The sequence below is a fragment of the Zootoca vivipara genome, chromosome 17, assembly GCF_963506605.1.
Source record: "Zootoca vivipara chromosome 17, rZooViv1.1, whole genome shotgun sequence".
Taxonomy (NCBI): domain Eukaryota; kingdom Metazoa; phylum Chordata; class Lepidosauria; order Squamata; family Lacertidae; genus Zootoca; species Zootoca vivipara.
The window spans coordinates 20,471,909-20,523,337 of NC_083292.1; the positions used below are offsets into that span (position 1 = coordinate 20,471,909).

The following is a 51,429-nucleotide window of genomic DNA, read 5'->3' on the forward strand; positions in this document are numbered from 1 at the left end:
ATGGGCCAGTGGTCCAACTCAGTATAAAGCAGCTTTTCCTGGGTATTAAATCTGTTGTATGCCAATGACTGAGAGCCAATTAAAAGCACCCATTAGCCCCCGCTGAGCTCTTTATATTTTAAAGTGTTCCTTTTCAAGCTGCGTTTCTCGGTCTCTTTGTATTACAGCTTCAAAAGTCATCTGAACCCCCACGGTGGGGAGAGGGGGGAGGAAACACCTGAAGACAACCAACTTCTTTCAGCGACATGAAATGCGTTACCTGCACGCAAGGTGCTTTGATCTTCTGAAACTGTTACATTTCCCTCAGGTACCCTTGCTCTCTGGATGGAAATAATTTCTGCTCTGTTCACATTTTTTTAAAAAAAAATCGGGGACCTACTTAGAGCCACCACTAGATCTTGTACTTTTTCTAAAGAGTTTAATAGCAGGTGGGAGACAGAGAGCAAATTGGATCAGAGTCACAGGAATCAGCTGGGGGGGGGGGCAGAGAGTTCTTACCCTTATTTTAAAAACTTGCATGTTTCTCCTCTGGAGGAAAGCACAACCTGGAGGGGAACCTTACAGGCAATGCACAACCCAAGAAAGTGTGGATCTGTCTTCTCTGTTCCGCAGTGATGGGCCATTTGCTTATCTTTCACAAAGGAGCCTTTTGATTTCTACCTGCAGCCTAATTGGAACCAATGGCCCATCTAGGTTAGGCTGCTTATGTACTGAGGGGGGGGGGAATGACACACCAGTCCCTCCAAGTGTCCCTATTTCCCAGGGACAGTTCCAGATTTGCAGAAGCCAGCCTGGGTTCTGATTTGGACCTGGAATGTCCTGCTTTTCCTTAGGATGTCCCAGTTTTCACTGGAGAAATGTTGGAGGGTATGGGACACAGATATGTCCTGGCTTGTGTCCAGATCTGGATTGTAAGGAAGGTATTTTTATTGAGGCAGCGAAGAGTTCACAGGCTCAGCAACAGGTCACAGAGGCAATGTGCTATTTCCAGTGTCAGAGGAAGGGTGCCTCCGAGTAGCAGTTGTTGGGGTATCATGGGCGGAAGGGAGATACTGTGGCGGGAGGTAAACCGCGTTTCCATGCGCTCTGGTTTCCATCACGGTGTCCCGTTGCGCCAGAAGCGGTTCAGTCCTGCTGGCCACATGACCCGGAAAGCTGTCTGTGGACAAACGCCAGCTCCCTCGGCCTGAAAGCGAGATGAGCACCGCAACCCCATAGTTGCCTTTGACTGGACTTAACCGGCCAGGGGTCCTTTACCTTTTACCTTTACCTTTATATATGTATATTTATTGGGATGTGGGTGGTGCTGCGGGTAAACCACAGAGCCTTGGGCTTGCCAACCAGAAGGTTGGCGGTTCAAATCCCCGCGACGGGGTGAGCTCCCACTGTTTGGTCCCAGCTCCTGCCAACCTAGCAGTTCGAAAGCATTTCAAAGTGCAAGTAGATAAATAGGTACTGCTCCGGCGGGAAGGTTAACGGCGTTTCCATGTGCTGCTCTGGTTTGCCAGAAGTGGCTTAGTCATGCTGGCCACATGACCCGGAAGTTGTATGCCGGCTCCCTCGGACAGTAAAGCAAGATGAGCGCAGCAACCCCAGAGTCGTCCACAACCGGACCTAATGGTCAGGGGTTCCTTTACCTTTACCTATGTATGTTAATATTTTACTTACTACACTTTATCGCCCACCCTTCCCCCTAAGGTGGGTTACAATTAAAATGCCAACATTACTATTAAAACACAATATTTTAAAACAACAACTTGAAATGACAAAAACCAGGTGGGTCCTAAAAATAAGCTAGCCCTAGCCCAAGGGATCCACACACCCCAAAAAACCCACTAAGATGATGATGTCTCCACAAAGCCACATTTCTCTGCCAAATCCTGCTGCTCCCTGTACAAGCAATGGTTGCTATCAGTAAAGAGTAAATATCCAATCAGCACTGTAATTGCCTTGACCCTAATTGCACATTTGCTCTGTCGCTGAGTGGCTAATTGAGGCATCCCATGGAATGATAGAGAGGGAAGGAATTGCAGAATGGGGGAAAGCATTGGATTCCTTTGAAGGCAGAGCAACCCAGTTAATCCTTGCCATACCAGCTTACAAACTGCCATGGAGATGTCCTTCAGAATTCACACACACACCAAATTGGGTTGCCAGGTTGCAGCTGTAATAAACAAAATCTGCCCTTATTCCCTTGAGGGGTATACAAGAGCCCTTGTAGAGTCATTTGGAGGTTCTCCATCGGTAGGAGAAAATAACAGAGGCCAACCAGAGAATATTGAGAAGCAAAGCAGCTAATAAGCTTGATCTTTATTGACTGTTGCAACAGGGTGTTCTCCCTCTCAGACAGGAGAAAAGAGAAGGACCAAGAACAAAGGTGTGCCTGCCCTTATATAGACATTTTGAAATTGCCTGTCCTGGAGCTCAAGACCACCCCCAGAAGCATCATACATACATCACAGAAGGGGTGTAGCCCAAGACCAACCCCCTCCCCGGTACATCATACATCACAGAAAAGAGTGGTCTATGACAGAAATCTGAGTCCCTTGTTTTCCCCATGTCTGTCAAGCTACCTGTTAACGTTCACTTCATTGGATCACCTGGGGGAGCCTGGCCAGTCCTTTTGTAATGATAAATACTTAGTTCCTGAGCCAGGTCGCAGGCTCACCCTATTCACACCTTAAATGTGCCCTTAAGGCAGGATCTGTGAGCAGAGAGACAATGGGGAGGTTTTTCCATTTCTCCCCTCCTTGCAGAGAAATATTTGAGGTCAATTTGGGAGAGTCAAAATGGTTTCAAGACTTTTTCTGTGCTGTTTTCAGTCATTGGTTTATACATTTATGTGCGTGTTTGCCTTGTACATTTATGAACACTTATTATATATCTAAGACCTTAAAATTATTGTAACACAAGTTTGGGATTTTCTTCCACAGGACTACCTGGAAACCTGAGAACGAGATAATGCGATAATCAGAACAGCTGCGGCTATTGGTCGAGGGCAACTTGGCCCCTTTGATTTCATGATGATTCAGAGGGGCCCACAAAGGGTGGTGGGCTTTGAGCTTTAACATTTCGGCAGTGCCCTGTGAAACGCCAAAATTTGGTGACTCCCCCAACCTCTCACCTTCCATTGTTCATCATTGTTGTGGTGCCCTCTTGGCTCGGCACCCAGTGCAGGTGAACTAGTCACATTCCCAAATTTGCCTCTGATATAGAGCTTCCTGATTCTTTAGGTTGCTGTGTTCATTGTTGAAAGAAAGAAAGAAAGAAAGAAAGAAAGAAAGAAAGAAAGAAAGAAAGAAAGAAAGAAAGAAAGAAAGAAAGAAAGAAAGAAAGAAAGATTGTGTGATTGAAGAAAAAGAGGTGATGGAGAGGGAAGAATTAACAATGAAACTATTAATTTCCTGTCCCAAGGAATAGAGAAGAAAAGGGATGAGTTTCATAAATTTCATTACAATCTGTCAGTCGGGGGTCACAGCTGCATAGAAAAGTTCCAGCAACAGCCAAACAACAAGAATTGAGAAAGGTTTCTTTGTTTTCTTTGTGATGGGCAATGGGTAAGTGACCGCTCTCAAGAAGAGGGAGCGTGCAACAGTCTTCCCTATCTGTTTCGAAAGTCATGAGCGTTCATCAGCGTTTCTGAGCGAATTTCTCCCAAGTTACACCTTTTTGTGTGCAATTTTACCAAATAAACACAAGTTTGCAGGGCCTTTCCCCACTAACACCACACAGCATGTCATTTTCTCTAATACAGGCATTTTATTGCATATTTTATCAAAGCATATGCATGTCTGTACACACAGTGCTTGGCTGCAGAAGGACATTGCAAAATTCAGAGAAGAGAGAATTTCAAAAGATGCCTGCGGTTTCAGTTGGTGTACTCTTCAGGAAAGCGAAAATAATAATTAGGTAAGTTTGCCTTTAAATCCAAACTGAATCAAATGTTTTCCCTGTCACTATCCGCAGGCGATCAACTTTATCTTCCTACTGATTTCTGTATATTGCAGTACTGTTAATTAAAATGCACAAGAGCGGGTGAGTCTGTATTCTTCCCGCAAGTTGGCAACCCCACTACAATTATTCAGAGGGGGAATTCCGATGAATTCAGTAGGACTTTACTCCTGAGTAAACATACCTAGGGGCAAGGTTTTCAGGCACCTATTGCTAGCTAAAATATTGCTGGCAGGTGAGATTATTTGATAGCACCACAGTGTTTCATTGGACATGTGACCAGGTAGGTAAACAACACCAGCCCTGAAACAAATTGCTGCCTTTCTCCATCAGCGAATAAATTAACATTTCCCATTGAGATAGGATTTGGCTGAAGATTTCGCTGATTAAATCATCAAGACTTTAATCCTCCCTAACATCACCATGAGAGTGATGCGAAAATATAGATATCAGCTACTAAGCCCCAGCTGGGGGAGAGCAGAGTCACCTCCCAAAGGCGAGGCCTGTTGAGGATATGTTAGAGCTGGCAAGAAATAGCTATTCAACCCAAAATTTGTGGCACAGTCCCAGCCATTCAGGGGAAAACACTTTTTTGGGGGGTCATTAATCTGATTCATCAGCTTGTTTATTTGGGAGTCAATCTGAGTGCCTAAGGGCTATTCTGATCAGATATGCTCATTCTATTCTATTCTTTTCCTTTATATTCTCCTCCCCCCCCCCCGCCACCCCAAGAAAAACCAAGCTGACATATTATGTATTTTAAAACTCTGGAACTACTTTCAGATAAAGCATATTTAGATTTTAACAAAGCATCTCCAGGGCAGTTTGCAAGAAGCCGGCGCAGTGTCGTGGCTACAGTTGTTGGACTTGAAGCTGGGAGTTCAGGGTTCAAATCCCCTTTCAACAATGAAGTTTACTGGGTGGCCAGTCCCTGCTTCTTAGCCTAACCTACTTCACAAGGTTGTTGCAGGGACTCATTGAGGAGGGTGAAAACCATGTATGGCACCTTGAGCTCCTTGGAGCATACCTGCCAAGTTGCTGTCAGAGAAATAAGGGACCAGGCCGGAAATAGCAGACCGGAAGTAGTGCTGCCGCCATTTTGGAACTGGGCAGAGCAGCATCAAAAGTCTCTTCTGAGCATGCTCCGCCCAGTTCCAAAATGGCCGCCGCGCCAGGATAAACTGGGGGGGGGAACCCCGTTTTTTCAGCTAGGGACAGCTGGAAAAACGGGGATTTCCCGGGGGAAACGGGAGACTTGGCAGCTATGCCTTGGAGACAAAAGTCGGATATAAGTCCAATAATTAATTATTGCAAAGAAAATAAAGTCAAACTAAAAAAAGCAACCCTCATATTTCAGGTTCTAAATAGGTTTGTGACTTTTCAACAATGCTATTTCAATCACTATCCTTTTCTGGTTACAGGTAGGTAGCCGTGCTGGTCTGCCATAGAAACAAAACAAAAATAAAATAGAAAAATTCCTTCCAGTAGCATGCATGCACACGAAAGCTCATACCAATGACAAACTTAGTTGGTCTCTAAGGTGCTACTGAAATGAATTTTTCTATTTTTTTCCTTTTCTGGGGTGTGTGAATGCATTCTTTGTTAACACAGGAGCTATCAGAGCAATAATAGCATCCACTTTACGAAAGCCGTTTTTTAAAAGTATTTTGGTGGCCCACATAAAGCAGCAAAGGAAGTGGCCATTTTAGTACAGCGGTGGCCATTTTGAATTTCCCACAGCACTTTCCAGGTAGAAAATGGCTCTGATTGGCTTCTCTAGAAAGCTCAACAACTTTGGTGGTTTCCTTAAAAAAATCTCAGCAACTTAGCAACCCTAGGCTGCTCCCCAAAACACCCCCACCCACCCCTGGTGAAATACTGACAAATACCGTGATGTAGGGCGGAAAATATTGTGACAAAAACCACGATGTGGAAAAAACCATAGAGCCAGCCAATGCCTCTGCATAGTTCCATTCTTATTTCACACTTTGTGATATATTTATTGGTATTGCAATATCATGATGTTGAAAAACAGATATCATCCAGCCCTAAATATGACTATTGCTTTGATTGTGATGTTTATTTTATTTTATAATTGTCGCTTTGTTAACAGTTAACAGTTAACACAGGCATCCCCAAACTGCGGCCCTCCAGATGTTTTTGGCCTACAACTCCCATGATCCCTAGCTAACAGGACCAGTAGTCGGGGAAGATGGGAATTGTAGTCCAAAACATCTGGAGGGCCAAAGTTTGGGGGTGCCTGGTTTAACAGACTGTGATTGTTTTACTGATGATTTGTTCATTGTTCTATACCATTCCCGCTGTATTTGTGATGTTCTATTATGTTCTATCACGTTGTTGTTGTTATTTATTGTTTGTAAGCCCCTTTGGGATTCATTTGAATCAAAAGCGGCACAGAAATATAATAAATCGAAACCGATCTCCACTTTTTTTTCTGCTACACAATTAATTACTTGTGCGGTCAGATCTGTCCATTATTGGGAAGGCCCAGGAGGAGCTGCCACCCCTCAGAATCAGAATCTGCTGCCTGAGGCAGCTGCTGCACTTTGCCTCACAGTCGGGTCCGGCCTAGAACGCACATGCAATTTCCACCTAGGGAAGCATGAGAGATGAAGCCGCAGTGAGGCTAGTGCTGTCTCTACCAAGTTCCTTTCATTTAAAATCCAGCAAGGATGCGGGCTGTCTTCCGCACATGAAACCACCTGGCAATTATGGATGTCAGATTGAAAAGAGCAGCCCCAGCAGCTTCTGAACCAGCAGTGCAAGGCGGGCATCGCGCCGCTCTCAAAAATATTATGTCTGCCTTACGTAGCTGATGGCGAGGACTGCACATTCGAACGAGCCCATCACTGAAACAACTGTCAGTCCTTCTCCTCCTACATTTAATCTTCCCTTCTAAAAACCGCAACAGCGCACATCAATGTTTGTTTCTGCATATTACTAACAAAAGGAATCATAAACATTTCAACAGGGGTTGGCAACTGGGTGGCGTTCCAGGCATGCTGCTGGCCTTTCTTAGCTGTGGTTCCTGCACTGCCAGAGGTTGGACTAGATGAGCCTTAAGGTCCCTCTTGGCTTTACAGTTCTGTGATTGAACTCCCATCACCTGCCACCTCCACCTGCCAGGCAGGCTGGCTGCGGCTGGTGGAACTTCCAGTCCAACAGCATCTGGAGGCTCTGGTCTAAACCACTGAGCTTCTTGGGCTTGCCCCCGATATGCTCTGGGGATATGCGTGTTCGCAACGCCACAAGCGCTAGCCTGTAGGCATCCCCTACAGCAGGGGGTGGAGGACCTGCAGCCCCTCCCAATGTCCCTAGATTACAACTCTCATCTTCCCTGACCATTGTCCGTGCTGGCAAGAGCCGCTGAGATTTGGAGTGGCCACAGGTTACCCACACCTGCTCCACAGGTAAGTAGCTTCCTCTCGGTTCTAACTGACTGAGCTGCAAACGTGTTGTTTCGGAGACCACCCTATGAGATAAATGTCAGTATTGAACGCAACGAGTGCTTTCCAAGCTGCCCACCTGCTGCTCTTAAAAAATGTGCATCTGTCTTGTATAGCATTACTTTCGCCCCTTCTGGGTGTCTCTTTTTTCCGACCAGTTCCACACACTGAGATTTCCCCCTTTCCGCTCAGCTCTACACACCTGCCTTCCAGTTACCCACAGGACTCAAGAAATCATTACAATGACTAATTTGATTTCATGCCAATTCTCTCTGCCCTCCGGATGACATTGCAGGGAAGGAGTAGCCCATTTGCATTCCCAGAGTGGAAGAGGGCGAGGCGGGAACGGTGATGGGCGATCAGAGTTCACAGCGTTTCGGGTGGCAAATGTCTGCTCTACAAGCCTCTCCTCCCACCATCTCATTTTGATTAGTTATGCTCAGCCCAGGTGGCAAAATCTTAGTACTGTGAAATGTACACACAGAGAAAACCACACACACACACCTTCTTGCTTTCAGCGATCCTACGATAAGCTTGATGTTCTAAAGACAGCCATCCACCTGGCATTCTCTCCAAAGCCAACCAGCTCACAGGCAGCCAAGGATACTTCTGAACAAGGTACAGCATCGACCTCCTGCTTGCCTCTACGTTAAAAAAAAACAACAACAACAACAACAAAACAAAAAAAATGCAGCCACATGGCATTGCATCAAAGCTTCCAGATTTAAAACAAAACAACCTATTCTTTTATCTTTCTAAAAAAAATAATCAAACGATCTCACCTTTCCAATGATTTTTTAAAATAAAAAATAAAAGAATACATGTTTGCATAATCTATATATATATAAATGGTGAAGGTGCATGTGTGTTATTCCCCACTTTTCTCCCACAACCACTTACCCGATCGTCCTGAAATTTGGCCACAACCTCAGAGTCACATGTGAGTAGGTAATCATGCACCTACACTGACCAGCTGACACACCTAAGACAGGTAAAAACCTGGATTTGTGGTCAAAAAATTTGCGCCCTCCAGTGGACATTCAACGAACAATGGACAAACATACTCCCACAATCCCTCAAGCCCCGCAGACCATGCCTCCAACAGAGAGCAAACCGCCCCGAGACCAAGCCGCTCCTCAGGGAACCAAGCCCGCCTCGGAGATCGCACATCCGAGACCAGGTTGCTCCCCAGGGACCCGCGCCCGCCCAGGAGATCACGTACCAGCGGGATGGGGGGGGTCTGTCAATAGGTGACAGAGATAACTAAGACCTTCCCTGGGATGGCTCGCTACAGAGTGTGGGGAGACACAGGTATCCCCCTATCTAAACATAACACAGGGGGGACTCTGACGGTCTGGAGAATCTGAAGGGGGACTCTGAGCCGCCATTTAACAAATGCCACAGCAATGCGTGGCATGGCCAGATAGTAATAATATATAATAATAATAATAATAATCATAATCATAATCATAATCATAATTTATTATTCACACCTCGCCCATCTGTCTGGGTTTCCAGCATGTATTTTGCTGGAGGAGCTTGTCCTCCCATCAATATATTTATTATTTATTTACACAGCTTCATTACTGAAGTTTCTAAGCCAGGTACAGAAAAAATGAATGGGTTTCTCAAAAACAAGTCATGCCAGACAAATCTCATTTCTTTTTCTTTCTTTTTGATAATGCTACAAGCTTGGTGGATCAGGGGAATGCTGCGGAGGTAGTGTATCTTGATATCAGTAAGGCTTTTGGCTAAGTCCCCCATAGTATTCTTGCAGAGAAGCTGGTAAAATGTGGATTTGAACGAGGTAGCTGTTAGGTGGATTTGTAGCTGTTTGATTGACCATACACAAAATCTGCTCACTAGTGCTTTTTTCTGGGGGGGATGCATACCCCTAAAACATTTTGTGAATCTAAGTTTGGCCTCATTGAGGGGCAGTATTTCAATATGAGTAGGAAAATGAGAGTACACCTAAATATTTTTTAAAAGGGAAAAAAGCACTGGTGCTCACTAATGTTTTCTCGCCATCCTGGGTAAAAGGGGGGGTGCCTCAGGGTTCTTTCTATCCTGGGCCTGTTGTTGTTCACTGCCTTTACCCTGTTTCTCATATTTTAAGACATACCCATAAAATAAGCCATAGCAGGGTTTTTAAGCATTCAAGGAATATAAGCCATACCCCAAAAATAAGACATAGTGATAGGCACAGCAGCAATGCCGGCCGCAGCAGGAGGAGGAGGAAAAAAATAAGACATCCCTTGAAAATAAGCCATAGTGTGTTTTTTTGAGGAAAAAATAAATATAAGACATGTCTTATAATATGAGAAACACGGTATAAACAACTTGGAAGAAGGAATTGAGGGGACGCTCATCAAATTTGCAGGTGACACCTAACTGGGAGGGTTAGCTAATGTCACAGAAGACAGAATCAGATGTGAATTTTACCTTTTTACAGCAGGGGACTTTCTACACACACACACACACACACACAACCATCTCTATGCTCCACCCAGACAAGCAAGACGCATGAATGACACATTCCAGCTAGGCAAAAACACTCAAGGGTGCAAAGCAGGGCCAGTTTGTCCTGGAGAAGAGTCCCGTGAGGCAGACTGAGAGACCCCAGAGGGCCGCATTTGGCCCCTAGACTTGGTTTCCCACCCTTGATATAGAGAAACAAAAGGGAAGCTGCGAGAAAATGTTGCAGTGCATTCACACCTCCTAACTGCAGCGCTCCTGGTCAGCGTCCCAGTCAGGCAGAGCATTCCACTCCTCCATCTCCATTTTTTCTTTTGCAACCGGCCCCCAATATTCCTTGCACACTGAGCATGCTCAACCCCCATTAGGCTTATTTGGGGTGGGAGGAGCTGCTGAATTTTGCACTCTTATGCTGACCCTAAGAGTAGCAGCTGTACAATCCAACATACAACCCTGATGGACAGTTTTGAGGATTTACAAGGGGATTTTAAAAATATTCCGTTTATAATCATTTCTCCCCTAGCTGTGCGAGACAGGTGGGCGACGACCGGAGCTGCCATCGAAAGCTGCCTCATTTGTTTCAGCTCCGAACAGAAGATAATTGTGCTGCTTAGGAATGCGGATGCTGTCTTGCTACTCATTCCGGTTGCCTCCTTAATTGCTTCGTGTTTTATCCTCGCCTTGTTTTAATCCACTGTAAGCTGCCGTGGAGATGGCGCGATCAAAAGGTGGGCTTCGAATCTTCAACACAAACAAAAAGAAAATGAAGTTGGTGCTGATCTCCTCCAGCTTTTTGCTCTTGGGCTGGCTGTTTAACCTGCGATCATAAGCCGCTCTAATTCCAGAAAAGCAGGAGGTGACCTACCGGGGGCCAAGTTCAAAGTATTGCTATGAGTACCGGTATATAAAGTCCTTAACAACTTGGGACCAGTTTACCTACAAGAGCATCTTGCCCCATATATGCCCACTTGACGACTTGAATCAGCAGAAGTGGCACTGTTACAGTTGCCACCTAATACCTTTGTAAGCAATGGATCTTTTAGTGTGGCTGCAACTACACTTTGGAACTCCCCGCCTATTGATATCAGGCAGACATCCTCACTATATGCTTCTTAGTGCCTGCTCAGAACATTATGTTTTAGACCAGGCATTCCCAAACTTTGGCCCTCCAGACGTTTTGGACTACAGTTCCCATCTTCCCTGACCACTGGTCCTGTTAGCTAGGGGTCATGGGAGTTGTAGGCCAAAACATCTGGAGGGCCGCAGTTTGGGGATGCCTGTTTTAGACAAACCTATGCAGATGTTTTAATCTGTTTTTAGCCCACTGTTATTTTAACATTTTAAAAAGTCTTAATTATTATTCTTCACTGATAAATTTCTTGTTTTATCTTGTTTTTCATTTTCACAAACAAGCAAGGCATAAATTTTATGAAATAAATAATTCCCAGCATGATGCGGGGTATGTATGTTTATAATAATAATAATAATAATAATAATAATAATAATAATAATAAATGCTGCCCATCTGACTGGTTGCCCAAGCCACTCTGGGCAGCTTCCAGCAAATCAAAACATCAAACATTAAAAACTTGCCTATAATTGCAGTCAGAGGCATTTTTGCCATAGGGCAGACGCCAGCCTCTGGGGGAGTGCTTGCGGGGCGCAACCAGCCACTAAGCCCTATGCTGGTCCCGCCACCGTGCTGCGCCTCCTTCTCCTTTTCCCCGCGCTGTGTGCGCGCTGGTGGCAAAGCCTCTCCGGAGGCCGCGCTCTCCCCTTCCCAGCCCTGTGGCTCTGCACGTGGCGATGGCTCAGCTGAGGCAGAGCATCAAGGCCTCCCGGCGAGGGGGAGGCGGCGAGCACGGCGGGCCTGTTGCGGGATGTGGCGGCGGTGGAGGACGAGGCACCATGGTCGGGGCCTGGCGGGAAGGTGCACTGCACTCCGCAGGAGGCTTCGGTGCTGCTCTTCCCCGGCCAAGGCAGCCGCTGAGGAATGTGCGGGCGAGGCGGCAGGCGTGCGTGTGGGAGGGTGGGGGGAAAACCGGGGGCGTGGGGGCACCCTAGGGATACCTGCAGCAGGGCGCGAGACAAGCTTAAGACGCTACTGATTGCAGTTGTAGCTGCAAAAGGGTCATAGCAAAGTGTCCCTATTTTCCAGTAAGTCCTGAATTTACAGAAGCTGTCCCAGTTTCTGATTTGATCCTGGAATGTCCCGCTTTAGGACATCCCTATTTTCATTGGAGAAATGTTGGAGGCTATGGAGTTATGTGACCCCTGAGCCAAGGAGATAAGGAACTACCGGTAGATAACCTTTAGGCGACATCTGGAGGCAGCCCTGTACTGTATAGGGAAGTGGGTTGTTTTTTTAAAATGTTTAATGTTTAATGATGTTTTTATATTTATTGGAAGCCACTTGGAGTGGCTGGGGCAACCCAGTCAGATGGATAGGGTATAAATGATAAAATTATTGTTATGATGGACTAGGACATTCCTACTTTCATCAGAGAAGTGTTCGAGGGTATGTAAATCTTTATTAAGCGCCACATATCTAACTGTACAGGGACCCAGGTGGCGCTGTGGTTAAACCACTGAGCCTAGGGCTTGCTGATCAGAAGGTCGGCGGTTCGAATCCCTGTGACGGGGTGAGCTCCCGTTGCTTGGTCCCAGCTTCTGCCAACCTAGCAGTTCGAAAGCATGTCAAAATGCAAGTAGATAAATAGGAACCGCTACAGCGGGAAGGTAAACGGCGTTTCCATGTGCTGCTCTGGTTTGCCAGAAGTGGCTTTGTCATGCTGGCCACATGACCTGGAAGCTATACGCCGGCTCCCTCGGCCAATAATGCGAGATGAGCACGCAACCCCAGAGTCGGTCACGACTGGACCTAATGGTCAGGGGTCCCTTTACCTTTACCTTTTATCTAACTGTACAGGTTGGGGAAAGTGCCCAATTCTAGATCAAAAGGATCTGAGCTCTGTACTTCAACACAAAGCTGGGGGAAAGAGATATTTTCCGGGGGACGTTAACAAGCTTTAGAGGAGGTAGAAATAAAGTTGGGGTGCCGGAGGCAACCCCCTCCCCAGGACAGAAACAGGTGAAGGACAAGCACCCATTAAAGAGGCAAATGAGAGACAAGTTCCAGTTTTGCCCGCATGCATTTCTGTGCTTTCAAGGGAATCAACATGACATTTTGTTTACAGTATCACAGAAACCATGTCAGTGTGAAACTGGGAGCACCGGGTGCAAGTTAAAAACACACCGTTGGGTGTGAGACAGACAGGTAAGCAGGCAGGGGGCTGCTGCCCCAGGTAAGACATAGGAGAGATTATTAGAATTCCCAGGCTGCCGCTTGTTTTTCATCTAGTCGGCCGTCTTCGTTGCACATAATGAATTGACTGGGATTTTTGGTCTTGAGGGATGCATGTTTGTGTTACTGATTGAATGGTATACAGTATTTCAATAGGTTTGTATGTGTTTGTTAATATATTGCACTCTGTACTTGATTGCCATTTCGTGATTCACTACAAAGCAATCAAGAAATGTTGTGTATGTGTTTTGAGTGTGTGTGTTTGTGTGAAAGATACATGCGCACACACAAACATCTTTTGCTCTTATGTTCTTAAAGGGACCCCTGACCATTAGGTCCAGTCATGCCCGACTCTGGGGTTGCAGCGCTCATCTCGTGTTATTGGCCGAGGGAGCCGGCGTACAGCTTCCAGGTCATGTGGCCAGCATGACAAAGCCGCTTCTGGCGAACCAGAGCAGCACACGGAAATGCCGTTTACCTTCCCGCTGTAGCGGTACCCATTTATCTACCTGCACTTTGATGTGCTTTTGAACTGCTAGGTTGGCAGGAGCTGGAACCGAGCAACGGGAGCTCACCCCGTCGCGGGGATTCGTAGCGCCGACCTTCCGATCGGCAAGCCCTAGGCTCTGTGGTTTAACCCACAGCGCTGAGTTTGCATCTAAAGGCAGTTACCTAACTTGCACTTTCTGAAACAACAGAGCCGTCCTTTGAAATGTTCACTTCTCCAGCCAAGTAAAGTGTGCAAAAAAGTGTATCATTGGATAACATGTCCCTATATTAGTCTACGCGGGGGGGGGGGGCACAACTAAATGTATCGTATTAGGGAAAACTGCTTTGCCAGACATGTGTATACCAGGCAAGGTGTACAAAAATGTGTACATTGGGGGGCGGGAATCATACAAGAATGCTGAATAATTTCTTGGATCTAACCAAATAAACAAAAAGCAAAGTGATGAGGAAATGTGGAGAAGTAAACTGAAGAACGGAAAAAATCTGTCCAGTTGTGACTAACCCATGACAGGTCCTTTCCAGTGGTGGCTCCCCAGTTGTGGAATGCCATCCCTAGGGAGGTGTGCCTGTCTCCACTGTTAACCTTCAGGAGGAATTTGAAAACGTTTACCCAGAGGAATTTGGTAGCTGATGAATAACTCTCCTGGCAAGCCCAAGATATCAGATGGAAACAAATGTTTTTAACCACTCTTAGGTTTTAAACTGCAACTGCTTCTAGATGTTTGTAATTGTAACTTTTAAATTGTTTTAACCTGTTTTGGATTTCTTTTCTTTTCTTTTTAAGTTGTGTGTGTTTGCCACCCTGGGCTCCTTGGGGAGGAAGGACGGGGTAGGAATGGAATTCAGTAACATTTTTTTAGAAGTTGAAAAATGAGGAACTGAGAGATACCAAAATCAACAGGTTTGGAGATCCTTACACTCTCTTCTAACACCTTCCACTCACTCCCTAGTTAGGCTGTCCTAAGGAGCCTTCAAAAGGGCATTTTGCCCCTTGCACTTTATTCCCGACATGCAAAAAACCCTTTCGCCTGTGGCAAGTCCTTTTTCAACGGCTGGTCGATTAAATGAGCTTTTACCGTCCTTGCAGCGAGGAGAGGATTGGAGAGATGGCGCCAAGGAAATTCCATGCCAATTTCTGCAAGGTTGTTTGGCGCTCTGCGGCGATAAAACCACGGAGGATTATCCTTTTGCGAGAGAGGTGGCGGTGAAGCAAACCTCTGTGCTTGGAGGGTGTACGGCCTGGAGCCCTGACTGCGAACCGCAGGGAATTGTGGATTAAAGGGTGTGGAGATGTGCGTAACTCTGAATTTCATGCGCACGACACAGCACTAAACAGATCCATCAAGATGGGGGGGGGGGGCTTGCAAAACTTCACTTCTGCAGCAGTTTTCAACTTCCCCGGAACCAGCCCCGGCTAAAACAGGCCTTGTCGGCAGTGTTTTGTGCTGATCTCGGAGCAATTGCACTCTGTACGGTTTTTGCTGTGCTGATCAGTTAAGCTCGCTCAGCCTCTAATAGCTGTTGCAAGAATCATGGCTGCAGGGGGAACATGTTATCCTCAAACCATCAGGGCTGGTGCGCAACCCTCGAAAACAGCAGAGCATTCATAATCAGCTGTTTGGGATACGCGGGTCTGGAAGCAAAAAGCCTATCGACTCTTTACGCCGCTTCTAGCATAAAACCTCTCCCCCCCCAGCCTTCTGAAACGTAGTGCCCATGAGATGCTTTAGGCTGCAACTCTTAGCAACCTGAGCTGGCATATTTATCAGCACTTTAGAACAGCATTTGAAATTCGACAAGCACGTTTTGCACCTGGCTAGTGGGTGCCAGCATGGCGCCTGACGTCTCCACCATCTGGAGATGTGTGCCTGGAGATCCTTGGACCTTGCCAGTTTTCACACACTTAGTAGTAGTAGTAACAACAACAACAACAACAACATTTATAGCCCGTCTATCTGGCTGGGTTTCCCCAGCCACTCTGGGCAGCTTCCAACCAAATATTAAAAACAATACAGCATCAAACATTAAAAACTTCCCTAAACAGGGCCGCCTTCAGTTGTCTTCTAAAATACAGTAGTTGTTTATTGCCTTGACATCTGCCGGGAAGGTGTTCCACAGGGCAGACGTCACTACCGAGAAGGCCCTCTGCCTGGTTCCCTGTAACCTCACTTCTCACAGTGAGGGAACCGTCAGAAGGCCCTCGGCACTGGACCTCAGTGTCCGGGCTGGATGATGGGGGTGGAGACGCTCCTTCAGGTATACAGGACCGAGGCTGTTTAGGGCTTTAAAAGTCAGCACCAACACTTTGAATTGTGCTCGGAAACATACTGGGAGCCAATGAAGATCTTTCAGGACCGGTGTTATATGGTCTCGGTGGCCACTCCCAGTCACCAGTCTAGCTGCCGCATTCTGGATTAATTGCAGTTTCTGAGTCACCTTCAAAGGTAGCCCCACGTAGAGCGCATTGCAATAGTCCAGCGGGAGATAACTAGTGATACATCCTGTAGATTTCTATCCATAATATTTTATCTGCACAACCAGAATTAATTTCAGGAACCCAAAAGTTTTGAGCCATCTGGCCCCAAAATGTCAACTGGGCATTCCATTTCGGTGGCTGCAATCCTGGTTTAAGGTGCCCTATGTGGCCTGGCTTACAGATACGAGTTACTAACACAGCCTTGGAAGCTGTGAACCTCTAGTGTTATATAGGAAGCTGCCTATTGTGTGCCCAGAGTGGTATATTGAAAGGATGAAGCGAATTCTACAAGGATAGGTCAAATGGCCATTATAGCCAATGGTGCCAAACACAGAGATGGGGAATGTGTGACCTTCCAGATATTGCTGGACCACAGCTCTCATTATCCTTCAGCATTAGCCATGCTGGCTGGAGCTGATGGGAGCTGGATCCCAACATCTGGAAGGCTATATTGTACTGTTTTATTTATTGCAATTATATCCCAACTTTTCTCCATGGCTCTCATTTAATCCCCACAACAACCCTGCGAGGTAGGTTAGGCCGGGAAGCAGCAAATGGCCCAAGGTCACCCAGTGAGCTTCGTGACAGAGTGGGGATTTGAACCCTGATCATAGTTCGACATGCTATCCACTACCCATCCCCAGCTATAAGGAACCTCTGTGTTCAGAACTTAGGGACCTGCCTGATACTGAGTCACACCAGGTGAAGGTTGAAGGATGGACACTGAGACTTTCTCTGACGCTCTTGTATGTTATCCTTGACCCACAGATGGAACAGAGCCCAAATCCCTTTATGCATAAGGGGCCAAGCAATAGAACAGTGGATAGTATACCTCCGCAGGAAGGGACGGACAGCAGGGGACAGCAATTGCTTTCAAGGCCTGCTTTGTTGCCTTGGCAGAGATTTGACGGGCTGAACACACAGCCTTGCTGCCAATTCCTCTCCCCGAACACACTTGTCAGAAGGCTGCCAACTCGGCAATGATGTCCACAAACAAGATTGGAAGAAAGCAAGTGACTGGATGCTTATACTGCAAATCGGCAAAATGCTTTATTGATTTGCATCCTCACTGCACATAAGAATTTGACTCGTCCTCGTGAAAAAAACACCCCTGAATAAATAAAAGTTGGCACCGGTGTATCAAGACCTCAAATAGGGATGGTGTGAGCAATCAAGGATGAATTTAGCCTTATTTCAAGCCCCAGGCTGAAAAGGAAACCCTCCCACCCAGTCCTGCACTGCTAAACACAATGCTATCCACTCTCAAGAAACACAAAGAATCCTTCTGGCAAGAGGAAAGGCTAATGTGAACCCATAACAGAGTATTTAGCCGTCCTAAACAAAAACTCATTTTTTACTCATTTTTTTTTTTACGGCTCCCTTTTGGAAATTTGCCCTTGGAGATCCTAAAATGAGCAACAGAGCACAGCCCAGATCCGCGGCAAGCACATTTGCTTTTGTTTCTTAGGGTCGAGTTCCCAAGGCAGCCTGTGAACCAGCCCTGGCAGGATCAGGGGTCTCCTGCAGACAAATCAGGTATGGTCTTCTAGTTGTTACTTGGCTGCAACATGACTGCTGGTGATCCTGGCAGGGGATGATGGGAATTCAACCACATCTAAAGGGTCACAAGCACCCCCAACCCCAGAATAAGATGGAACGCATACAGGCACCAAAAGGGAGCTTCCTTTTCTGCTATCGATGCCGCTGCTCATTTTTTCCACCCTGCCTGCCTTCTCCCAAAAACTGATTCTGCCCCAAGCAACCCAGTGAAAAGCGATGTAGGACAACTGCCTAAAAGCAGCACACCATGGACTAGTTACTTAAAAGGCGGCAAAAAAAAAAAGGGAAGGAAGTCTAGACTTGCATGCTTCTGGCTGCCCTCCACGCAAGAAAGGGCTGTAGCTCGGAGGCAGGTCACATACTTTGCATGCAAAAGGTCCCAGGTTCAATCCTCAGCATCAGCTGGGAAAGGCCTCTAGAGAGCTGCTGCCAGTCAGTGCAGACAATACTGAGTCTGACGCAGCAGAAGGCAGCTTCCAATGCTCCGTAGCAGGTATTTCCAACCACTTTCACGTCCTTGCTTCATTTCAATTGCATACAATTTATTTGGGGGAACTGGGCTCTGAAGCAAAGGCGAAAGAGGCAACAATTTTTTTAAAGGACAGATATAAAATGGAGGTCTCAAAGAGAGTGTTTGTAGCAAGAGAGATTGATGTACAGCTGGATGCAGAATCCGATGCACACTTATTTGCTGGCAATGATGGGAGCCAGGCAGGCAGGCAGGCAAATGAAGTGTCAGAAAGGCCAGCTGCCTGAACCACAACCCCCCAACTCCAGGGTTCAGATCAGGAGATTCTAACACGGACCCCATTGCTGTGGCATGACTGCCATCTGGCTGTAGCAAACTGGAAATGACACATGGCAGGCTCAGGCTGAATAAGGAAGGAGTGCAAAAAACCGGACCCCCGCAGGTGTCAAAAGGAGGGCTTTGAGGATCCATGCAATTGCTGCGTCGGAAGAACGGGCAAGGGTTAAAAGAGGCGGTTGATCAGGCCTGCTTCAATCGGAATTCACAACATAGGCTGGACTGGGACAGCCAACAGCGCTGGGGGAGAAAAGCAGACACCACACAGCAGGTATTGAGATAAAAAGTGTTTTGCAAGCAACTTCACCACCACCATCAGGTCATAAAAACAGTACAGCACTCTCTAAAGATTGGCACTGCACATTCCATCTGGTTCCAAGAATTACTATCCCTTGAGATTACATCGGGGGGCTTGCTGATGCGTGTTCTCTCTCTCTCTCTCTCTCTCTCACACACACACACACACACACGTGTCCATACAGGGCTCATGCCATCTCCATCAGCCGCCACGCAAGAATCATCGCAGCTGCGACAGCAAAGAAAGCAGCTTGTAGGACAGCCACCAGCAATTTCCACAGCGCTGCTCACAGATCCTCCCTCCCTCCCAGAGTCCAATTGTTCCTTTGATTCACCCTCCACAGGAAACATAAAGAAAACATTGGGTTTGTTCATTGCTGGGATATACAAATGGCTACCGCCCCCCCCCCCCCGCCTCCCATCAAGCTTTGGAGCAATCGAGTGCGATTCCCCTTAACCACACTTTCAATAAAAGCAACTGGAAGTTCAGGACACCCAAGGACCTCAGAAAACTCCTATTTCCCTGCATGCCTAACTGCGATCAGCTTCGTTCACGGGGTCGGCTGTTTTAGAGGCACTGCGGTCGGATCTGTCCTCCATTCAGCACCTCTCAGATGTGCAGGCAGCCGCTGCGTCTCCCCGAGGCTACCCTGCTTGTGCCACTCAATGCAATATATATATATATAATTTTTAAAAAGATACATCGTGTGTGCTCTTCTGCAGGATATACAAGAATGGAATGGACTTGAGACCACAGGCATACATTCTTCTTTTAAGTAGTCTTTGGAAATGAGAAAGCTAAACTAACGCCGTGGGCGGGCTCACGAGAGAGAGAGAGAGAGGCTTGAGGGCAGCAGGAGCAACATGGGCAGCAAAACGGGCAGCATCCAAAGGATCAAGGAGGGAGGTGGACCTTCTGCCGGTTCAGACCCAGGAAGAGCAACCACAAGTCTCTTGCAAGAGCTGATTGTCTTTAACACAGCGCAGGGCCAGAGTCACGCAGCCGACCGCCGCCGGATGACGAAGGCTCCGCGCTGGAGCTGTCCAAGGTAGATCCGCATTTTTGTGCTGTCGCTGGTTTTCCTCACCCAGATCTGCAAGGTTTTGTTTGGGGGGGGGGGGACAAAAGAAAAATCAACTTTTTGTGTTCTCATCAGGGTTGGATTATACAGTACGCGCTTCCGTGAAAATTTATCAAGGTGGTAAAAAACACAAGCGGTTGGGATAAAAATCAGCAAAGCATCCGTTAGAAAACATCAATGAAACGCCAGTAAATAATAGAGGCCTGTCTATGTAATACAGTTTGCAGAAGGTTAGGGCTGGCAGAGACCCTTGTCTGAAACCCTAGGGAGCTGCTGCCAGTCAGTGTAGACAACACTAAGCTGCACAAACCAATTTTCTAGCTAGGTGCAAGGCAGCTTCCTATGCTCCCAAAATTCCCTTTTTCCTGTTGGAGGTGTCGGGGATGGAACCTGGGGCCATCCTGCACCCAAAACAGGTGCACTACAGCCTCTCCCAAACGGTCTTTCAGCAATTCTTTCATTTCCTGCTGAAATACAAAAGACAAAATGCACCTTTCCCCTAAGCTGACTTGAGAAATACGTCACGCCTACTTAAAGTGGCCGGCGCCAGAAGAACCTTTCTCCCCAAGTTTGGGCACGTCTCCAGCGACAGGGCGAGTTGGGACTTAATTTCAATTATGCGGGCACCTAACCGCATTAAGATGCTTATTGTTAATGTTAATAAGAGCGAAATTGCTAAATTTGATTTAAGGTTATGTTCTAATGCATCTCTCGGTACGACGTTGCACGCTCATTTGAATAATCACCCACTGAACATAATGACATCTTTGTGACTAGTTTCATTATTAATTGAAAGAGACACTTTGAATAGCAGCCATAACTCAAGAGCCTGAGCGAGCCGTACAAAATGTTTTCCTTTTAATTGCCCACTTGTTTGAGTTCCCATGTTTTTGCTCGAGGCAGGGTTTTATGCAGCTTCGTGGAGTTGGAAGGGACCACCAGGGTCATCTAGCACAACCCCATGCAATGCAAGAATCTTCTTGCCCAATGTGAGGCTTGAACCCACGGTGCCGGGATCAAGAATCTCACGCTCTAAGTGAGCTACCCCACATGTATGGAGAAAGGCAGATAAAAATGTAAGAGGAGATTTGACAGAATTGCTGTCTCTTTTCCCTTTACCTGTGCAAATAGCAACCTTGCCAATAAGGTGCTGAGGTAATAATAATAATAATAATAATAATAATAATAATAATAATAATAATAATAATAATAATTTATTATTTATACCCTGCCCATCTGGCTGGGTTTCCCCAGCCACTCTGGGCAGCTTCCAACCGAATATTAAAAACAGTACAGCATCAAACATTAAAAACTTCCCTAAACAGGGCTGCCTTCAGCTGTCTTCTGAAAGTAGAATAGTTACTTATTGCCTTGACATCTGCTGGGAGGGCGTTCCACAGGGTGGGTGCCACTACCGAGAAGGCCCTCTGTCTGGTTCCCTGTAACCTCACTTCTCGCAATGAGGGAACCGCCAGAAGGCCCTCAGTGCTGGATCTCAAGTGTCCGGGCTGAATGGTGGGGGTGGAGACGCTCCTTCAGGTATACAGGACCGAGGCCGTTTAGGGCTTTAAAGGTCAGCACCAACACTTTGAATTGTGCTCGGAAACGTACTGGGAGCCAGTATAGATCTCTCAGGACCAGTGTTATGTGGTCCAGGCGGCCACTCCCAGTCACTAGTCTAGCTGCCGCATTGTGGATTAATTGCAGTTTCCAGGTCACCTTCAAAGGTAGAGCGCATTGCAGTAGTCCAAGCGGGAGATAACCAGAGCATGCACCACTCTGGCGAGACAGTCTGCGGGCAGGTAGGGTCTCAGCCTGTGTACCAGATGGAGCTGGTAGACAGCCGCCCTGGACACATAATTAACCTGTGCCTCCATGGACAGCTGTGAGTCCAAAATGACTCCCAGGCTGCGCACCTGGTCCTTCAGGGGCACAGTTACCCCATTCAAGACCAGGGAATCCTCCACACCTGCCCGCCTCCTGTCCCCCAAAAACAGTACTTCTGTCTTGTCAGGATTCAACTTCAATCCACATAGTACACAGACCCAGAGTTGGAAAAGACCACCTGCCATGCAGAAATCTCTCGCCCAATGTGGGGCTCAAATACACATCTCTGAGATTAAGAGTCTCATGCTCTAACAATTGAGATAAACAGATGAAGATTATTTTGCTCCCTCGGCCCCTTTTGTGAAATATGGGATGAGCCAGGAAGTGTGGCCACTGGTCTTTGGTTAAGAACACAGGGGGAAGTTTATACAGTCGGACCACTGGTCCATTTAGCTCCGGACCATCTGGACTGGCTGGCAGTGGTTCTCTCCAAGGTTTCAGGCAGAGATCCTCCTTTCGCTAGCCGTACCTGGGGATGCTGGAGATTGAAAATGGGCTCTTCTGCATGCAAATCAGAGGCTCTACCACTGAGCCAAGGCCTTTCCTCTAAAAAAAGAGAGTAAGCGTCTAGTCCTCACAGTTCTCATTAAAGGGCTGGATTATATAGGAACATGGGAGGCTGTAAAATGTCAATCCGAATATCTAGCTCAGCACTGTCCCATTTAGAGAGCACCACAGCCATAAAATGGTGATTCCCAATAACTGGCTATGTCAACTCCTACCTGGAGTCAACGGCAAACCAAGCCAAGGAGAATAAAATCCAACCTCCGGAACAAAAACACAAGCAACCAACTGGGTAGAGGGGAAAGCAGAAACAGTCCGAGCAACTACAACTCAAATCTTATGCTGCCCTGCCCTCCATTGAAGGAAGGTACAGAGTAGAAATCTAGTAAGTAATAAAATAACTCAGCAGAGGGGCAGTGGAGGTATAAATGACTGCTAGACTTTTGAAAAGCTGGGATCAAGTTCATCAACTTTGTTGAATAATTAAACTCAATAGTTTAATTATTCAACTAATTGTGCAATTAATTGTTGCATGGGGTTGTGCTAGATGACTAATTGTGCAATTAATTGTTACTTGTTTGAATTTTATTGCGTTATTCTCTTCCGTAGTGGGTTATGCCAACCACTATTCTGACTATTGCTTTTTTTATAGGATAGAAGGCACTGGGGTGAGTTTGTGAAACCAAGGGAGGGGGCGGCCTGAAAAAAATCCCCGGGTCTAGACCAAGGTTTCCCAAACTTGGGTTTTCAGCCGTTTCTGGACTACAACTCCCATCATTCCTAGTTGCAGGACCAGTGGTCAGGGATGATGGGAACTGTAGTCCAACAATAGCTGGAGGCCCAAGTTTGGGAAACCCTGGTCTAGACTCTAGACCATGGGCAGGCAAACTAAGGCCCGGGGGCCGGATCCAGCCCAATAGCCTTCTAAATCCGGCCCATGGACGGTCCAGGAATCAGCGTGTTTTTACATGAGTAGAATGTGTCCTTTTATTTAAAATGCATCTCTGGGTTATTTGTGGGGCCTGCCTAGTGTTTTTGCATGAGTAGAATGTGTGCTTTTATTTAAAATGCATCTCTGGGTTATTTGTGGGGCATAGGAATTCGTTCATTTTTTTAAAAAAATCCAAAATATAGTCCCGCCCCCCACAAGGTCTGCAGGACAGTGGACTGGCCCTCTGCTGAATTCATGTAGGTCTTCCTCAGCAGTTCTAGAAAATCATCAAACAATGTCAGCGTCGAGGAGGATGGGAACTGGAGTCCAACTCAAGGTCTCCCTGACTCACTTTAACCGAAGATGAGGCAATTAGTTTCCTGAAGATAGGATCAGATGGTGTGCGCAAGCCAAGAATGAGCTACATTGATCTACGAAAGCAAAAGAGTTGTGGTGTGAGGAAGGGATTTAAATGGTGGGATTCGGGAAGGTTTGGAACAGCCTCCAAGAGGCCTTGCAGGTGATGCCTGGTCGCCATTGGCCTCTACACCAGGGCCTTTTCAACGGTGGCTCCATGTTTGTAAAATCCCCTTGCTGGTGAAGTGCATCTGCCTCTGCCATTGACTTTCAGCAGAAATGGTGAAAACATTGCTATTTACACCCAAACATTTGATGGCTGAAGGATATTGCTACCGGCAACCCTGAAATCACTGGGTTTTTAAAGTGTTTTCAGAATGTTTTAAAATTGTTTTATTGATGTGTCTGCCACGCTGGGCTCTTTCGGCAAGAAGTGTGGGACATAACTTCAATCTATCAGTTGTCAGCTCTTGGCACATAAACTGGGATGGAGAACTAGATAAAGAGCTTCACTTAGTTACGGAAGAGTAATTGTGTTTAAAATATATATATATATGGAAGAGTTAACAAAAATGGTCAGATGAAGAGTTTCGGCTTAATAAAGGCATCTCACTTCCAATTCCTGAAGCTCTGCCACCAGCTGCCATGCAATTGACTAGACAGAAGATTCAGTATTTTGCTCCAAAAGTTGCATTCATCCTGCCACTGGAAAAAAGTCAGGTGGCTACATAAACAAGCACACTCAGCTTGTGTGCATACCATATATTTAAAGCACAGTGCCGCCACCCGGTAAATAATTCTGGGAACTGTAGTTTACCCCACGGAGCTGCAATTCCGAGCACCTGTAACAAACTAGTTTCCAGAATTCTTGGGGGGGGGGTGTACACAGCCAGAGGCAAGGAAATTAATAATATTGTTTCATGGTCCACAGCCCCATTGACTGCCAACCCCTTAGGCTTCAAACCTGGCAACTGCCTGCAAAACTTACTGAAGACCTGAGCTTACCTCATTGGCTCCCACGGAACTGATCACACAGCTAATTTTGGTGTTCTCTTTCGACTCCAGATAAATAGCCTGGCTTTTGTGATACCTGCAAGTAAAGGTTAAGAGCTATGAGTCTACCTGACACTCTAGATACAGCCCAAGAACCCAACTTACAAAAATCAATTGGTGTCCTCTGTCCCCCACTCCCCGCAAATACCCTGTTTCTCATATTTTAAGGCATCCCCATAAAATAAGCCATAGCAGGATTTTTAAGCATTCAAGGAATATAAGCCATACCCCGAAAATAAGACATAGTGATAGGAGCAGCAGCAATGCCAGCCGCGGCAGGAGGAGGAGGAAAAAAATAAGACATCCCTTGAAAATAAGCCATAGTGTGTTTTTTTGAGGAAAAAATAAATATAAGACGTGTCTTATAATATGAGAAACACGGTATGAGCCATTTGCCTCCCCAAAAAGGAACATTTTAATCCAGGGGCAGTTGATGTGGTGCCTTGCAAATATCGCTGGACACTAAACTCCCATCACCCCCAGCCAGCAACGTCAACGATCAGGGATTATGGGCCACCAGATTGGCTGCCCCCGTCATCACACACCCACTCATTTCGCTCTGACCTTAACAGCTATTATTTATGCCTTAACACTAGCCTTTGACACCCTTGGGAACTTGGGGGTGAAGGGCGAGTAATAAATAAAATTAATACTAATAATATTTGTAATCAAGTGTTCTGGGTGCAAGCTTGCTTCATTCAGAGGCACAACTAGCAACTCCGGAGAAGGGCAGAACGTGTGCAACAGGGTGAAGATGTCGCTCCAGCTTTTTATGACTGCCGAGCGCAAAGCTGGCCGTCACCCAAAAAGCTTTTGATAGTGCCGTGTGGTGCAAATGCAATAATGCCCTTCGTCTGCAAACTATATTTTGCAAATCATGAGCAAAGCAGCTGACTCGTTCCCCTCTCCAAACTGTGGTTTAGCATTCAAGAATTCTTCGATGTATAAACACAACCAACAGCAATATGCAGACTACACCGACCACTTTCTCCTGCTTCAAATTTATTATGCCTTCTGCTTTTTAATCTTTAATGACAGCCAGTGTGCTCTTCACTGCAGGGAATATTGATGAAATGTAATCGTTAGCAAAGGGACTTATAAGTGCAGGCTAGATGCGGGGACAGAATGGGAAATGGGAGAATGGGAAATTTGGGGTTAACAGACCAATATCTTATATATATATATATATATATATATATATATATATATGCGCAAGAAAAAGTACAGGAGTTGAATATAGGACCCAAACTGGAGCTCAACAGAGCCTCATATCTAAAAGGGGAAATGGTGGGTTGCCAGGAACCAAAATCCATATGTTTATTGCATGCTGTGGGAAGAACAATCTTTATTAAATTTCTCAGTGATCCAAACACTGCAGCCTCTAGGCCACAAACAATAAAACAGTAAATAACAAACCAACAGGCAACTAATAATCAACAAAGAAATCAGTCAAACAGTTAATTTGAATCTGCCGCCCCCACACTCCACCATCAATTCATATAGGGAGCAAAATAATAAAAATACATTAAGTAGCTTAAAAGCTCTCTTAAAAGCTTCTTTAAAGGCCTGGGGGGGATAGGATCTGCTTTGCTGGGTGCTGAAATGCAATTAACACAGGTGCCAGGAGAGCTTCCCGAGGGGAGCATTCTACAAAGCGGGAAGGGGGCGGAAACCAATGAAAAGACCCTCTCTGCATAGTTTACACCATCTGTGCTGAATCCATCACAGTTCTATTTAATGTCGTGTCCGAGGGCAAAATGAGGTGAGGTGCCAGTCACAGGATTAACAATGTGAATCGGTATTTTAAAAGTAATGTAAGATCTCCCACAATCTGGACCAGGCCTACAGTGTGCCGTGTGTGTGTGTGTGTGTGTGTGTGTGAGAGAGAGAGAGAGAGAGAGAGAATTGAAGTCCCCCTACAACTATCCCAATAGGATCCTTGCACCTGCAACCTGCTTTTTTAAAGGTAGGTAGCCATGTTGGTCTGACGTAGTCAAAACAAAAAATAAAAAAAAATCCTTCCAGTAGAACCTTAGAGACCACCTTGTCATAGGTATGAGCTTTTGTGCGCATGCACACTGCTTCAGATATATGAAGAAGTGTGCATGCACACGAAAGCTCATACCTATGAAAAACTTAGTTGGTCTCTAAGGTGCTACTGGAAGGAATCTTCTTCTTTTTTAAAGCCACTGATGCAATTGCTAATTGTGCAAAATGAAGACTTACCTCATTTAGCCCCAGATTCTGGTGTTATGAAAAGGTGTGGGCGGAGAGAAAATACACCACTCAAATCTACACACCATCTATGCGCACATCATTTGATGGACATCTTTTACATTCTATTTCTTCTCCAATCGTGTCACAATAGCGCACAATTTCCATCAGCCACGTTACCACAGAGCAAACAGAACATTCTTGCTATAAATTGGTGAAAAGGCAGGCCTGAGTTCCTGCACACAGTCTGCATTTCAGCCACCTTTTTAATTACAAAGAGTCTGCTGGATCAAGCCAATGGCCCATCCAGTTCTCCATCCTGTTCTCACAGTGGCTGACCATCAGAAGCCAGTAGGAAACACTCATGCAGGACGCGAGCCCTCTGCCCTCCTGCATTTTCCAGCAGCTGATATTCAGAATCATTTCTGCCTCCAACCACGGAGGCAGAGCATAGCCACCATGGCAAGTAGCCACCGAAAGCTTTCTCCTCCATGAAGTTGCCTAATCCTCTTCTAAAGCAATGTAGGTTGGAGGCTTTAAAAGAAGGTTAGGCAAATCTGTGGAGGGCAAAGGCTATATGCTCTGCTTTCGCACCTTTGCAAGGAAGAAACCTGCCAAACACGAATAAAAAGGTCACAGGGAAGCCTATGCCTAGCTTTAAACAGTTAATCTTTTGCCATCAGGAGGAAGGGAGGAAGAAAGGATAGGAAGAAAGAAGGACAGAAGGAATATAGAAAAGAGGGAGCATTCAATTCTCAAGCTCTGACGTTTCATTCCATTTTGAGACATGACAGTTTGGAGATTTTAATATGCACTCAAAATGTTGTCCTCCCACACCAGCAAGTTATTTTTAAAATATTAACTACTCTGCTGAGGCATCATTACAATCAATAACCAAAAAAGAAATCTTACAGCAAAGGGTGGGGGAGTGCAGTGTTGATCTTGAGGAATAGGAATGCTAGGAAAGGGGAAGGAAAAGGGCCAACAGTGACACTCTGAAGGAAAACAGCAAGGTGAAATCGAGACACACATATATACCATCCTGGGGGCATGGAAAGCCAGTGCGCTGTGGCAGAAAGTATTTGACTCAACATTTCGATGCCCTGTTCAGCCATGATGCTCAGGCATTTTCCTTAGCCATAAGCCCACCTTGCAGGGAGGCTGGTGAGCACATAAACATGCCAGACATGCACTCCCCCACCACCACTGAGCTTCCTGGAGGACAATGCTGTTTTCCCCTGATAGGTAGGAAGCTGCCTTCCACTCAGGCAGACCACTGCTCCATCTAGATCTTCCAGGATTTCAGACAGGCTGCCCCTCCCAGCCCTGACTGGAGATGCCGAGGACTGAACCAGGGACCTTCTGCATGCCAAGCAAATGCTCTTCCCCTGAGCTACGGCCCTTCCCTTGTACGGGCCCATTCACCGCCCAGTTTAAATAAGGCGTGCGGGTTGAGTCTTCTTTCTGCAGGCAATCTCACGGAAAACTTTCCTCGAGCGAGATCAAGGCTGGCTTCTAGCATAGAGCAGGCAAAGGGCCTATTCAGTTTAAAGAGCCGCGTCACGAATGGGAGAAAGTACGGAATGCGACTGGGATGACTGAAACCCCCCTTCAACGCTAATTAGCTGACGAGTTCAGACAACCGCCATATGGCAAGTACGCTAATGCTGAAGGTTTTAACTAAATTTCACTGCAAAGGATTAGGCAGAGAGGGATCCAGCTAAACGAAATGACTTTCGGCTGTGCAAAGGTACTCCCCTCCTCCTCCTCCTTGCGCACCTGCCTGGGCTTCTCTAAATCCTGTTTAGAGTTCCCTCAACCTTCCAGAGCAAATTGAGCCAGTGTGGCGTAGTGCTTAGGGGAGCTTTTAATGTTTAATAGATTATTGTATTTTAATGTCTGTTGGAAGCCGCCCAGAGTGGCTGGGGAAACCCAACCAGATGGGTGGGGCATAAATAATAAATTATTATTATTATTAGCAGTGTGTGGGGCTGGGAGACCAGGGTTCAAAGCCCCACTCAGCCATGAAGCTCATTGTGTGATCTTGGGCCAGTCACTTTCTCACACTTTGCCCTGCCTTCGCAGCGGTTTTGTGAGGATAAAATGAGGAGATCCATGAATACCACCTTGAGTTCCTTGGAGGAGGGGAGCTATAAATGCAATAAACAAATAAATTTTGGGAGGGCACGGGGAGAGGAGGGGGGCAGAAGTTCCATTGTAGCCATGGAACTCCTTGCACTAGTGGATCTGTTCAGCTAGACACAGCCCTCCTTCCACCCACCTGCCCCCAAATTACTGTTTTGAGCACCTTCAGTTATGATGTCACTTCTTTTCTTAAAGGTCTTAAATCTGACAGCAGAAACCCTCCCCAACTTGCACTGTCAGAAAAATTAACAGCTGTGAGTCAAATAAATAGAGCAAAAGTTATGTTTCTTTCTGTTTGGCACCTGCTTGTTATATATTTAACAACTGGTGGAGAGGGGATTCAGCCTCCTGAGAAAGAGAAAACCTTCTGGTATGATTCATTACCTAAGCATTTGTGGCCACAACCTTCACAAAATGTGTCCTCCATCTACATATTCCTCCCCCTCCCCGCCATGCTACTGACATCTTTCTGGATTTGGCAATAGATGGCCTTCTCAGAATATATTATTTCTCTAGCTCTGCGATTTCAAGATGCACAGCTTCACTATTAAGATTAGTTTTATTTATTTTTCTGTATTATTCCTTTGTAGTTTCTTTCCTTATGTTTTACTTGTTCTTGTTGCGTATTTTGAGTCTTGTATAGGAATATTTGTTTGCTGTAATGAAAAATTCTCAATAAACAAACCCAGCGCTATCCTCTTTCAATAGGACTTTTTTGAGCAAACTGGTTAGCTAAAATCTAAAGCACTGCTTCAGATGCACCCAAATTGGGGGAGGGGGGTTGATACTTCCCCTCGCCTTCCAACACCAGACTTCCTTGGCACCCACAAAGCACTTCAGAACATCCCTGCAGTTTTAAAAAATTGGCTTTCTGTGTGGCTCAGAGGGATGCTGTCCCAGAAATAGCCCCAAAGCTCCCTAGAGTCTTATATGGAAATAGTGATGGGGGTCATTTGAGGCCAGAGAGAATTCAATTCTTAGGCCATGACTAAGAATCAAGGGGGATGCGGATGGCGCTGTGGTCTAAACCACTGAGCCTAGGGCTTGCCGATCAGAAGGTCGGCGGTTTGAATCCCTGTGACAGGGTGAGCTCCCGTTGTTTGGTCCCAGCTCCTGCCAACCTAGCAGTTCGAAAGCATGTCAAAGTGCAAGTAGATAAATAGGTACTGCTCCAGCTGGAAGGTAGAAGGCATTTCCGTGCGTTGCTCTGGTTTTGCCAGAAGCGGCTTATTCATGCTGGCCACATGACCTGGAAAAACTGTCTGCGGACAAACATCAGCTTCCTCGGCCAGTAAAGCAAGATGAGCGCTGCAACCCCAGAGTCGTTCGCGAGTCGCGACTGGACTTAACTGTCAGGGGTCCTTTAACTTTACCTTTTTTAAGAATCAAGGGGTCATACGGCTTGGTGTGAAAAACATTGCAATTTACAGGAGCGGGACATTATCAGAAACCAGATCCTCTTCCTCCATTCTTGGAGGTGCATTTAATTCAGCAGACTACGCTTTTCAGAGAAGAGATCCAATTAGGAAAAAACAGGATCTATGGAGATTGCAAGGGACTCACCAGGCCAACATACTACAATGAGTCAAGGGAGTGGGGGGTGGGGAAGGGTTACAAAGCCAAGCTAGGGGTATGTATCCAGGTTAGGGGTATGTATCCAGTCAGTAATATGTTCCCAAAGCCACCCTATGTCTATTGTTGGATTAGCTCAATGAAATATTTGGGAGGAGCTGCTGCTATATTTGGGAACCCTGCTATATTCTGCAGACCAATCTGAATCCTATATAATAATATGCAAGTGTCTCTGCGTCCAGTCCCTGTGTCCGTGGGATTGCGCCACTGTGCATGTGCCCCACGGACAGCCGTTGGGACTTGGAGCGCAGACACACTTCGGAGAGGGGAGCTTGGTGCCCGCTTGGCCCGGCAGGGAGACGAGCCAGGCTGAGGCGGCAAGATGGGCACGAGGACCGCCCGTTCCCCTTCGCCAGGCGCTGTTGCTGCTGCTTCTTTGTAGGCCCTGATGGGAGAGGCGGGCCCGGCCTCCTCAGGGCGCGGCTCGGCGGCTCATCCGCGCGAGGAGCGACGCCGGCGGGAGAGAGAATGAGGTGGGCAGGCCGCTGCGGTGCTCGAGCCGGGCTGAGGTAGGAGGTCCGGGAAGGGAATTTGTGGAGGAGGAAAGAAAGCGAGGCCTTCTCCTAACTCCCACCCCATCAGGTCAGTTCTATCCGTTGGGACTTGGAGCGTAGACCTGCCGCTTCATCAGCTCTGCGCATGTCCCCGAGGTTGCTAGAGGAACAGGTCTGCTCTAGCACCCGTTATTTTAACGGGCTTCATGATACTAGTTCTTACTTACATAAAAGGGTGGTCTCTAAAAGGCGCAGTACTGCTAAAAACAAGCAAACCATTTCTCCCCCAGCAAAATAATTCCTGATCACATTCTGCCACCTTGTGGCAAAAAAGCTTCTGAGAATGAGAATTTTAAAAATGTAGCGTTCCAGAACTTCTGTTGTGTTAGTGGATTGGTGATAATGTGATGACTTCAGATGCTGCAGGGCCAGGGATGATGGGACCTGGAGTCTTAATAACTCTACAGTAACTTGGGAGCTGGGCTTTCTATGTGGCTGCCCACTCCCTGCATTTTGCAGAAGCAACGGAAGGTATTTCCCCAGCTGGATAAATGGGCCTTTTACTAGGAAGTCTACTCAGTTTTATGCTTGCTTTTGCTGTTTCCAAGCTATCTTATATGTAAATCTTCTTGAGAAGATTCTTTAAAGACAATTAATGAATAAATGATAACAGCAACATTTGGAGGTCAGCATGTTAGCAACCCAAAAGACGACCAATGCCCCCCTTTTTTACTTTGTTGACAGCTTCCTGGGAGGGTGGAATCGAGGTGGCTGCCATCACTGGGGCAAGAGCAGATTTGGCAATGTAAATCTCCTTGATTTACAGGATCTGAGTGCAAGAGCGATTCTCCCCTCCGGCAATTTCCAGCAACTGGTATTCAGACACATTACTACCTCCAAAAGTGGAAGAACATAACCATCAGGGTTAGAAGCTGCTGATTGCTCTGCTACGAGGATATGGCTACCATGTGCTCTACCCACTGAGCTGCCTATAAGAACACAGGAATAGCCTGGTTACTGGAACTGGCTGGTGGACTACCTAGACCAGCATCCTATTCTCACAGTGGCCAACCAGATGCCTATGAGAAACACACAAGCAGGACTCAAGCAGAAGAAAACTCTCTTCTCCTTTGGTTTCCAGCAACTCGTATTCAGAAGCATTGGTGCATGTGGCCCTCGGGAGGCTGTCCAGATTTGAACGTGGCCCTTGGGCTGCAGAAAGGTTCCCTACCTTTGCTGCAAAGGGATGAGCAGGCAAGCCCAGGGCTACCTTTCATGGCCTGACTAAAGGCACATAAGACTGCAATGCACTCCAGTTACTGATTGCGTAATGCAAGGAATCAGATCTACCCTACACCTTCTGGTTATTGAGCACTGTGACAATAAAAAAACAGAAAAAGAAAACAATCCCGCTTGTTGGAAGCAGCTGAGAGGGAAATGGGGAGTAAGATGAGAGATGCAGAACATAAAAAGAGGAGTGCAGCACCCCCTGGTAGAAGTTTAAAGCCTTTACATCTCTTAGGGCAGGCATCCCCAAACTTCGGCCCTCCAGATGTTTTGGGCTACAATTCCCTGACCATTGGTCCTGCTAGCTAGGAGTTGTAAACCAAAACATCTGGAGGGCCGCAGTTTGGGGATGCCTGTCTTAGGGCTAGGCCAACAATTATCCGTGACCTCTTCAGCCTGTGAATAAAGTAGCACAGTTGTTCATCCTGCCTTAATTATACAGTGGTGCCTCGCTAGACGAATTTAATTCGTTCCACGGGTCTTTTCTTATAACGAAAAAATTCGTCTAGCGAGTCCCATAGGAATGCATTGAAATTTTTTTGCATTGTTTTTTGCCCATAGGAACGCATTAATTGAATTTCAATGCATTCCTATGGGAAACCGCAATTCGCTAGACGAATTTTCATTCGTCTAGCGAGGCAACCTCCGCTCGAAAAATCCTTTCGTTAAGCAGGGCATTCGTTAAGCGAGGCACCACTGTAGTTTGTTTTAATATTGTGGAAGCGAACCCTTGTAGAACTTAGCAGGAGGAGGATGGGAAGAAAACTAGAATTAGGCAGCTCCGCCCTATTATTGACTCTGGCGCCACCTACTGTTGGTCTCCCTGCTTTCCAGCCTACCAGTCAACACTGCACGAGTATGAACCAATAACTGAGCTTAATTCCATATTAGCAGAGTCAAAATTTTCTCAAGTTAGAACTCTCTTTTGGGGGGGGCACCACAAAACTGTTGGAAGAATTCCACTCCTCTTCCGTCCAAATTTCACCACGTGCAAATAGGATAGAGAATTTCTGAGAGGCCATTTTCCACTTTGCCCTGAAAGAAACCTAGGCAGTTGACTTACACCAGGCATAGGCAAACTCGGCCCTCAGGATGTTTTAGGACAGGACCAGTGGTCAGGGGTGATGGGAGTTGTAGTCCCAAAGCATCTGGAGGGCTGAGTTTGCCTATGCCTGACTTACACCAAGTCAAGCCAGTGGACAGGAGACTCTCCCATCCTACTTGGAGATGTTGGAGACTGGACCTAGGACCTTTTGAAGCCACACCAGATGTTCTGACCACTGTGATACAACCCTTACAACATTGTACGTAGAAGAGATAAGCCTCCTGGATGTTCCTCCATGACATTGCTCCTTTTTTTGCCCTTTCTATCCTTTGATCTCTAATGCCGCTGCAGCTCAGAAGGCCATGACATCAGAACACGCCCCGCCTCCCCGCACCAAGCCTTACCATCTCTTATCGTAGTACAGTTTGCCATCTTCTATTCTTGCCTCAAACCGCTGTGCTGGGGATTCGGCAGGCGTGGCCGGCAGGTGTTCTGGTGACGAAGGAGACGCTGGAATAGAAGAGTGAACTCTATACACAGTCTAACCCCTAAGCAGCAGCTTACGATTCAGGCAATACTGAGAGATTGCTGGGACCTTAAGCCGACAGTGGGAGGTAAAAATATCAAGCTTTGTGAGCAGAGCACACAGGCAGAGATCCGGTTCGATTTGTGCAGGTCTACATTGCAGAGAGTCAAACCACTGGGCAATCTAGCTCAGCCTTTGTTAACCCGGCGCCCTCCAGATGTTTTTGGACTACAACTCCCATCAACCCCAGCAAGAACAGCTGTGCTAGCTGCAGCTCACGGGAGTTAACATTTGAAGAGAACTAGGTTGGCTGAGTCCTGTATTGGTGTTCCTCCAGTTGTTGGTGGACTTTAGCTTCCATCAACCCTGAACACTAACTGGGGCTGTGAGCTGTGACTCCAACAACATCTGGCTGCCCATGCGCTGGATTATAAACTTAAATAAGTAGCTGCTCCCCAGGGTTCTCAGAACCCTACAAATGCAAAGCAAGTGGGTTGCCTCCATGGATTCTAGGGATCCAGCATGGCACAAGGAGGGAGGGGCAGGGAGCCCGGGGCCCGCCAGGTATTCGCTGGATGGCCCATTATCTTTCACCATCAGGCTATGTTGGCTGAAGTCAATGGGGGTCGCAGTCCAAAATGTCTGCAAGGCACAGTTAGGAATGGCTACACCAGGCATCCCCAAACTGTGGCCCTCCAGATGTTTTGGGCTACAACTCCCATGATCCCTAGCTAACAGGACCAGTGGTCAGGGATTATGGGAATTGTAGTCCAAAACATCTGGAGGGCCGAAGTTTGGGGGTGCCTAGGCTACACTGAACTATGGCTCCTTCCCAGTTTTGAGTTTCTGTTTTTTCCCTCTGCATAGCTGGGAATTATCGGGGGCCGGTTACGACTGGGAGATGCGAGCGTTCCAGCCAAAACAGCAAAGGAAGCTTTTTGATAGCAACTCATCCAAGCATTCTGCTACTTCTTGGCTTTTCAAAGGTCATTAGCTATACTCAAATCTGGACCCATTAAAATTATTACCCTATATACTCTAGCATAAAGCAGTCTACGGTAACAATGCAGAGGGCTACTTTAGTTTAGGTCAGGTTATTTGATCATCCAGCCCAGTTTTGCCTTCCCTGACCAGCAAAAGCTCTTCTGGGTCTCAAGCAGAAGTACTTCCACCATCCCTTACTGCTCGCCATCCTTTTAGCCAGAGATGCCGCAGGTTGAACTTGGGACCTTCTGCCCGAAAGGCAGGGGCTCCACCATTGAGTTACACACCTTCCTATCTCCTAAGCCATATTTTGAATACACTAGGAAACCTTATTGGGGTAGGGCTGCCACTTACCTGGCCGTTTAGGTGATTTAAGCTATAAAAAGGAAAAACAAGAAAGATGTTTTAGTGACTCCCTACAAGAACATAAACCGGAAGAGAAATAACTGACCTAACAGAACATTTCATGAAGGCCAACATGTCTTCTGAATGGGGATCTTTATTCCCAGCTGGCGAGTTCCAAAGATCTCAGAAGCCCACTCCGCAGTAAGCCAGAATAGGCTTTTAGTGTGGCTGCGTCCACTCTGTGGACAAGCAGCCATTCTCTGCACTTTCCAAAAACAGATAAAGACAGGTTTCCCCAGCTGGCTAAATGACACTTTACCATGGTTTTGCATGGTTTTGGTTCAGCTTTAAACGTATTTGTTGTCCTTTTGTGATAAACAGCTTTTAGTTATCCTTATTGTACACTTATTGTACACTGACTTAAGATGGTGATTTTCAAGGAAACTTAAAAATCAAATAATAATAATAAATCAATCTGAATTGGACTGAAACGATGCTATGTATATACAGGCAACTCCCTATTTATGCGGGGGTTACGTGTTGAGGCACCACACATTTAAAAGAAATTGCGTATATTGGGAACACCATTGAAAAAGCAAACACGACAGTCATTGCCTCCAAACCTTCTTGCTCAAACTCAAACTCCCCTTAGGCTTCAAAATTTGGTGCAAGGGCTCCTGGGATTGCACTTGCAAAGGCTATTGGGATTGCTAGACGCTGTTTTCATGCCATTTTTGCATTCTTTGAGGGACGTTTTTGCCCCTTCTCATGCCACTTCCAGGTTCATGGAGATGCCTGTGTGCATTGAATGTGTGTAAATGGGGAGCTGCCTGTAGTACATACACAGACTCACTTTTTTAAAATAATGTTTTTAGATACACAACTCTTTTACGTTCGTAACTTTCACAGATTTTTGTATTGGGTTGTAAATCACTTCAGAATGCCTCATGGGAAGCAATTCATATATTAAATTACTATTCATCTATTCCAATTGACTTGTGTTCTTTCATTTTGGGCTGCAAATCTTTGGATACATTTATTTATTAAAGGGATTTTTAGGCTGCCCTCTCACAAAATATCAGCAGTTTTCACTAACATACTGGTAGAACATTTTTTAAAAGGAATGTAATACAGAATTAATATCAGTATACAGTGGTAGCTCGCAAGACGAATGCCCTGCAAGACTAATTTTTCGCAAGACGAATGCGTCTTGCGATCTGATGGTTACTCGCAAGACGAATTCATTTTGCGAAAAATTCGTCTTGTGAATTGCGGTTTCCCATAGGAATGCATTGAAATTTAATCAATGCGTTCCTATGGGCAAAAAAAGAAATTTCAATGCATTCCTATGGGAAATCGCGATTTGCAAGACGAATTTTTTGCAAAACGAATTGACTCGTGGAATGAATTAAATTCCTCTTGCGAGGCACCACTGTATTATTAATATTCTAATATTAATTCATTAGTGCATTTAGAGGGTGGAGAGGGGCATGTGAGCTTGCGTAGAAACTAGCCTACTGTACTGTACTGATCCAAAAATTACATTCATTGGTCTGCCCACTTTTGCCTCTGACCACCCCCACCAATGCCACTACCTCCCACCCCCAAAGGCTGCCCAGAAAGGAATGCGGCCCTGAGAGCCAGTGTGGTGCAGTGGTTAAGTGTCAGGCTAGGACCTGGGAGAACAGGGTTCAAATCCCCACTCGGCCATGAAGCTCATGGGGTGACATTAGGCCAATCACTCTTTCTCAGCCTAACCTCCCTCCCAGGGTTTTTGTTGGGATTAAATGAAGAGGGGGAGAACCATGTAAGCCATCTTGAGTGCCATGCAGAAAAAGGAGGGGCTTGTCTGAATGAATAAAAGTTAACCACACCCAGGTACGCTAAGCACTTACCTTATTGAGAATCCTCAGATCCTCCATTATCTGTTCGTCTGTTAGCAGGTAATTTAGCTGAGGTAATCCAAATTAAGGAGGAAGTAACTTTGGAACCATGTACAAAAATGTGGCTTGCATCTCCTGGGCAGAACTTAGCCCAGGAGCGACGCCCCTCTTTGTAGCTACTTCTGGGTCTCTCCTTCGTTGGGGCATATCATAGACGTGCCACAGAAGGTTCACTTGCCATGGCAGGCAAATTATTAAGCAGGCAAAGACTGACTCCGGCTGCTAGCACTATACGGAACGGTTCACAGGGGCAGAACCCCAGGAAAGCCCCATCGTCTTGAAGCAGGCAGGACTGAGCCAAGGGGGAGTGGAGGGGACTTGACCCAGTGAACAGAACCAAGCAAAGCCCCTGCTCTGAAGCAAAAGGGAGGAGCAACGGTGCCCCGGGATAACCTCCACTACTAAAGGAGGTTAGTTGCCACCTAGATGCTTTCATGGAAACCCCATCAGGAGAACCTGATCACAAGAGTGCTCTCCCCTCCTATGGCTTCCAGCAACTGGCATTCAGAAGTTTGCTGCCTCCAATTGTCGAGGCAGAGCATAGCAGCCACTGATACCTGATCTACCTTCTGCCCACCCATTTGGAGAGGAACATAGGAAGCTGTCTTACAGTGGGCCAAGCTAATGTCCTCTGAGCCTAGTGTTGCCCACTCTGACTGGCAGCAGCTCTCCATAATTTCAGGCAGAGCATCTTTCCCCCATCACCTTCTACTTAATGCTCATTAACTAGATGTGTCAGAGGCTAAACTTAGGATCTCCTGCATGAAGAGCTATGGTGCAATGGCCAGGCGCATTGGGCCTCGCTGATTGTCGGCTAATATGCTGTGCAGCCTCACATCGCAGGGGAAGATTTGCCAACCGATAAGCTCTCTTTTCAAGTAAAGCTTGTGCACCCACAGCAAAAGCTGGACCATGGGCTGTGGCGGATCAGGTAGCTGGTCAAAGGATATCAGGGGCCGGCTTCCGCCTTTTGTCAGGGATGGGAACGGGGTCGTTTGGCCGCCTCCGCAATTTTCTTGTCATGATGGGCTTCACTTCCATGGAGTCTGAAGGAAGGACAGTTTTTTGGTAAGGTCCACAGATTGATTTTTAAAAAACGGAGTAAGAAAAAAAGAACTGTGCTTTTCTGCATTAATCTTTTCTTTGGGGGGGGGGGTGTTCCCCTTTCTTTCATGCAAAGACTCAGCCTGTGACTCAGCCCCTAATTTGAGAAATATACAAGTGTATCCTTAATTTTACTCAATAAATAGTATTGGGAAATGTCTACAAACTGTATGCATGGTGCAAACGCGCAATCGGGATTCGGCGGTGAAAGCTGCAATTAGTAAAATTCCACTGAAATGAGCAGCATTTGCTTTTTAGTAAGCAGGCTTAGGGACACAGGTCACTGATTTCTAATCAGAGTCTTCTAGCTCATTAAAACATCTTCTCTTCACTGGCAGCAGCTTTTGTAAGAACACCAGAAGCTACCTTATACAAAGTCAGACCGTTGGCCCATCTAGCTCATGACCAGCCATGGCCATCCAGGGTTTGAGACAGGGAGTTGTTTCCCAGCCCTACCTGGAGATGCCGGGGATTGAACCTGGAGACTTCTGCATGCAAAGAACATGCTCTACCACTGAGCCACAGTCCCTATCCTAAAGGTACTTTTTTTGCAGACAGTGCTTGCATGTGTTTAGAGAGGCATTTCCCCCTCTCTCACCTAATTCATCCAATAATGCACTTTCCTCTAGGTCTCGGGCAGAAGTGGGTTTACAATGCCAACAGCTACCTGATCCTTTTTTAACTGAAGATACCAGGGATTGAACCTGGACACTTCTGGTTACAAAGCATTTGCTCCATTGCTGAGATATCGATTGACCGATTCATTTATAAGATTTCTTACCCGCCCTTCACCATAAGCTCCCTGGGCAGATTATGACAATATAATTGTACGGTTACAGTGGACCCTTGGGTTACGTTACCTTCGGGCAACGTAACTTTCAGGCTGCGAACGCGGCCAACTGTTCCACTGCGCGCACATGCGCAGAAGCACTCTATCATGACACATGCCTGCGCAGAAGCGATGCCTCTAGATGTGGACTTTCCGGGGTACGTATGGACCCCCAGAACGAATTAAGTTCGTATCCAGAGGGTCCACTGTATATGCCCTCTTCCCCAAAGAGAGATACTGGCTTTATTTTATTATTTTGTATTTACCTCCTGTTAGCTCCATAGTTAGCTTCTCGCTCTCTATCATTTTCTTCTTCTCTTCCAACTCGGCAATCAAGTTTTCCTTGAGCTCGATTTTTTTATCTTCAAATTCCTTCACGGCCGCTTTCTTCTCCTTAATGTAATTCCGTTCCACCTGCTCTGTCTGAGCCAAGCCCAAAAGAAATCAGGGAGTCATCTACAGGGCAGAACCACACCAGGCACGCATCGGTGTTGATAGGGGAACCACTGTGCTCGGGGTCACTGGACTGAGAAGCTGCGGAGTCGGAGGTTACACCTGACAAATGGCACAGGGCTTTCCCAAACTGTGCAATGAAACTGCTCATGTGTCTTGTCACCAAACAGAAAGCAGGTATGAGGACTTAAGAAGAGCCCTCTGCTGGATAAGGCCAAAGGTCCATCTATCCAAGCATCTGTGAAGTTGGATACATGCCCCCTGCCTCCTACAGGAACCTGTGGCTCTCTTAATTGTTAAGTATCAGGCAGCCTCACTTGAGCGGCATTTTCTCCCTTTCCACAAGTATATGGTGTCTGTCTATTTTAAAACACAATTTACAAGTGTGCTGCAAAACCAATGGCACAACCTAATAAAGGATGGAAATAACTATTCTCAAATGACTTGGGATTCGTGCACCCTCAATACTGAGCTTCTCCTCACGGCAAGAAAAAGGTCGACCCCAATTTGCAGAATAGTTTGAACATTCTGCAGCAAAGGAAAGGAAGTTCTACTCAAAATGACTGAAAAAGGGAACAGAATACATTAATGAAACCCGAGACCAACAGAAATGGAAACACACACACACACATATATATACACACACTTACTTCCAGCTGGAGAAAAAGCTCTGAAAGAAAGAGAAAATAAGTTACTTTTTTTTTTGCTGAACTAAGCACATTTAACTCAAGAGTGGTTAAGCCTAGAATGAAAATTTTGATGACGGCAAGCTATAGGCCGTTAAGACAGGCTGAAAAACCAGCCCTTGCGAGTATTTCTGCTTGCACCAGATTAATCTTCATCAGTAGCTGCACTGACAAAGTAACTAGACATTTTGTGCAACGTATACCAAACAATTCCTATCTTAGACAGCCAACAGTTAAGTTTGCAACCCTATAGCTGGGAAGAAATCTCATTGAACTGAAGGAAATATACTTCCAGGTAGACACAAGGAATTGTGCTGAAACACCTAATACAACTGCAGAAAAGCAACACTGGTTGCTGTACCTTCTCCTTAGCTGGAACATACCGTAAGCCTGCCCCAGAATAAGTCTATAAAAGCCAGTCTGATTGGGGAAAAAAAATCAATAGAAATTATTTACATGTATGTCTAAGATCAGAATCAACCCAAGAAGGAGCACTGTAAAGACCAACAAATGAATTATGGCACAAAGTTCTGTAGACTATAGCCCATTTCATCAGATACATCTGTAGGTCCATTTAAACTTGAACACCTCATTTAGGGGGTTTCAACACCTTCCAGAACAGGTTGAGCGGCATTTGCACAGGGAAATAAACGGCCCGAAGAAGTGCACTCTAGTCCACTGAAATCCTATGCCATAATAAATAAAAGGTGCTACAAGAGGTTGCTTTCACTGCAATAGACAAACACAACTAACCCTCTAGAAAGTTTTTAGAATGAGACTGCAATACACAAGTAAGATCACCCAAAAGCACTGAGTGGGTTTCATGCATGATTATCATGTACTTGTCTAGGCCTAGATCAGAAATCCTCAAGCAAGTCACCAGAAATGCAGTTTGCTCACCCGCATTGCGTATCCTTTCCTTGTATTGCTGATCCAGCTTTTTCATCCTTTTCTGATATTCTTGCAAAGTACCTATTAAAACATACAAAATTAACACACTGAAATCAATAGATTAAAATATAGAATGACAGAGCTGGATGGAACCTCAAAGGCCAACCCCTCCCGCTGCAACAAAATGGGACAGCGCCATAACACTGTTGAAAAGGACTCCACACTGTTTTTTCTCACTATCAAACTATCAGTGCCTGATCTGATCTAGGGCCCAGGATTTGTGACAGAGGTCATTGCTTCTGTTATTTCACAGAAGTGTCTGCACACAGCTTGAATCACGCAGCTTATATCGCAAAGCAGAAGAGATTTTTATTCGTATACCTCCAAGTTTCATTTTTTAAAAAAAGACCATTCCCTTCACCAATTTTACCACCACCTATTCTGAGCAGTCCTACTTCAATCTGAAGTTTAAAAATTACAGATCAAGCTTAAATAAATTTTCTTCCCACAAGTAATAAGCCACTGCCGAAGAAGCAACATAATACTGTTCAAAAGAAATAAAAAGAGTATTATTTCAGAAGAAATAAAAAGAGTATGGGCTACTTTCTAGTCCTTAAAAGAGAGAAGCAGGCACAAAATCAACATCACTGGTTCATCTCCCCAACCCCAGTGTCCTTTTCAGTAAAATTATACTGGTGCTAAGTACACATGAGAAGTGGACACATCCAGTTTAGGAAAAGCCACTGCCCCATTCAGCTCTGTGCTTAGTAGAAATAAAAGTCAACTGACTGTCCCAAATTAAGGTAAAGTGATATATTTAAAAGGTCTGGGTATGTGTAATACCCATTTGTGGAATGCTCTCCCCAGGGATGCTTGCCTGACACCTTCATTACATATCTTTAGGTGCCAGGTGAAATTGTCTCTCTTCAACCAGGTGTTCAGCTGATTAACAATCAAAGGCTTTTAAAAATATGTTTGTGAGAGAAGGGGTTATTGGCTTGGTCTTCTTTATGTTTTATTATGTATTTTGTATTGTCATTTTGTATTTTTTGTTGTTGTGAACTGCCCTGGAATCTTCACATGAAAGACAGTATACAAATTTAATAAATAAGATTAATAAGATTAATAATATGCTATTAAGGCAAAACTCAATTAATAATAATAATAATAATACACTATTAAGGCAAAACTCAATACATTCCAGATTCTGTTTTTCAGATAATCCATGGGTAGGCAAACTAAGGCCTGGGGGCTGGATCTGGCCCAATCAGTGTGATTTTACATGAGTAGAATGTGTCCTTTTATTTAAAATGCATCTCTGGGTTATTTGTGGGGCATAGGAATTCGTTCATTCCCCCCCCCATAAAAAATATAGTCCCGTCCCCCCCAAGGTCTGAGGGACAGTGGAACAGCCCCCTGCTGAAAAAGTTTGCTGTCCCCTGAGATGACCCAACCAGCAATATATTAAAAGTGCCTTTTTTTTACTTGGAAAAAAAGAGAAGTTGTGATGCCTGCATGCAAGTACTGAAATCTCAAAATGAGAACCATCACAACGCTGGTCAGGAAAGATCCAGCACTATGCCAAATCAGGGAATATTCCTCAATTGCATTGCATGTAAATGGCAGAGACCCTAACTCAATGATAGAGCACATGCTTTGCATGTAGAAGATTTCGGGTTCAATCTTTGCCATCTCCAATGAAATGATCAGGCAGCAGGTAGTAGACAAATCTGGGCTGGATGGGCATATATTGAGATGTGGCTTAAGACATCTCTCCAGAAGGTCTGATTTAAGAGAACTCCCAAACATTTTGTCCTCCATAGTCGGAGACAGTAATGCCTCTGAATACCAGTTGCCGGAAACTGTAGAAGGGGAGAATGCTCTTGTTGCTGGTTTCCCACAGGCATATGGTTGGCCACTGTGAAAACAGGATGCTGGACTAAATGAGCTATTGGCCTGATCCACCAGACCAGGCACCCCCAAACTGCGGCCCTCCAGATGTTTAGGCCTACAACTCCCATGATCCCTAGCTAACAGGACCAGTGGTCAGGGATGATGGGAATTGTAGTCCAAAACATCTGGAGGGCCGAAGTTTGGGGGTGCCTGCACCAGGCTCTTCTGATGTTATGTTTTTATTTGATCTGGGTATTAAATGTAAAGCCTGCTGTTCTTGTGAATAAATGTCATGTCATGATATTTAAACCATACCTTCTTGCAGTTGCTGCAGCTGCCTCTTAAGAGATGCCAATTTATCCTGATACATCCTGCAAAGAGAATACATATTCCAATGAAGGAAACCCAGTGAACACCAACTGCTGGTTTTACTTTCCTATTCAATTGATTCTTTCCATTGCTAAATTTCTATTCTATTCTATTCTATTCTATTCTATTCTATTCTATTCTATTCTATTCTATTCTAGAGCTGAAGTGAAGGAGCAATAAAAGTTTGCTATTTTTTTAAAAAAAGGAAGAAAACCAAGATCTTGATATGTGAAAGTATGATCCTCCTCCCCTACCTTTCCTAGCCCAAACTGCAGAACTTTCTACCTCAAAGGCTTTTGATCACAAAGGGCCAGACAATAAAATTTAGTTGCTTTGGCCACAACAGTACAGTGGAACCTCGGTTTATGAACATCCCAGTTTACTAATTTTCGGTTTACAAACGCCGCGGACCCATCTGGAACGGATTCACTTTCCATTACTTTCAATGGGAAAGTTCGCTTCAGTTTATGAACGCTTCAGTTCATGAACAGACGTCCAGAACCAATTACACCCATGCTTCGGGTTAAGTATGCTTCAGGTTGAGTACTCCGCGAACCCGTCTGCAACAGATTAATCCACTTTCCATTACTTTCAATGGGAAAGTTTGCTTCAGTTTATGAATGCTTCAGTTTAAGTACTCCGCGGACCATCTGGAACAGATTAATCCACTTTTCATTACTTTCAATGGGAAAGTTCGCTTCAGTTTATGAACGCTTCAGTTTATGAACAGATTTCCGGAACCAATTGTGTTCCTAAACCGAGGTACCACTGTATCTAATCTGTATTCCAGAAGGTATTGTCCAGGCAAAATGTCACAAGATGCCTAACCGCAGAAAAGATAATGTTATGAAAGGCAGAAATTAATAAGCATCAACTAACCCAACACTTAAAAAAACAAACAGTCAGGAGCATAAAGCCATTACAGATCTAAAAGGCACATACATTGTCCAAACAAAGTCCCACTGATATGCTTAAAGTTCAGCAGAAACGTTAAACTTAGTTCATGTGCAATACAGAACCAGTGTGAAGTCAGCTTGCTTTCAATAAGAGTTGTTGAGATTAACAATTTATTCAGGTTTGAACCACATGGTGAACTTTGGTTGCTCAAAAACAGAAGCTTCTCATCTCCTTGCAGCTGCACTGGAGGTGGCGGGGCAGGAGGCCCATGAGCTTGAGGCCTGCTCTCGAAACACTACACCGGTCTTCCCTACCCTGGTGCCCTGCAGCTGTTTTGGACCACTACTCCCATGAGGCATGGACGAGGGTCAGAGATGATGGAAGTTGTGGTCCAAAACAGCCAGCAGGGAGGGACCAGGTTGGGGAAAGCCTGCATTTGATGGAAGTAAGAAGTGCAGGACTATCAAGGGAATGATTTCTCTACGCTCAAGGTACAAATTCTTTTAACTCAGGCCTCCACCTCGACTCTTCTTCTGTGCTGCTACTTTCTGTTACTCCAACATTTGGTTTTATGTTATTATTTTAATTGTGATCTTTTTCTAACCCACCCTGGCACCATTTGGTGAAGGCTGGGCTATAGGGAGAAATAACAACGACTGCTGCAAGCAGCTCTTTGATTTAGGGAAATGTGATGTGAATTTCAATCTTTTTGAATTAATACTTTTGTACTTGGTGGTGGAGCCCCACCAACATATGTTTGAAACTCACTCCCTTTGAGCTGGGATATTACTCATACGAAAGAGGCATTGAAATGTATCTGTAACCTGGAGAATACTTACTGCTCCTTCATTTCTACATAATCCTCCTCCTCATGCTTGGCCAGATCAGTTTCACTTGCATCTTCGGTATCTAAGGAACAGGAACATCAGCGAGTGTCAGAGCAGTACCAATCAGTACGTTTCTTTGTTCAAGCATTCCCCACTTAACAGCAGAAACAAGCACCACTGAGGTACAAAAAAGAACTGTACAGAATTCTTAAAAAAACTAAACACACAAGAGAGCAAGCTCATTCAAAACAACTGTGCCATTTCTTATTGTTGTGTTATCCAGACCTCTGTTATAAAGGCAGGAACCTGATTATGTACCACAGTTCCCACCAGACAGCATAACTAGATTTTTACCAGCTGTGTCTGTCAACTTCCTCCCAATATTCATTCCATGCAAACTCTTTGATCCCAACACAGTTCTCCAGTGTCCCACTGGCTTTAACACAGTGCCCCCCCCCGTCCCTTCTCCTGCCTCCCCACAGGCCTCTGTTCAGTGCCTCCATGGCTTTTGGTAATTACTGGAAAAATTACTACTGGCACATCCAAGACCTTTAGAGGAGCAGGCACATTCCTCTTAATAAAAGCCTCCTCAAACATCACAGCAAGGCAGGGTGCCAATGTATCAAATTAAACATGACAATACAATGTAGGAGGCTGACCATTGGTTTGTCTTAATTCACTACAGCCTGCCCTATACAGATTGGCAGAAAATCTCCACAAACTCAAGCAGGCGTCAGCTCTACGTGAAGATGTTGAGAAGTGAACTTGACAACTTTTGCATACAAAGCCTGAATTCTGCCATGGAACCACAGCCCTTCTGTCTTATGGCAGAAAGTTCCATAAAGTAATTATGCATATGAAGAAATTCACTGAAGCAGAGCAAACATTACCCTCTTGAAGTTAGAAAAAAGAAAAAAAAGCTGCAACCCTAAACTAACTTCTTTGAAAGAAAATCCTATGGAAACAAATACTTTTACTGCCAAGTAAACATACGCTACCAATTGGTCACGAGATGTTTTCTTTCCTGACATCTGACTGCTATTCTTCAGAGCCTCCTTTTTAAACTACCCATGCTCTTACAGTAAATTCCAGAAGTTAACATTTTAAGTTGGGCTGTAAGTTTATATAAAATGCCTGATGCTCAACACAGACCAGGCAATCGATAAAAACAGATCAATGAACAATGTTAATCTGTTTTAGTGTTTTAACTTTTGCATGCTGCTTTAAACCATGGCTGTACATTTTTCTTGTTTTACTATTTTCTGAAACTGCTCTGAGGTTGTTGTTTTTTTACAATCAAGCAAGCAGTGTATACATTTTGTGAAATAAATAGGTGAAATGAAAAGCAGTGGGAGAAGTACCACACTTAACTGGGTTCTGGACTTGCAACATGCTTTCTCACATACATTTCTAGATAAGTAACAGGAAATCCTATTACTGATGTGTGTATCTGATGAAGTGTGCATGCACACGAAAGCTCATACCAAAATAAAAACTTAGTTGGTCTTTAAGGTGCTACTGAAGGAATTTTTTTATTTTGTTTCGACTCAGACCAACACGGCTACCTACTTGCAACTAGGAAATCAAAAGCTAATATGAATACTTCCTGTGACCAGCATTAAACCCCACTGAGCATCATAAGATAATAAGAGTGCTGTGCGAAGAGCAGAACATCCCTCCTTTAAAACTTGGTACAATAGTTTGGCAACTAGCCTTGGTTGAAAAATTGACCCAGGGGAGGAGAAAGACACTGGGATTTGGTATCCTTCTATTCAATTTGTTAACAAAAGTGACAAAGTGACTACTGAAAGGCCCAATGATTTTCTCTATTTTCTGTATGAGGTTCTGCCTTTCCCCACACCCTCCTTTGAAGTCCCATACTATAGACCCTAAAACTTTCTTTTTTCTTTCTTTCATTCATTACTTCCACCTATGTAAAGAATGACACTGTTGTTGAAAATTGATGGTTCTGTTGCAAATGACTATATATTAAAAGAATTGCGTTGCAAATGTGTACATTTACTCACAAGTTAGCCACCTGCAACTGAGGTCACACCCACAGCATACATTTTACAGAACGATTATACTGATGGGCGATGAAAGTGTTTTAATTAACAAAATTTCTCTTTTGTTTTAGCTAAACCCTTCCATATGGATCGCTGGCTAAAAAAAGGGATCCATACAATTATTATTACTACTATTATTTTAAGCTTTTAAAAAATTATTTCTCTTTGTAGTGTGCATGCATAGTTTTTGCTATAGATTAATAAATTAATACCATATATTGCATTTGCTCTAGCCTAGATAAAACATTAAAACTACCTCCAATTTCTCTTCACCTGGGAAGGGGCACTCCGGTAAGACTAAATTCTCAAAAAGGGCATGGAATTATTTTGAGTTTGGGAAACAATGTACTAAAACAAAACAGTCCCTGCCTGAAGGTTTACGATCGTTCCTTTTTTAAAGGCACAGGAGGGAAAAGCGACAGGGAGGGAAGGCGGGGGATCTAACTCAGGCACCAATTTTTGAACAGTTGTCCATACAATGACTAGGTGTCAGTTAGCCACTGGGCTCGTAAACTTCGACGGGGTCTACTCGTAGGAAAGACTGAACGGGCGGCTACAATACCCACGAGCTTCGTGACCCGGAAGTCCCCGACAGTTGGTTTCCCCCCCCCCTCCCGGGAAGAACGGATCGGAGCCGCCTTGAGGTGGTCCCATCGCAACCAGTGCAGAGCAGACGCGCCGAGCTCCATGTGCCCCCGTTAACCACGCGCATGAATTCCAATGGGCCTACTCGCGAGCAAGACTCAACTCTGGCGCGCTCCCCCCCCGCCTCGGGAACCAGCCCCCAGCAGAAACGCGCGGCGGCTTACTCCCGGGAAAACCTGCTCGGCGGCTCCTCGGGGCCTCCGAGAAGGCGGGTGGAAGCGGGCAGGCGACTCACCCTCGTCCGAGTCCCGCGCGCGGCCGCTGCGTTCCCCGTCCTCCTCGTCGGCGGGGCTGTCCAGCTCCTCATCCTCGAAGCTCTCGGCGGCGGCAGTGGCTGCAGCGGCGGCGATGGCCGCGGCAGCGGCGGGGCCCGTCCCGGCGGGCAGCACGGCAGCGGCAGAAGCCGGAGGCCCCGGCGGGAGCGCGGGAGAAACCAGCGCGGCGACGCTCATGGCCGAAGCGGGAGGCGTAGTCGACCGGCAGCCTCCACCGCCGCCGAAGCCACCGCGGACGACCCGGTCGCCTTCTCCTCCTCCTCCTTTTTCTTCTTAACTCCCCACCTCAGACAAGCCGCGAGCGGCCCCGCCTCCCGCGCGCAGGCGCGCTAGAACCACTTCCGGGCCTTGGTTGAGCTGGGTGGGTAGGTGGATTGGCGGGAGGCTGGCTTCACGTTCGTTTCGCTTCGCGGTTTGGACCCCCTTTCTACCCGTAGACGCGAGGAATGGCGCCTTCAGCCATAGACCGTTGTAGGGTTAGACTCAACTCGCTGCTAAGCGTTTCTAGGTTCGCTTCTGGGCCCCACCCCACTTTTGGGAACAGCTTATTATCGCATACATATGTAGAATTGCTGTCAACTGCGGTCTGCTTCCGCCTGCGCGCTCGGGACTGCTTTTAAAAGGGTTTGTGTGTGGATGTACACATCCATATATAGCAGGGTTGCCATACAATATTTCAGAAAGTAAATTTCCTGACACGTGCAAAGTTGTTGAGCTTTTTTTCTTGGAACAAACCCAAATTGTTTAGCTTTTTGGGGGTATCCCCCCCAAAATACTGATTTTAAGGTTTTGGAGCTTTTTTCCATCACGTTGCTATACGTCCAGGTTTTCCCTGGCATTTTGCCAATTCTTTTGGGTGCAATTTTTACACCCCAAAACCAGGACATGTCAGGAGTTTTTTCTGACTTATGGCAAGCCTAATATATGTTCGTATTTTAAGGGCAGGTGGTCCTCCTCCCTCCCATCCCTTTATTTCTTGTGTGCTACGTCTTTTTAGATTGTGGGCTTTTTTAGATTGTGGGCCTGTTACTAATACTTATTTTTGTGAATTGCTCTGGCAGCCTCTTTAGCTAAGGGCTGGATAATAATTGCCACAAATAACTACTGGGTCAGTAGTAGACTCTGAAGTGCAGGCACCCTTCCTGACAACCCCATAGCTATTCCCCTTTTGAAACAATGCAACAAAAATTATATTTTTGACCAATGCGAACATTATGGCTACAAGCCAGCTTTTTTCTCACCTTCCACCATCCAGTTTTTCTCAGTACCCAGTCTGATAAAGTGTTCTGTTGGATGCAGAAGCTTGCTTACAACCCAGTGAGATGGGTGGGGTATAAATATTATTACTACTGTATTATTACTACTGTACTACTGTATTACTACATAGATATATAATAGGAGCTGCAAGCAGCAACTGATAGCAAATGAAATCTTGCCTTCATCACAGGTTCAGCAAGTTCTAGCTCATCATCCAATGCCGTTGTACTGGAGGTCCTCAACAGGAGGCGGTTTGGTGGCAAACACAACAGAGAGAGGTGGGGGAGGAGGGCATTTAAAACTTAATCCTTTGTGTTGTCTCTGCCACAGAGCACTATCTGTGACTATGAAGAAACACTTTCTATTGGACATTGACATATATTGCAGGAATGGGTATATTTCCACAAGCCTGCTTTTGGAGGGTGTAACTGGAAGGGCCACTTCATATTTGTCATCACCTTTTTAGACCATGGTGAACAGGTGTGCCTATCCTAGAGGCAGAAGTTATTTCTTGCTCCTTCTTTTCTTAAGAACCTCTGATGCAGAGCATATGCTTTGCATGCAGAAGGTCTGCTGGGACATGATACTAGTTTATAAAATTATGCATGCCATGGAGAAAGTGGCTCTCATAGCACTAGAATCCATGGACATCTTATGAAGCTGAATGCTGGAAGATTCAAGACCAATAAAGTATTTCAGTTAAATGACGGGACTTGCTCCCACAGGAGGCAGTGATGTGATGACCATTAACTTGGGACAGCTTTAAAACAGGATTTGAATTTTAAGCTGAAGGCTCTCAATGCCTACTAGCCATGACAGCTATGCTCTAGTTCCAGAGTTGGTGGCAGGAATTATTCTGAATGCCAATTTATATAAATCACAGGAGAGGACCATGCTTTTGTGTTGGGACGCTGCTTGTAGGTTTCCTACAGGCATCTTGTTGGCCACTGTAAGAACAGGTTGCTAGGTTGCAGACAGAGGACATTCCCCAGCCCTACCTGGAGATGCTAGAGATTGCACCTAGGACATAAAAACATGTTGGATCAGGCCAATGGCCCATCTATTCTTCTTATTCTTATTCTTCGATCACTCGTAGCCGAGTAAGATTGTCTTCCATAAACACGGTTTTAACAATGAGTCCGTTAGTGACTGTGGAGGCCAATTCTGGATCCACAAGTCCTTCCACAGTGGGGACATTGGTTTCCGGGTGGGAGTTGATCAGAGTGTGGATTTGTCAAGCGTGCCTACCTCTTACCGTAGCACGTTTCTCCCTTGCATCCTGAGTTCGAGTGTCTTCAAAGCCCATGACACCTTTGGTCAAGGCTGTTCTCCAACTGGAGCGCTTGCAGGCCAGTGTTTTCCAGTTGTCAGTGTTTATACTACATTTTTTTTACCTTTACCATCTAGTGTAGCACCCTGTTCTCACAGTGGTCAGCCATATTCCTGTAACAAACCTGCAAGCAGGACCCAAGCACAGGAGCACACTCCCCTCCTATACTCATTGGTCCATCTCGTTCCATATTGTCTTCTGCCAGTCAGTGCAGAAGACAATATGAAGTGAGATGGATCAATGATCTGACTCGGTATAACACAGCTTATGTTTTAAGAAAACCAGGGGGCTTTCCAGTTCATATCTTCTTAATGTGTTTTTTCAGTGTTTCTTAAACAAAACGCACAAGCTGCTTTGACTACGTTTGTGTGTATGTGTGTAATATATATGTACTTCCACATTTAGAAATATACCAATTTTAGCTGAATTTGCAAGATACTACTGTTGCAAAACTGATATTTTATCAAAATACAATATATTTTGCTGGAAGCCACCCAGAGTGGGCAGGGAAACCCAGCCAGATGGGTGGGAGAAGAAGAAGAAGAAGAAGAAGAAGAAGAAGAAGAAGAAGAAGAAGAAGAAGAAGAAGAAGAAGAAGAAGAAGAAGAGGTATTCAGCAGAGTGGCTTTGCTC

The 51,429-nt window shown here is 45.6% G+C and overlaps 1 protein-coding gene across 2 annotated transcripts; it reads right to left on the reverse strand.

Moving 5' to 3' along the window:
- Positions 1 to 18,822: 18,822 nt before the first annotated feature.
- On the reverse strand, positions 18,823 to 48,528 carry SUDS3 (SDS3 homolog, SIN3A corepressor complex component). Of its 2 annotated transcripts, none has more exons than XM_035098491.2 (12): positions 48,170 to 48,528; positions 45,236 to 45,305; positions 43,446 to 43,501; positions 41,247 to 41,318; positions 40,311 to 40,330; positions 39,474 to 39,630; positions 38,225 to 38,320; positions 37,227 to 37,288; positions 35,341 to 35,362; positions 33,881 to 33,968; positions 24,612 to 24,696; positions 18,823 to 19,939 (listed from the first exon to the last, which is right to left on the reverse strand). In XM_035098491.2, exons 1-12 carry the CDS (start codon positions 48,384 to 48,386, stop codon positions 19,841 to 19,843), a joined length of 1,044 nt encoding a protein of 347 aa, XP_034954382.2. In that variant the 5' UTR covers positions 48,387 to 48,528; the 3' UTR covers positions 18,823 to 19,840. The 2 variants fall into 2 exon arrangements, with proteins under 2 accessions (XP_034954382.2, XP_034954380.2); XM_035098489.2 differs by having other exon boundaries at positions 33,881 to 33,986; positions 48,170 to 48,526.
- Positions 48,529 to 51,429: the final 2,901 nt, after the last annotated feature.

Excerpts from the sequence above, each read along its gene's own strand:
- SUDS3 (XM_035098489.2), bottom strand. The coding sequence starts at position 48,386 with ATGAGCGTCGCCGCGCTGGTTTCTCCCGCGCTCCCGCCGGGGCCTCCG. Across the intron at positions 35,363-37,226 it reads ATCTGAGGATTCTCAATAAG|CTTAAATCACCTAAACGGCC; the intron begins GTAAGTGCTTAG and ends TCCTTTTTATAG. Across the intron at positions 19,940-24,611 it reads GTTCCGTGGGAGCCAATGAG|ATCTGGGTGAGGAAAACCAG; the intron begins GTAAGCTCAGGT and ends AAAACCTTGCAG.